This window comes from Triticum urartu, chromosome 6, assembly GCF_003073215.2.
Source record: "Triticum urartu cultivar G1812 chromosome 6, Tu2.1, whole genome shotgun sequence".
Taxonomy (NCBI): domain Eukaryota; kingdom Viridiplantae; phylum Streptophyta; class Magnoliopsida; order Poales; family Poaceae; genus Triticum; species Triticum urartu.
The window spans coordinates 14,448,947-14,518,708 of NC_053027.1; the positions used below are offsets into that span (position 1 = coordinate 14,448,947).

The 69,762-nt window shown below is 44.3% G+C and overlaps 7 protein-coding genes and 1 pseudogene across 8 annotated transcripts; 7 read left to right on the top strand and 1 right to left on the bottom strand.

The window, feature by feature from the left end:
- Positions 1-6,865: 6,865 nt before the first annotated feature.
- On the top strand, positions 6,866-10,534 carry LOC125517120. The gene has a single exon (XM_048682309.1). The coding sequence runs from the start codon at positions 6,958-6,960 to the stop codon at positions 8,155-8,157; it is 1,200 nt and encodes a 399-aa protein (XP_048538266.1). The 5' UTR covers positions 6,866-6,957; the 3' UTR covers positions 8,158-10,534.
- Positions 10,535-11,166: 632 nt separating this feature from the next.
- LOC125517202 lies at positions 11,167-16,243 on the top strand. Its single transcript, XM_048682383.1, has 2 exons — positions 11,167-12,489; positions 14,172-16,243. Exon 1 carries the CDS (start codon positions 11,252-11,254, stop codon positions 12,416-12,418), a length of 1,167 nt encoding a protein of 388 aa, XP_048538340.1. The 5' UTR covers positions 11,167-11,251; the 3' UTR covers positions 12,419-12,489; positions 14,172-16,243.
- Positions 16,244-16,495: 252 nt separating this feature from the next.
- Positions 16,496-19,900, bottom strand: LOC125517566 (disease resistance protein RGA5-like). Its single transcript, XM_048682770.1, has 2 exons — positions 19,050-19,900; positions 16,496-18,619 (listed from the first exon to the last, which is right to left on the bottom strand). Exons 1-2 carry the CDS (start codon positions 19,835-19,837, stop codon positions 16,660-16,662), a joined length of 2,748 nt encoding a protein of 915 aa, XP_048538727.1. The 5' UTR covers positions 19,838-19,900; the 3' UTR covers positions 16,496-16,659.
- Positions 19,901-22,493: 2,593 nt separating this feature from the next.
- Positions 22,494-24,023, top strand: LOC125517570. The gene has a single exon (XM_048682774.1). It carries the CDS (start codon positions 22,590-22,592, stop codon positions 23,778-23,780), a length of 1,191 nt encoding a protein of 396 aa, XP_048538731.1. The 5' UTR covers positions 22,494-22,589; the 3' UTR covers positions 23,781-24,023.
- Positions 24,024-24,155: 132 nt separating this feature from the next.
- LOC125517569 lies at positions 24,156-33,695 on the top strand. Of its 2 annotated transcripts, XM_048682773.1 has the most exons (4): positions 24,156-26,558; positions 27,665-27,748; positions 28,177-28,353; positions 28,438-33,695. In XM_048682773.1, exon 4 carries the CDS (start codon positions 29,642-29,644, stop codon positions 31,007-31,009), a length of 1,368 nt encoding a protein of 455 aa, XP_048538730.1. In that variant the 5' UTR covers positions 24,156-26,558; positions 27,665-27,748; positions 28,177-28,353; positions 28,438-29,641; the 3' UTR covers positions 31,010-33,695. The 2 variants fall into 2 exon arrangements, with proteins under 2 accessions (XP_048538730.1, XP_048538729.1); XM_048682772.1 differs by having other exon boundaries at positions 24,156-25,596; positions 25,701-28,353.
- Positions 33,696-34,903: 1,208 nt separating this feature from the next.
- Positions 34,904-38,147, top strand: LOC125517571. Its single transcript, XM_048682775.1, has 2 exons — positions 34,904-36,146; positions 37,870-38,147. The coding sequence occupies exons 1-2, from the start codon at positions 34,987-34,989 to the stop codon at positions 37,877-37,879; spliced, it is 1,170 nt and encodes a 389-aa protein (XP_048538732.1). The 5' UTR covers positions 34,904-34,986; the 3' UTR covers positions 37,880-38,147.
- A 12,639-nt stretch (positions 38,148-50,786) lies between these two features.
- Positions 50,787-52,614, top strand: LOC125517567 (high-affinity nitrate transporter 2.1-like). Its single transcript, XM_048682771.1, has one exon. The coding sequence runs from the start codon at positions 50,880-50,882 to the stop codon at positions 52,401-52,403; it is 1,524 nt and encodes a 507-aa protein (XP_048538728.1). The 5' UTR covers positions 50,787-50,879; the 3' UTR covers positions 52,404-52,614.
- Positions 52,615-57,386: 4,772 nt separating this feature from the next.
- Positions 57,387-59,181, top strand: LOC125517568 (annotated as a pseudogene).
- Positions 59,182-69,762: the final 10,581 nt, after the last annotated feature.

Consider the following 69,762-nt stretch of genomic DNA (forward strand, 5'->3'; position numbering starts at 1 on the left):
AATATGGCCATATGAATTAGAGATTGCTTTCCGCTATTGTGTGCTCTGAAGTCAAAAGAAATAATCATACAAAATCTGGAGAATTCACCATCCAAATATTGCAATACTATGTTCAGCAACAAACTGTAATGATAACACATGTTTTGGAGGTTTGACAAACAAATCGGTGCATTGCTATTTGGAATTTAGCTGCCTTTTTTTTCATAACCCACAAATGAATACATACTTTCCACAAAAATAAAATGAATGCATATTTAACTAAAACTGTAACATGTATTATTTTGCATAGAAAATGTACAGTGCTAGAAGTACCACATATGATTGTTTGAGAATGAGAAATGATAGGAAAGAAAAAACACACCAGAAAGTAGGGAATGAAGCCACTGAGAGAGAGGCATGCGCAGCCACATGATATCATTTAAACAGACAAAGGAATCATCAATATATAGTTGAGCTATTTAACTCTTGAAGCTGCAAAAGGAAGCGTGATTTGAAACCTACATAATCTGCCGACTCAAATACTTATCTGATTTATTCTATGGAAATCAATTATTAGAAATCATAACCAGTAAAACATGGTATGTATTCTAATCCAGCTAGCCCATCTATGATTATGATGACAACATGGGGCTAGCACTCCTGCTATGTACTTGGGATGTGTTTGACACTCTTGGAGAAAATGTTGCTGCACCTTGAAATTGAAATGAGATAAGAGTAGACTCGAAAAGTAAAAAAGATAAGGGATATACCAACACAACACAACCGGAAAGGAGATCTTCATGTTAACTTTATTAGGTATGAGCTGCAATGGAACCTTCACAAACGCAATGAATTAATAAAGCAATCTGCAAAAAAAGCATAATCTTGATCTCATTTTTTAACCATCACTCTGCAAAAATAAAAGTTAATACACTAAATCATGGAGATATAAACGTTTTAACTCCAAATTCTTCAAATATTTCGGTTCATAACCATTTAACCACTTCATCAAGGTTACCAACATGATGTGGAAACTGTGATATCTCCAGGCGAAGGCAAGGCCATGACAGCAAGGCAATATGTAGTGCATGTGGGGTCATTTTAGCAGCCGCATGCTCCCAGGAGAACAAACCTGCGGACTCGAGACTCGAGAGTAGGCACATACTCCCTCCGTCCTTTGAAAAGTGTACTTCCAACTTTGTTGGAAAGTCAAACATTTATATGTTTGACCGTATTTATACAATAATACATCAATATTTATGACATCAAATTAGTAATATTAGATTCATGATAAAATATATTTTCATCATATACCCATTTGATTTCACAAATATTGATATATTTTTGCACAAACTCGGTCAAACTTTGAAATAGTTTGACCCTCCAACAAAGTTGGAAGTACACTTTTTAAAGGACAGAGGGAGTATATCTGTATTGTGTAACGCAGTAGGCCCCACACACACGGTGGACGTCAGCAATAGCAGGGCACGGCGCCATGGCATGCATGGCCAGCAGCAGCAGTGCATGCCCAGCACGTCCACATGCACGTCCATGGCCAACGGTAGCAGGGCACGGCCGACAGCAATAGGGCACGACCAGCCATGGCCACGTGCACACACACGACCAGCAGTAGCAGCAGGGCACGCCCAGCTCGCCGCCGGCGTTCGCGCACGTCGCCCACCTCGCCATGGCGCTAGCAAACGTCGCCGCCGGTGATGGTTGGCCGGTCCGAAGGAAATATGCCCTAGAGGCAATAATAAATTTATTATTTATTTCCTCATATCATGATAAATGTTTATTATTCATGCTAGAATTGTATTAGCTGGGAAACATAATACATGTGTGAATACATAGACAAACATAGTGTCACTAGTATGCCTCTACTTAACTAGCTCGTTAATCAAAGATGGTTGAGTTTCCTAAACCATAGACATGAGTTGTCATTTGATTAACGGGATCACATCATTAGGAGAATGATGTGATTGACTTGACCCATTCTGTTAGCTTAGCACTTGATCGTTTAGTTTACTGTTGTTGCTTTCTTCATGACTTATACATGTTCCTATGATTATGAGATTATGCAACTCCCGATTACCGGAGGAACACTTTGTGTGCTACCAAACGTCACAACGTATCTGGGTGATTATAAAGGTGCTCTACAGGTGTCTCCGATGATATTTGTTGAGTTGGCATAGATCAAGATTAGGATTTGTCACTCTGATTGTCGAAGAGGTATCTCTGGGCCCTCTCGGTAATGCACGTCACTATAAGCCTTGCTAGCAAAGCAACTAATGAGTTAGTTGCAGGATGATGTATTACGGAACGAGTAAAGAGACTTACCGGTAACGAGGTTGAACTAGGTATTGAGATACCGACGATCGAATCTCGGGCAAGTAACATATCGATGACAAAGGGAACAACGTATGTTGTTATGCGGTTTGACCGATAAAGATCTTCGTAGAATATGTAGGATCCAATATGAGCATCCAGGTTCCGCTATTGGTTATTGACCGGAGACGTGTCTCGGTCATGTCTACATAGTTCTCGAACCCATAGGGTCCGCACGCTTAACGTTTAGTGACGATCGGTATTATGAGTTTATGTGTTTTGATGTACCGAAGATAGTTTGGAGTCCCGGATGTGATCACGGACATGACGAGGAGTCTCGAAATGGTTGAGAGATAAAGATTGATATATTGGCCGGCTATATTCGGACACCGGAAGTGTTCCGGGTGGTTTCGGAGAAAACCGGAGTGCCGGAGGGGTTACCGGAACCCCTCGGGGAAGTATTGGGCCTTAGTGGGCCTTAGGGGAGAGAGAGGGCAGCAGCCCAGGAGGTGGCGCGCCCCCTCCCATGGGGAGTCCGAATTGGACTAGGGGAGGGGGGCGCGGCCCCTCTTTCCCTCTCCCTCTCCCTCCCTTTCCTTCCCCCTTCCCCCTTCCTAGTAGGACTAGGAAAGGATGAATCCTACTCCTACTAGGAGGAGGATTCCTCCTCTCCTTGGGGCGCACCAAGGCCGGCTGGCCTCCCCCCTTGCTCCTTTATATACGGGGGCGGGGGGGCACCCTAGGACACACAAGTTGATTGTTCCAAGTCGTGTGCGGTGCCCCCCCTCCACCATATTCCATCTCGGTCATATCGTAGCAGTGCTTAGGCGAAGCCCTGCGTCAGTAGCATCATCATCACCGTCATCACGCCGGCGTGCTGACGAAACTCTCCCCAAAGCTCTACTGGATCGTGAGTTCATGGGACGTCACCGAGCTGAACGTGTGCTGAACTCGGAGGTATCGTGTGTTTGGTACTTGGATCGGTCGGATCGTGAAGACGTACGACTACATCAACCGCGTTGTCATAACGCTTCCGCTTACGGTCTACGAGGGTACGTAGACAACACTCCCCCCCCCCCCCCCCACCTCGTTGGTATGCATCTCATGATCTTGCATGTGCGTAGGAAATTTTTTAAAATCACTATGTTCCCCAACACGGTCCTCTAGGTCCAGCCCGGGCTAGAGTGCGGCCTCTAAAATCCATTCACCGACGGGCCAGTGTCCACCACTCCACCCTTAGGCGGAAGGACAGAGCCAGGCCGATGCAGTTGCAGTTCCATCCTTAGGCGAATTGTTATGTACCTTTATCTTATACTTAAGTCGCCTCAAGTTTTGTTTTGGGTAAGTCAATTTTGGGGGCGATTAGATTCAGATCCAATGACCGTCTTTCTTTCATTCTTTTTCCTTCAACTTTTTTCCTCCTCAACTAAATTGACCTAACCAATTGCAAATTCAATCAACTTACATATAACTATCATGGACAAAAAGAATGAAAGGATCCAAATCCTATATATACCTAAGAGACTTATCCCCCCTAATTTATTTATCTCAACATGCAAGCATGCCACCTCACCATACAATTATGAACGGGATAAGGCCCACCTGAACATGCAATCATGCATGGGAAAAGACCCACCACAACATTCAACCATGCATGGGAAAATGTTTTCATTCAGTTATTCTCATCCCCACTAATTTATTTATCTCAACATGCAAGCATGTCACCTCACCATACAATTATGAACGGGATAAGGTTCACCTCAACATGCAATCATGCATGGGAAAAGACCCGTCACAACATTCAACCATGCATGGGAACATGTTTTCATTCAATTATTCTACTTATATTCCATAAATATTGTTACAACTACACATAATCAATTATAGTAAGCCATATATATTTTAAATTTTGGTTCTTTTGTTAGCAACCCAAATTTTCATCAACCAATTCCCGCAGCAATGTGCGGGGTATCCTCTAGTTTGTTATAAGACTCATACAAAGCATCCCAAAAACATAACAAAAATTACATCGAGAACCTTAGACCACCGCCGATGGGCCACTGTCGCCGCTCCCCTATGAGAGCCAGCCTAAACTTGCCAATGACAGACAAGAAGTCTTCGTGCACATGCCTCTTAGGATAAGCGCCCCATAGCCATGGTCGTGCCATTGGACCATTTAAGCACCTAACACCAAAAGCTCGCCACTGCGCACATATGGCTAGAAAGCCTAACCTTGTCTCCCAAAGGAGAGAGCCGAAATCTACACCTGAGCTCTATCTGAACCGACGGATGAAAATCTAGGAGGATCGGAGCCCAGAGGACCATCTTGAAGATGAGGCGTTGCCCCTATGAGGAAAAAATCCTAAACTAAACTACTAGTCAGAGCCAAGGTATTGGTATTGCTCTCCCTGCCACCCACCACCTAAACACTAAACAGTAGACAGAGGGGATGCGGATCCACGGGTTCACGACATAGCTTGAGCGGACAAGTGCCCTAACCACCACACATGTATATGAGGGATGGAGTCACGAGACAAAATGTCCATGGTTGATAAACTACTTGACATGGGACCAAAGAGTAATACGCATGACTTCGCAGTACATCAAATTGCACTCCATGAAATTATTAAGAATGTCCCAAACATCTTCACATCCCAATAAATTCAACGACATAAGATACATATCTAGTTGAACCAGATTGACCAAAACCAAAATTATGTTTGCACTATTTAAATATCACATTGAATTCTAAAATTTTAAAAATTGCTATGCAACTAGTTTTTACTTTAACATGCATCATTGCTATGCCATATAATATGGCAATTTTTTGTGTTTTTAAGATGGCAATTTTTTAATGCCTGGACTTGAAATGGCCAAAAAAACTTCAACTTATAGACAAATATTTTACAACAAAATTTTAATACTGCTTTTTGTCTACATCATGGCAAATCTTGTTTATACTCTTTTAATTTTTTTTCTGTGTAAAAGATAATGGTGTTGGGCCGAGAAGCTGCCTGACTAGCACGGGGAAGGTTTCCTAGCGAACCAAAACATTCGTGAGAGGGTTCCTCATAGAGAACCAAATGTTCACACTGACCTTGCGGCGTCCTTAGTTTTCTTTTTTATTCTTCAACACATGTCTATACTTTTCGTACATATTCATATAATTTTTTGCGTATATCAGGAATATTTTTTGTATACATATTTAATATTTTTAAATACATGATTAACATTTAAAAAATTATGCTTGATGACTACATTTTCATACAAATTTTACATTTTTTATATATTAGCAACATTTGTATACATGATCTATAATTTACTATATTATGTTTTTATGTTCAGTTTTTTAATTCACATTCTACATTTCTTGTATACATCTGCTACATTTTGTATACACATTTAACATTCTGTAAATACATTATTGACATTTTCTTTACATGATGAACATTTTTTTAAATTTATATTTATATGTTCAATTTTTTAATACATGCTCTACATTTTTTATATGCATCTGAACGATTTTATACACATTTAATATTTTTTAATACATGCTCTCACCATTTTTTTAAAGTTGCACCAACATTTTTTTAGCACAGCACAAACTTGTCTGCAAACTTATGCATTTTTAAATATATGTTTTATAATTTTTGGAAAATAAAACAAAAAGGAAAAAAGGGAAAAGAAAAAGTAAAAATGAAAAAGAAAAGGCAAAATCAACGAAAGGGCTAACAAAGAAACTAAGGAACAAAATCCAAAACGCACGAAAACTGCAACTGGGCCAGCCCATTCCTCGCCCATCGTGACCACAGATACGTACTTTTCGTTGCAAATTTGCAAATCCCATCGGAAATATCTTCCTCGCCGCCAGCAAGTTTTGTCTTGTATTTAGGATTGCCATTTTTTTAATACCTAGATCTTGAAATGGTCAAAAAAAAACTTCAGGTTATAGTCAAATTTTAATACTGTTATTTTTTATGTACATCATGACAATTTGTTTTTTACAAAATTTTAATTTTTCTGAGTAAAAGGGAATGGTGTTAGTCCAAGATGCTAGCAAACGGCCTAACTGGCGTGGGGTTCGTGCGGGGAAGGGTGAACCAAAATGTTCGCGAGGGAATTCCTCGTATAGAACCAAACGTTCACATTGATCTCCCCCATGGCGTCTGTCAGCCAGCTATAGGGGTCTCCAAATAAAATTTGACTCCACTATAAATCTGACGTCATATTGTTGACCATGAAAAATCAAACTTTTTTCATGGCAAATTATCTTCTCCGATGATGGCAAGTTTAGGTATCGAGCATGGCAAATCAGCCTCAGTTCATTTTTTGTCAAAAAATTGCCATGCTTGCAAACTAAATTTTCCATCATCGAGCCAATATAAATTGCCATGAAAACCCTCAGATTTTTCATGCCTAAAAATCTAATAAATTTTTAGTGTTTCCGATAGAATTTATGAGGTTTCAAATCCGAAACTTGGGAAAAGAAAGAAAGAGATGGGACACATAAAAGGCCGAAACCTCAGCCCAATAGAGTCCACACACCGCTCACTAGCGACCTTCACCCTGATACGCACTCGACGTTGCAAACTTGCAAATCCCATCGGAAATATCTTCCTCGCCGCCGGCGCTGTCGCCGCCGCCGCCGCCATGCTCCATCTCCGGCAGCGCATCGTTTCCCATATCATCTCCTCCTCCGCCACCTCTGCCGTCTCCTCCTCCGCCACCTCTGCCATCTCCTCACTCCGCCGCGTCCTCTGCGCAGCCGCCGCCCCCGTTTCCCCGAACCCCAGTGGATTCGCCGTCGAGGAGTACCTCGTCGGCACCTGCGGCCTCACCCGATCCCAAGCCATCAAGGCCGCCAAGAAGCTCTCCCACCTCAAATCCCCCGCCAAACCCAACGCCGTCCTCGCCTTCCTCTCCGGCCTCGGCCTCTCCCGTGCCGACGCCGCCGCCGTCGTCACCAAAGATCCGCTTTTCCTCTGCGCCGGCGTGGAGAGAACCTTGGTCCCCGTCGTCGACGGCCTCACCGGCCTCGGCCTCTCGCGTTCCGAGATTGGCGGCCTCGTCTCCCTTGTTCACTGCCGCTTCCGCTGCAGAACCATCGTCTCTAAGCTGCGCTACTACCTGCCCCTCTTCGGCTCATTCGAGGGCTTACGCCGGCTGCTCAAGGATCAATCCCACCTTCTCTCGAGCGACCTTGACAAGGTGCTGAAGCCCAATATTGTGTGCCTTCAGGAGTGCGGGTTAGGTGGTTGTGATATTGCCAAGCTGTCTATCAGTGCGCCGAGGATACTGGCAACTAACCCGGAGCGCATCCGGGCAATGGCGGCATGTGCTGAAAGATTAGGTGTGCGCCGGGGCTCTGGTATGTTCAGGCAAGGGCTGCAGGCTGTCGCATTCCTTGGTGAGGAGAAGATTGCCGCCAAAGTGGATTATTTGAAGAAGACGTTCAAGTGGTCCGATACTGAGGTGGCTATTTCTCTGTCTAAGGCTCCAATGTTGCTGAAGAGATCTAAAGACATGCTTAGGCGCAGGTCTGAGTTCCTGATATCTGAAGTGGGGTTGGAACCGGCCTACATTGCTCATCGGCCTGTAATACTCTATTATAGCCTGGAGGGCCGGCTCAGGCCTCGACACTATGTTTTAAAGTTTCTCAAGGAAAATGGATTGGCCGATCGTGACTGCAGCTTCTATAGTGCCGTCATGGTGACCGACAAGGATTTCGTGGACAAGTACATATGCCCTCACAAGGAAGCTGCGCCACACCTCGCTCAAGACTATGCAACCGCTTGCAAAGGGGAGGTGCCAACCAATTTCAGATTTTTACTTGAACCAAAAGTGGGCTGAGGAAATTGGTTGCTATGTATTGCGCAACAAAGTTTTCACTCTGCATAGTAAGTAAGCTGGTAGTTCCTGTTTTGGTGTTCTTTGCCAAACTAGATGTTGATTGTTTTCTGTAGTATGCCTGTGACATGCTAGTTTGGTCATTGGTAACTCCTATGATTCTATTAATTTTGTTCCTGACCCCTGATATGTTGATGTTGTCATTCCTTTGAGAAGATGTTTGTGTTCTCCTGATAATTTTATTCCTGAACCCTAAAGTCTAACTATATTTTCCTAAATCATGGCTGAGCGAAATATGTATTGCTAGTTCCATTCTATCCTGTGTTCAGATTTTAAGAGTGATCTGGGAAGTAGGATTTGCCGGCACTCCACCTTCAGATACGTGGACATGGACCAATGCAGCCTGCCAAGATGGTGCTCTGTGAGATCAAACTTCTTCCACCAAGAAGGGCATTTGGCCTCAAACTCTGCTTTTTTGTTTTTGTTTTTTTAGAATTACTCCTCAATTTATCTGGTAGACATCCCTTTGTTAGTAAGAAATCGATCTATTTTTAATGTGATTTAGGTATGCTTCTTCCAGTCATTTGTTGATTTCGTTACTGAAATCTGCCTTTGCTTCTCTGTGTCATTGCTTCATTCCATCCAATAGTTTGTAAACCACTGGAACAATATCATGTGAAAAGATTAGTGTCCTGGTTATATTTTGCCTCTCTTTTATGCGGTCCTGTTTTTTGTTTGCCATCTTGTTTACGGATTATTTGTTAGTGCTCTTTTGCATCGCAATCTTGTGCTTTGGTTGTCAGATTGCCGCTGTTTGTGATCTTGTAACAGATTTCTGTGGTGTTGCCCCTGCTGTTTTCTGTTGTTTCCATACAGGTTAAATAGGGATACATACTTATACAAATGAAAATACTGTTTTAATCCGTTTCGGAAAAAGAACTGTTTTAATGGCTGGCACAGTAAAGTTGCTGTTTAGGTAATGGTCACAGCAGATTTGAAGAGCATGGTTTTTCTATTTGCACGGTCTTATTTGGATATAGTAGACTAGACCTGGAGATAGATAGCCTTGGGCATGAAACTGGAGAGACTTAAATACACACGAGCTAGTGAATTCCATGATCTTTATTTTCATCTGAAATTTTAATTAGTGGTGTCGATATTTGAAGCTAGGCTCCGGCTTACTCAAATGGTAGTGAGGTTTGGTGGTCCTTTACATACAGTGTATATTTCTTAATTTGGTGTGATTTGTACACAAAAAATACGACACATTCTAGTTATTAATGGTGATAATTTCATTGGTTCTCTGACTTGATTCCTATTTAGATTCCAGCCTATTTGCATAGTAGAGCATAACTAGCTGAACTTTTTAGGACACTGCTGTCCATAATTTCATTGGTGTGATTTCTAACGTCCAATTCTAACTAGCTGAACTTTTTAGGACACTGATGTCCATAATTTAGTGCCTAAGATGCACTGCCCTGAAATTTATGGCCTGTTGTTGATATATTTGTATTGCTTAAACGCAGAATGGTAGATACACTGTTATGAATTTTTAGGATTTCAGCTGCTGTTTATATCCCTGAGTGGCTAATTTCAACTCAAATCCAGATCATTACCTGCTCATAAGCTGCAGGTACTAATTGCCATCTTCATACTGGATCGGTTGAGTTGGGAGCTATGTACCAGTTATGTCTGATTAATCATGTGTTCTGCTGTAATCATCCAATGTTTTTGCTCCGCTACCTTGCTTTAGATTTCCTCGCCGGCAGGAAATTTCCATGTGTTTTGGGGTATTGTGGATGGTTTTGTTCTGAAACGTGTAACTGTAGTCCTGAAAGTTTCTGAAGTTGGTGCTTCTTTGACATTGCTATTCTGAACTTTATTATGATGTCAGTTCAATATTCTTTTTTGTAAATGACATGCTGTTTCTGAGCATGGCCAAAGCATCTAGTCTTCAAGGTGCTTCATTCTACAAATGTAGGCACAATCACTTTGACACGCCCGAACAGCTACGTTATCCAAACGTGTGGTTACCATTACTCTACTTCCATTAGCATTTTTTGGAAAGGCACAACTAATAATATTACATGCTAGATGATCCCATAAGTCATCAACTACAATAAAGTACCCACTGTAAATTTTGCACGAGTTAGTCATACATTATATCAGTAAGTGGTTACAAGGTGCATAGAAAATGATCATAAGTAAAATGAAGGTAACAAAGGATGATGACACACGCCAGTACTAGAAAAAAAAGTAATACTCATATAAAGGTCATGTTTATAATCCTTAAAAAAAACTTATAGAAATCAAAAAATTCATCTTACATCCACCGACCCCGTCCCTGCGCCTGAAGCAACCTGTTGAAACCCAAGAGCTTCTAGAAGCAACGGCTAGAGGAAACCAAAAAGATGCTAGCGACCGCGATTAGGAAGATGTTCAATACTTGTGCATAAATTCAAAAGATGTTTATGTTTCTGAACTTTGTTCGCAAATTCGGAAAATGTTTGGGGAATTTGATAAAAAATTCACGGTTTGGAAAAAATGTTGATAATTTTGAAAAATGTTCTCGATTAATAAAAACTGTTCCAGTTTGCATATTTGTTCAGTAATTCAAAATTTGTTCATGTTGTCAAATTTTTTTCGCAAATTCAAAAAATGTTCAAAGAATTTCATAAAATGTTCATGTTTTGAAAAAATGATCATAATTTCAAACAAAATCGCAATTTTTGAAAAATGGGCCAGGTTTTAAAATTTGTTCACAAAGTCAATAGATGTTGATGTTTACAAAAAGTTTAGAATTTCAAATTTTTGTTCGCTTTCTTTTACAAAAAATGTTCCCACTTTCAAATTTTGTTCGGGAATTTCGAAAAATGTTTCCACTTTTAAATGGATATTGGACCATTAACAGAGGGGGAGTCTAGTGTCGACGATTAAAAATTGGGCCCAGTTAGAGCCCAGTGCTGAACCGAATGACAAGAACCGAAAATGGCAGCCCATTCTCACCGGCCCCCATTTCTTTCCTTCCCCACAGACAGACCACACCAAAATACCTCCGCCACCGCCGCCGTCGCTGCCGCCACCGGCCGCCGCCGCGATGCTCCGTCTCCGAGAGCGCATTGTTTCCCGTCTCCTCTCTTTCTCCTCCACATCCACCTCCGCCCCGGCCACCCCCCCACTCCGCCGCCTCCTCTCCGCCGTCGCGGCCCCCATTCCCCCGAGCCGAGGATTCGCCGTTGAGGAGTACCTCGTCGACACCTGCGGCCTCACCCGAGCCCAGGCACTCAAGGCCTCCACCAAGCTCTCCCACCTCAAGTCCCCCGCCAATCCCAACGCCGTCCTCGCGTTCCTCTCCGGCCTCGGCCTCTCCAGCGCCGATGTCGCCGCCGTCGTCGCCAAAGACCCGCTTTTCCTCTGCGCCGGCGTGGAGAGAACCCTGGGCCCCGTCGTCGCCGGGCTCACCGGCCTCGGTCTCTCGCGTCCTGAGATCGCCCGCCTCGTCTCGCTTGCCCACTGCCACTTCCGGCGCAGATCCATCGTCTCCAAGATGCACTACTACCTGCCCCTCTTGGGCTCCTTCCACAACTTCCTCCGGGCGTTCAAGTGCTCACCCTATCTTCTCGCGCGGGACCTTGATACGACGGTCAAACCCAATGTCGCCTTCCTGCAGGAGTGCGGGCTAGCTGCTTGTGATATTGCCAACCTGACCATGGTTATTTGGGGGATGCTGACCTGCGACCTGGAGCGCCTCCAGGCGATGGTGACATGCGCCGAAGGTATAGGCGTGCCCCGTGGCTCTGGGATGTTCAGAACTGCGCTACATGCTGTCGCATTCCAAAGCGAGGAGAAGATCACCGCCAAACTCGAGTACTTGAAGAAGACCTTCAGGTGGTCTGATACCCAAGTGAGGAATGCTGTGTCTAGGGCTCCAATGCTGCTGGGCAGGTCAAAGGACGCACTGCAGCGCAGGTCCGAGTTCCTGTTAGCTGAGGTGGGGCTGGAACCCGTGTGCATTGCTTATCGACCGATAATTCTCTGTCTTAGCCTGGAGGGCCGGGTCAGGCCCCGGTGCTATGTTGTAAAGTTTCTCAAGAAAAATGGATTGCTAGATCACGACCTGAGCTTCCATACTGCAGTCATGAAGACCGAGAAGGATTTCGTGGAAAAGTATATATGCCCTCACAAGGAAGCTGCGCCACACCTTGCTCAAGACTATGCAACCGCTTGCAAAGGGAAAGTGCCAGAGAATTTTAGATTTACATGAACCAGGAGTGGGCTAAGGAAATCGGTTACTATGTATTGCGCAACAAAGTTTTCACTCTGCATAGTAATCTGGTAATTCCTGTTTAGGTGTTCTTTGCCAAACTAGATTGTTGGTTATTTTCTGTAGTATGCCTGTTACATGCCGGTTTGGTCATTGCTAAATGCTAACTGCTATGAAACTGATAATTTTTCATTCCTGAACCCTGATATGTTGATGTTGTCATTCCTTTGAGAAGATCTCTGTGTTTACCTGATAATTTTTTTTCCTGAACCCTAAAGTCTAATTATATTTTTCTAAATCATGGTTGAGTGAAATATGTGTTGCCAGTTCCATTCTCTCATGTGTTTACATTTTAAGAGTGAACTGGAAAGTGGAATTTGCTGGCACCCCACCTTCCGATACACAGCCTGCCAAGATGGTGTTCAGTGAGATAAAACTCCTTCCACCAAGAAGAACATGTGGCCTAAAACTCTGCTCACTCTTTTTTTTTGAGAAGTACACCTCAATCTGTCTGGTAGATATCCTTTTGTTAGTAAGCAATCCATCTATTTTAATCCGATTAAGATATGCTTCTTCTGGTCATTGGTTGATTTCATTACTGAAATCTGCACTTGCTTCTCGTTGTATCATTGCTTCATGTCATTAGTTGAATTCACGCCTTACAGTTAGTTGTTCATAGCTGCAGAACTGTAGGGAAAATATCATGTGGAAAAATTAGTGTCCTGGTTATATTTTACCTCGCTTTAATGTGGTCCTGTTTTTCTTGATTACGGGTTCTTTGTTAGTGCTCCTTTGCATTGCAATCTTGTGCGTTGGTTGTCAGGTTGCCTCGTATTTTCTGTTGTTTCCATACAGGTTATTCGGGATTACATACTTATGCAAAAGAAAATACTGTTTTAATTGCTGCCATGGGAAATCGTTGTGCAAGTAATTGTCACAAGAGATTTGAAGAGCATAGTTTTTCTATGTGCATGATCTTACTTAGATGTGGACCTGGAGATAGATAGCCTCAGGCACGAACTTGGAGAATGCCTTAACTTAAATACACATGATTCAGTGAGTTGGACGATCTTACTTTTCATCTGGATTTTAATCAGTGGTGTTGATATTTGATGATAGGCTCGAGCTTAATCAAATGGGGTGGTGAGGCTTGGTAATCCTTTACATACCATGCATATTTCTCAATTTGCTGCAGCTCGTGCACAAAAATATGCCACATTCTCTAAAAGTTATTAATACTGATAAATATTTTTTGGTTCTGTGACTTGATTCCTATTTAAATTCCAGCCTCCTTGCATAGTAGAGCAATAGCATGGCCGGTGATGTCCTGAAAAATTTAGGACACTGCTGTCCATATTGTTTAAATGTAATGCCTAAGATGCACTGTCCTGAAGTTTTGCAGTCAATGACTGCTGTTGATATACTTTTATTGCTTAATAACCCCAGAATGGTAGATACACTGTTCTCAACTTTTAGGATTTCAGCTGCTGTTTATACCTTTAGAGTGGCCAATTTTGAATTGACATCGAAATTGCTACCAGCTCAGAAGCTGCAGGTACTGATTGCCATCTTCATATTGGATTGGTTGAGTTTGGAGCTATGCACCAGTTATGTCTGATAACCATGCGTTCTGCTGTAATCATCCAATATTTTTGCTCCGGTCCCTTACTTTAAATTTCCGCCGCAGCGGCGACCATCAGACCTCATGGGCAGGAAATTTCCATGAGTTTTGACTTTTGAGTATTTTTGGCAGGAAATTTGGTTGCAGCTCTGGCAACACGCCTACAAGTCCTCTGGTGAAATAGCCCTGAAAACGACTGAAATTGTTGCTACTTTGACACTGTCTGCTCAAAGCATTGCTGCTCTGAACTTTATGCTTTCCCATTGTAGAAGCTTCAGTGTGCAAGTTTTCAAATGAGGTAAATACATCACAAGTGCCTAAACTTGTCCGGCGCGGTCAGTTTAGTGCCTAAAGTTGCAAAATACGTAAAAGTGGTGCCATGACTTGTCCGAATGGTGCATATACGGTGCCTTTGCTCGTACGCCGCCGCCCAATATTCAGTGATCTGTACTATTCAATACAACAAAATACCAGTTATTTATGCAGAACAATTTAGTTGTCTACTTTACATACACTGCACACATTCACTACATCTCTAACGCATTGCACTTGCACACATTCAGCACAAATATTCAGTACAGTGCAGTGCACACATTCAGTACATCACCTGTCATGAAAATTCAGTTAACTGTACAATCAGGTGTCACCAAATTCAGTTAACTATGCGTCATCCGTACCCAAAATTCAGTTACAGATCTTTCTATTTTTTCAGTTTGAAAAATCTGCAGATCTGAGCTGAAATGACCAACAAGACAATTGATCACATCTGAGCAATATTATAGTCTAATTTGGACAAGTTATATGAGCAATACGAGCGAAGGCACCATATCTGCACCATTTGTACAAGTTATGGCATCACTTTTACGTATTTTGCAACTTTAGGCACTAAACTGACCGCGCCGGACAAGGTTAGGCACTTGGGGTGTATTTACCTCATTTGAAAACTTGCAGCCAGAAACTCCATAAATTTGCATGATGTCAGTTTATTATTTGATGATAAATGCGATGGTGTTTCTGTGTTCATTTGTTAAGGGGGTGTAGTATATTCAGGGGTATTACAGAGTTCCAAACTGAGAGCATTGCCATCTACGTGCAAATGCAACAAAAGCATTAAGTGCCACTTGCCGCCATAATTAAACATGTTGAAATGCAGAGTGCTGAGGGCTGACTGAGATACGAAGTATCCATTGATAAAAAAAGTAAAAAATAAAATAAAAACCCCGGAAACTAAATACACAGGGGGAATGGTATAATGGAGCGATATCAGTCAAGTTACAGACTGCATTGTAACGGAAAGGTTGTCTTAGGCAGGCGCACAAGTTGAAGGCAGACTCAACATCAGCAAGCACAAGTTGAATTCTTTTGATGAGACACATGCGGATGTCCTGGAGGCATGGCAAACATTCCATGCCTACTGGTTGGTTAACAGAAATTTAGCATAGTAGGCACAACTTATTTGAACTGAAACCTAGCGTCACGAAATGTAATATAGCAGTGGTTGGTTGACAGTAACCTTGTCTGTCTTTCTTTCGAGCTAACCCATAGGCATTGGGACTTGCATTACCTTGCATTTAGTGCCTGTGGACTTTGTTTTGGTGGTTGGCTGAGGTGAGGAGCTTCCCAAAAAACCTCAAAAGTTGTAAGGTTGTGTTGCAATTGCCTGTGTTTTCTGGACTATTTGGAGGAGCAGAGAGTACATTGTCTTTAGAGATAAGGGGGTTGATGATCCTTTTTGCGTTGATTCATCTGATTTGCTACTGGATTAGTTCATGGTCTGTTTTACAGAGAAAGCAGGAAAATCTAAATGCATTGACGTGACGTGAGGAGCAAAGCTGATCGAGCACATAGCAAGCGAAATCTTGAGGGCATCTCAGGGTTGGTGTCCGGGCATGCAAAGGCTGAGCATTCTGCCTTCGCTGGTTGATGCCTTTCCTTGATTGACCATAAGTAGTATTCTTGAAGTTCTTTCATTTTGTCTTCTTTCGTTGTCTTCAGTTTGGTTAGTTGTCTCTTAACTAATAGTCCCTTTGTTTTTCCTAGTCCCTCCGCACCATAATATACATGTCGTTTTAGCAGTTGAATTTGGGTTGCTAAAACGGCATATATTATGGTACAGAGGAAGTATTAAATGAAATGGGAGGGGGAGGCCCCTCTTTTATCAAAAAGAAAACTTTGAAGCTGCTGAAACTTTTCAGTCCTAGTAATGTGAGTTACTGAATTTATGGAAGTCAAGGTTATCTTATATGTCGGTGTTCTCAGGTGCAACTAAATGTACGCAGATGATTTTAGCATAGAGGTAATGTAGATTGAAGGAAGAAAAAAAAAGGGGTACCAATACAGTCTGCCTGGCTGAATATAAAAAATGCAAGGTGTGTGTGCAAGATTTATTAGGACGAAACATTTCCAAACTATGCTCGTCATTTGTGAAAGGTTCTGCTGGCCGAGATGTTTATTCATAATGATCTCATTCATAAATAAAAGCAAAGTACTATATCAGGTTTACAATACACAAGGGGAATAGTAATAACCACATTCATCAAGATCCTCAAAAAAAAAACCACATTCATCAAGAGAGAAAAGTGACGCGGCGATAACTGAGGCTCATGGATGGAATGCATGGCTACACAACCGTAACAGAGGGATGCCTTGGGTGCAGCCGTGCGGCGCTCTTGAAGGCAGACACGACATCAGCGAGCACGTCTTCCTGATTTTCGCTTGACTCGGCGCTGGTGTACCGGCGAGACAAGCGGATGTCCTGCCGGCAGGGCAGACGCTCCATTCCGACTGGTGTAGCGCCTCTCCACTCTTCCCAGACGAATCCAAGGCTGAGTGTTAGTAGCTTGGGAGTAGCTCCTGCCTCGAAGCTTAGGTACTCAGTGACATCTTCGCTACACAAGAGATAGAAGTACTCCAGAGCTGGGAATAGCCCCGCGCCGACCATGACCTTATCTTGAGAAACATCCAACACGTGGAACCTGGCATCGATGAGGGAGGGAAGCTCTCCAAGAACACGAATCTCATCACTGGACATGTGCATGACACAAAGATAGAGGATCCGGAGGCAACCTAGCTCACCAATCCATTTGGGAACTCTACTGAAAGCCCATGTTTCCAGATCGAGTACCTCTAGATGGAGAGGAGGATCCGGCAATGAGTCTAGCTGGCTGCCATTGTCACCAGATTCGCTCGGGCAGTCGAGGGAGAGGTGTGTCAGGCCTCGGAGCTTTCCAATGGAAGACACCAAAGCATCCACACGGTCAGCCGTCAAGCACTGGCCATAAGGCGTGCATAACGTCAATTCCTTTAGATTGGTCAGCCCGCTAAGGCCTTTGATATCCTCCAGGGAACTCATATTCCACATGCCCAAACAATTCAGGGTGCAGACTGATTTCATGTTCTGGATCCCTTGAGGCAGCGCTATACCATATGGAAGTACAAGATGAAACAAGTTGGGCAAGCGAATTATATCCGATGGAAAGCCTTGTGTGGACCGGCAAACTAACTCCAATGTTTCCAAATAAGCAAGCCCTTGAATTTCAGTAGGTAGCATTATGTCTGCTGATCTTGCTGAAACCTTCAAATACCTCAACAGAAAAAAATGACCTATTGCAGTGAGGTCGACTGTTGTATGACATTGATATGAAAACTCAAAAAAAAGCACACGTACGTACTTAAACTGTGAAAGAGGAGGTGTGCATTTGGACTCCCAAAACCGAGCATATGATCTAACTTGTAACATGCTAGTAGCAAGTGTCTCCGATGTTTCATCACCAACACTTGATTTCAGAGATAATCGACGAACCTTGTACTCGCAACTGTGCAATCTTGCCATGTCTTCATAGTTATATGCTACACTGATAAAATTATCTTTTGCACTTTTGCTGAGGATAAAATCAAGCATCATATCGTGTACTCTACAGGAAATTACCTCCCCACCAAATGTCTCTTCGGGCTGAATCAGACTTCTATTGATAAGCTCATTGAAATAACTTTTTGCAACATCATCCAAAGCTACTCCGTGCAAATTACACACAAAGCCTTCGGCTATCCACTGTCGAACCAGGTCATCCCTCATGATCTCACGGTCTTCCATGTACATGCCAAGGTACAAAAAACATGGACGAAGATGAGCAGGAAGATGGATGTAACTAAGGTTCAGTATACCCCTCATCTCTTCGAAGGTGGATTTTGTAGAAATCTTGGCACCAAGGGAACTCACTATGCTCTCCCATTCATTTGGTGATCTTGCTTCTTGGCTAGCTAAGATGCTAGCTATGGTGATAATTGCAAGTGGCAGTCCGCCACACTTCCTGAGAATTCGAGCTGAAATTTCTTTAAAATGTTCTGGACAGTCATTTTTGGATCCAAATACTCTATTAAAAAATAACTGTCTTGAGTCTTGTTCTTTGAGTGGCTTCATTTTGTAAATGCACGCACGATCATTCTGACACGCCCAGAGAGCTATGTCATCTAATCGTGTGGTTACCATTACTTTGCTTCCATTACCATGTTCTGGAAAGGCACAACTAATAATATTCCATGTTGGTTCATCCCACAAGTCATCAACTAAAACTAAGTACCTGTTGAAATTTTGCATGATTTATCATATGTTAGATCGGTACATGATTATAAGGTAGAGAGAAAAACATGAAAACTAAAATCAAGGAACAAAAATGTAATAAAGATTGATGACACTTGACCTTCAAAATATATGGTTTTTTTAGAAATAACTAACTATAATATACTATAACAGTAAGATGCATCTAGAAGTTTAATGTTTGTTCTGCAACTTTGATCCTATGATAGCAATATTTATGAGCTAGCACAACTTCTCCACATCCAGAAGGCCTCAAGAGATTTGACGTTGCCCTGTAAGATCTCCTTATTAGGACTTATGAGTGCACCCTTTTGAAGTTACACCCAACCATGTCAAAAACTTTTAGATGACCTCTATTAAATGACTGTCAATGATACTAGTATATGAATGAGTACTAGAAGAAAAGAAAATACCTCTTATGTTTTAGGTATTCTCTTAGGCGGTCAATGATGTCTTGCAACTCTTGAGCATGAGAAGAATCCTCCATCCCAAGCTTTAATTGTAGGCCAGTCAGAAGACTTTTAACATCAGGTCTTTGAGAGACTGGAACAAATGCCTTGCAGTTAAACTGTCCTCCAATCTCATCATACACTTGCTTGGCAAGCGTAGTTTTACCCAAACCTCCGAACCCCATGATGGAAACCACTTTGAGTTTCTTCTTAGAATCCATCAACAAGCCAACAAGCTCTTCTTTCGAGCCATCAATACCAATGATGCCTTCTCTCTCCCTGTAGATCACTGAAATACGGGGATCCGTAACCACGATGCTAGGACTCGAGTTGATGAACTCATCAATCTTGTACCTCTCACGTCGAGCATTCGCCTCCACCACAAGAACCTTGAGCTCCTTGATCCTGTTTGCGATCTGATGACGCCTCCCCAACCTTCTGAGACGCTGAGCCATCTTTCTGATGAAGCCTTTCTTTTCATAGGCGTCTTCAGTATCATGCATGAAGTCATCGATGCAATTCTTCATATCATAGGACATCTCCCTAACATGGTCCCTCCAGTTCTTGGCCGAGGGATCGAGCTTATCCATAAGCTCCATCCTGTCAAGAAGAGCTTTCATGGCGCTTAGCTCATCCTTGAGGAAGGAGGCCTGCTTCCTCACACCGGTGAGCCTCCTGTACTCTTCGCCGAGCAGCTTGGTGAGCTTGCCAAGGAGAGGGTTCATCACCCCTGTCGTCGCACTCGCTGCCATCCTGATGGAGCAGATTGGCGAGATAGCTATGTTTGTGTGCAAGGAAGAATTCCTAGAGAGCAATGGCACTATCTATACAACTGCAATCCTGTAAATTTGCTTCTCAAGACAGTAGTACCATATCTTATGTTTCCCTCAAGATTCGCTAGTGCATTTAGTCAACTCAAGACAGACTGTATAGTGCATCAAGGGTTACTCCTACTGCACCCTTTGAAAAATTTGTCTAATTGATACTCTAGAGATGCACGCCGAGATTTGAATACTCCAACTATGCATTAGAAAGCATTCTTCGCTATTGGGTTCCGTGGTGGTTCAGACCAACGATGCCTTTTGTCTGCTGCCCCCGCTCCTTCATGTTTGACTTCTCGCTCTTCCAAACATAGGATACTGTTGCTCATTAGCAGCTAATTATGCTATGTTTGTGTGGGCAGTACAAGTTAGTAGACAGAGTTATATTCCCTAAGATTTCGATACCTAGTTAACTCAAAGATTACACACGCTCCACTGGGTGAATATGCACACGCCTTACCATTTAGCACATCTATTTTTTAGACTCTTGTCGAAAGCAAATACTCCTAGTGAGAAACACAAAGTACATGGGGACGCACGCGCGCACACTTACCGGCCCCTGCTGAAAATTATAGTACGTCTTGCGTGCAGCTCAAGAACATGCATCACTCTTTTGTCACAAAGAAAGAACATGCGATGAAAACATCGTTTCCACTGAAATGATAATCCGCATCAATCATGCGGTTTGAACCTTGAAGATTTTCTTTTTGAACGTGTGTGAACCTTGAATTTGATGGGCTGGGGGGTACAACACCTCATCCAATCAATTCATGGTCCTCCAGATTTTTGTATTTTATTTACATATTATAAATGATAGAATTATTATTTTACAAATTGTGTCTAATAATAAAATCACAGTTACAACAGAAAATGTCAAACTTCAATAAAATATAAGAAAACTAACAATTGTTTTACATAACAGGTTGCGCCATCTATGGAAGTTGCTCATGTACTGGATGTAAAAAACACACTTATGCTAAATAAAACATTTACTCTGCTCCCGAAATTAGTCTACTAAAAATGTTCTAGGTACTTTTAGATATATATGCTTTCCTCGCCCACAACAAAAGGTTCATGCATGTTAATGAGAATTTTCTTTCTATTTGTAGTTTTTCCAATAGATGGAAATGATCAAAGAAATGCCGACCAAAAATATTTTCGTGCGTTAATCTTTTATTTCTATTTTTAGTTTTTCCATGGACCTGGTTGTAATTCTTTTTACCTCTGTTGTTCTTCGTATTGCCATGATTGCTTATGAATATGTCAAAAGCTTCTACCAAACAAAATAAATATTTATGTATGTCAAATAAAATGTTCATTGTACCACTGAAAGTCATTTCACTAGATAAAAAGTACAATATGAAAAATCAGATTAAATGTATACCGTTGTCCACATCCATGAAACCTATTTTCTTGTCAAACTAATACCACCTCTGTTTTTATTTAATTCACATATTAACTTTGACCGAAGTAAAAATTTATAAAGTTTGACCAAGTTTATAAAAAATAATATGAACATTTACAATAAAAACATTATATGACATGAAAATATATTCAGTGATGAATCTAATGGTATTGATTTGGTATTATATATGTTAATATTTTCCACTCCGAAAAGTATAAGTTAATATTTTTCTCTATAAATTTTGTCAAAGTTTGATTTTAGACAAAGCTAACATGCGGAGTAAATAAAAATATGGAGAGTAAAATACCATTGTTGAGATAAAAAAATCAATCAGGAAATTGTTTTCACCACTTCGTTATAAGTACTTCCAAAAAAAAGAAGAAAATATTGTACTTATTAAAAATTATAAAAATAAAGTAAGTGTACGAAATAGGAAAAAAATGCAAGAAAACATGTTAAAAAAAGGTGAATCAAGAAAGTAAGAGTGAAAATAAAATACAATAAATAGGAAAACATAAACAGGAATAACCAAGAAAAGAATTAAAAGAACCGAGGTAATATAAGAGAACTAGGAAATTTGACTCATATATTTTTCATGTATTTTGGAATTTGGAGATTCCAGACATAATTTTCAGGTAATTCTGTCGTTTGTTCATCATTATAGTAAGCATTTTGACTCATACATTTTTTCTTACACATCACACGCGATCATGTTCGATGTTCTGTGCTAGAATTCATGAAACACATCTTTATTAAATACACTGTTATTTGAATAATTTACATCATGTTAAAGCATGCATTGCGGTGCACCCATTGTCGGACCAATGTCTGACATCTCAAAAACGAGTCTTTGGTGAACTAAGCCTAGTTTAGATAGTTAGGCTCTTTTGTCAGCCTAACCGGGTTCAAGTCTTTGACTTGACATGAGTGCTCACATATTTTCTGGATTTATTTTAGCCTTGTGCCTTCCAACTACGAGGCGCCTATGACGACTTCATAATATCAATATTGGCCGTTTTAGTCTACTCATAGAGGTAGGGTTGTGTGCGCGTGTTCATAAGGATGATTGTTAGTCAACTCATAGAGGTAGGGTTTTTTTAGATTCATTAAAATTCTTAGAGGTAGGCCTATAGGATGAAAAATGGGTCCAATTAGAGCCCACTGCCGAACCGAACGACGACAAGAACAGAGAATGGCAGCTCATTCTCTCACCGGCCCCCATTTCTTTCCTTCCCCACACACAACTAGACCACCGCCGCCATCGCCGCCGCCGCCGCCATGCTCCGCCTCCGAGGGCGCATCGTTGCCCATCTCCTCTCTTTCTCCTCCACCTCTGGACCGGCCATCTCCCCTCTCCACCGGCTCCTCTCCGCATCGGCAGCCGCCGGCCCCATTTCTCCGAACCCCGGTGGATTCGCCGTCGAGGACTACCTCGTCGACACCTGCGGCCTCACCCGACCTCAAGCCCTCAAGGCCTCCACCAAGCTCTCCCACCTCAAGTCCCCCGCCAACCCCGACGCCGTCCTCGCCTTCCTCGCCGGCGTCGGCCTCTCCGGCGCCGACATCGCCCCGGTTGTCGCCAAGGACCCGCGGCTCCTATGCGCCAAAGTGGAAAAAACCCTGGCTCCGGTGGTCGATGGGCTCACCGGCCTCGGCCTGCCGCGTTCCGACATCGCCAGCCTCATCTTGCTCACCCCCGGCGGCTTCCGCCGTAGAGCCATAGTCTCCAGGCTGCAGTACTACCTGCCCCTCTTCGGCTCATTCGACAACTTACTCCGGCTGCTCAAGCGGGGAGGATCCCACCTTCTGTGGGCGGACCTCGACAAGGTCGTCAAGCCCAATGTTGTGTTCCTGAGGGAGTGCGGGCTAGGTGATTGTGATATTGCCAAGCTGTGTATCCGTATGCCGAGGTTGCTCACCACTAATCCAGAGCACGTCGGGGCGATGGTCACATGTGCTGAAAAATTAGGTGTGCCCTGTGGCTCTGGGATGCTCAGGCAAGCGCTTCAGGCTGTCGCGTTTCTCAGCGAGGAGAAGATTGCCGCCAAAGTGGACTACTTGAAGAATACGTTCAGGTGGTCTGATGCCGAAGCTTGTGTTGCTGTGCGCAAGTATCCGAGTGTGTTGAGGAAGTCAAAGGAATCTCTGAAGCTCAGGTCTGAGTTCCTGGTCTCTGAGGTGGGACTGGAACCCGTGTCCATTGCTCATCAACCGGTAGTTCTCAGTCTTAGCTTGGAGGGCCGGCTCAGACCCCGGTACTATGTTATAAAGTTTCTCAAGGAAAATGGACTGCTACATCGTGACCCGAGCTTCTTTACTGCGGTCAAGATCACTGAGAAGGTATTTGTGGAGAAACTCATATCCCCTCACAAGGAAGCTGCACCACACCTCGCTGAAGACTATGCAACAGCTTGCAAAGGGGAAGCGCCAACTGATTTCATATTTAGATGGACCAGGAACAGGCTATGAAAATCCGTAACCTGTGTATGGCGCAAGAAAGTTTTCACTCTGTGTAGTAAGTTGGTAACTCCTGCCTTGGTGTTTAGGCCTAACTGGATGTTGACTATCTTTTCTAGTGTGTTTGCTACTTGCCAGTTTGCTCATTGCTAACTCTTGATGTAACTAGTAATAAATTGATTTCTGAACCCTGATAGGCTGTTGTTGTCATTCCTTAGAGAAGATCCTTCAAAATATCAGTCTGGTCTGCTTTTATGGCAATTTTTATCTATCATGTTCCCTTTTGATTTCATTGTATTTTCAGTTGCATCATATTTTAGTTAGTACTAAGTTTGCGGTTCAATGTTCAGTATTTGGATTATTCTTACAAATATTATGACAGTTAGTACTAAAGTTTGTAGTTCAATGTTAGTATTTACATTATGCTTAGATATATATTTCTAATTGATGTCGGTTCTTTTTTAATCTTTTGTTTTCTTCCTCCTTATTCATTCCTAAATACCATAGTTGACCTTTTCTTTAGTTTGGAAATTTCAAATTTCTACATATGAATCAGTCTTATCATTTGCATCCCTCATTAATCGTCAGAATAAACCAATTGAGGTGCCATGTATAACAAGCAAGTCCAATGAAGTTTGAACTAACACTTGTTCTTGTGGACATATGAAGAAGAAAAGGCTATGAGATTTTCCCACTACAACCTACTGCTTGCACCGAGGGCAAACGTTTTTTCTTCACATCTGTCTACAATTCAGTGAAATCATAGATTTAAGAATATAGTTTGCAACAAAATTCATCCCAGTTTTCTGCCTTGAAACGACACCGAGACCTTCAATCTGTTGTCCATCCTAACATAAAAAGTTGCGAATTGTTTTGTTTAGCAAGGACTAAGATTTCAGAGTTGCTCGACTAGTACTTGTCTTGCAACCAAATTAGTGTCGCTACATGTCCACGAGTCAGTGCCCTGGGCACTTGTAATCCTTCGTGTTTAGTGATGTATGTATCTGTTCTGATTGTGTTTAATAGCAGGGATAACTAACCATGGTACTGTTACCATGGCACTATATACAAATATTTTTCCTGTTGAAACACATGAAAGATCTCAACCATATCGATCTGAAAAAGAAGATAAATGAGAAATAGTATATATTCAGTAAATACAAAATATCAATTCATGAATTACTAAAGATTATACCTGGCCCTGGGTGATGAAGTGCACATCAGCCATCGGTTGTAGTGCGCCTCTGTTCTGTTGCTTCTGCAGAGCGTCAGCAGATCTGGGCTGCTGTTGCTATTTTGTTCTGCTCAGTGACTTGGAATGAGTTTAGTTAACCTGCTTTTCCTGAACTTCATGATCAAAACAGAGAAGAACTTAAGGGACGCAAGAGGGGGAAAAACGAAACACTTAGGCAAGCTGTACATGCTTGTGTTGATCATTGCTTTATATTTACGTGGAGACGAATGCGTTGGATATTTTGTTCAAATAGGAGGGATATATCTAAGCATATCGCCACTAGGGAAAGGCCACTCTACTGTTCAGGTTGATAAACTTTCCGTAAACGGGGTTTACTTGATCAAAATTGGAGGTTAAGATAGCTTGTTATTTTTCACTGGGATTAGACTTATGTTTTACTCAGAAATTCTGGCTAACTATCTCTGAAATAAAAGAAAAATGAACCTAATTAGTCTGATGTAAAGTTTCTGCTGGACATATTGACAGAACTTATTCACCTGCACCTGGTCTATTTCTGAGGAGTATCTCCAGACTATTTAACCGTTGCAACCACAAGTGCCAATTTTTCAAGACTCCTCACAGGAAGAAAAAGAGGTATAGCAAATCAGGAATGTTTATGCATGGAAGGTCACTTGATGCAGATAGAGAGCATTCCTTACTCTATTTACACATATCTTATATTCCTTCTGCTTGTTCAGCATATATGGTTTGTGGGGCCAGTTCTGTCTGGTCAAGCATGTTAATGTATCAGGGGAAGACTGCATTCTGAGATCAGTTGACATGTTAATGTGGAATAAAAGAAAATGTCACTAAGCTTCTCAACATGGGCATGCTCGACAGCCAGGTAGTTATATAAAATATTCTTATCTATATTTACTGAAGTTTATGTATCTATGTCCAATTTATCCATTAATTTACATCCTTGGTCCTCATGGTGCTGCCACTGAAGTAGATCATAATGCATTTTACTGAAGTGGGAGTAATGCCAGTTCTCCACTCAGTGTAATGTCCCTCTGATATATATGAATCTACTTCTCATTGATGCAAATGATGTACTGCCACACAAGAACAAATACTTTGGTTGTGTACTATAGGAAAAACATGATTCTTCCATCCTGCGACTGGGCGGTTGTATTCAGAGAACGCAGCTATTTTCTTATGCTTGCCTTGAATGGTATACTTCAATTCCACATGCCTAAGAATAATTAAGTTGACCAAACTGGTTCTTTTGTAGTAAGTTTGTAAACCAAGTAACTATAATTCTGATACAGAGGAAGTTAGTAACACACTATCACCTCTTGCTTATAAACACACTATCAGGTACTAAGTTTGCATTCTGAAACAGAGGAAGTTAGTAACCCAGTATGAGAGTTACCACATTGAATGGAAGATGAAAGAAAAAACAGGTAATAGCTCAGTCTTTTTTTTCCACTAATATGCTTAGCGATATTATGTAAGGTCTCGCCAGATCAATACTCTTTGCGGTCTGATTAAGATTCAGCTGGTGGAGCTGTCGAATCCATGCCTCTGCACACACCTGCTGGACAATTTTCCAGGTATAAGCACAGTCTCAGCGTGACATCATGTTTCTTATGCCCTGCACCTCCAAGTAGTGTTTTCATTACCGACTTTATGTTATCAAATAGTGCCAGGGATCAACTCTCGTCTGTAAGGCCCTGTTTCACGGAAGCGCACTTTTGGCTCTCGGGTGCCCGCGCACCCTATATGCGGAAAAAGAAATTAGTAATTCAAAAAAAGTTCAAAAAATTCCAAATCTTTTTTGGAATCAAACATGATCAGGTATTGTACTCGTATAAAAGATTTGGACAAGAAATGATTCATATTGACTTCGCGGCAAAAAAGACAAGTTTATGACGACAATATATATAGCGTGTATAGTACTTGTATATAGCGTTTTTTGCCGAATCTTCGACCCAGGATGCAATGAAAGTCATTCTCTGACGAATCTTTTTTATACGACTACAATACTTGATCATGTTTAATACCAAAAAAGATTTGGAATTTTTTGAACTTTTTTTGAATTATTAATTTTTTTTTGCATATAGGGTGCGCTGGTACCCAGGTTCTCCTTCATATTTTCGATTCTAGACTCAAAAGAACACTTTACTGGTATTCTTATATTTATGGCCTATATCACACAGAGATCTGCCTTATACATTGTATTATCTATTATTCCAGATGCGACTGCCTTCTCTTTCTGTGTAACACTCTGCAATTATTTTTTTTGTTTCTCTGCTGCGATCTGCATCTCTATGCAGTGCGTTCCCTCATCACAGTTACTCAGGGTACAGTCTATTGGGGTGATTATCGAAATCCAAAGATACGATTTAAAACTTAGCATATTGTTTTGCTATATGATACTGCTATCCGATAAATAGTAGACACTAAGTTATGTAAACAGCAAGTAGTCTTTGGAGAAAACAAGGGGTCCATGAGTTGAAATCTTTGTGCTTTCGTTGCAGACCTGTACATTCTATCTGGTTGCTGTGAGGTGAGCCCTTTCAGAAACCAGCATTGTGCTGTGTCACAGCAGTTTATGTTTACAGAGTTTCTAAGTTGCATGTACAATGATTTCAATTAGCATCCACATCCAGGTCTGACATATAAATTCATTTCTTTTTATATACTGCTCACACAACAGGAGACCTATGGTCTGGTGTCATCAGCACATGTCTATCGTCCGCCTCAGCGGTGGGAACGTCGGAGCGGTGTCTGACAAAACAAAGTGTGTGCCTGTACTCCTTGCCGGCCTGGATGGCATGGCTGAATGGTCTCATCTAATTATATTCTTTATCTAAATCATGGTTGAACGAATTATGTGTTGCCAGTTCCATTTTTTCCCATGTTCATATTTTAAGAATGGTCATTGGTTGATTTCATTAGTGAAATTCTGCACTTGCTTCTCTTTCTCTCATTGCTTCATGATTCATGTCATTAGTTAATTTCACGCCTTGCAGTTAGCTCTGCATAGCTGCAGAATTGCAGATAGTTTGATCCAATAGTTTTGCAAATTGTTGTAAATAATATCATGTGGAAAACTTGTCATGGTTACATTTTGCCTTTGTTTTATGTTCTGTTTTCTGCTTGTCATCTTGTTTACGGATTCTTTGTAAGTGCTTCCTTGTGTTGGTTATCTTGTGCTTTGGTTGTCAGATGCTGGCAGATGTTGCGACCCGAGAGAGGCATGGAAGGCAAGCGGGTGAGCGTCACCAGGGGGGGAGGAAGACATGGGCTGAGAGCATCTACAACCATGCATACCTAAAACCAGTTGCCAGGCGCTTCCGCAGAAGGTGACCTGGTACACCCCAAATTTCATCACAAACTACCATGGTAGGCATATCAGATTGCCATTTTCATACAAATCCATGCAACGACATGATCTACGTAAACTAAACCACGCGTTCTCGTCGTCAGAGATGTTGATGATGTTGGTGCCGGAGCTGTCGGCCTCATGGTTATTGGCGGCTGGGCGCACGGTCGACTCGTCCTCATCCTCTTCGTTGAACTGGGTGAAGAGTTTGTCGATCTCCGCCTTCCGCTGGTGGAGAATGCGGCGGTTCGCCTCCACCCTGTGCTCCACCAGCTCGTCCGTTTGGGCCTCCTCGAATTGCGCCATGGCGTTGGCCATGTCGTGCCCGCAAGCGTCGGATCTGCAGCCGTCGCCGCATCCTCTGGCCCTCCTCCTCCTCCTGCATGGCAACGTTGTCCTTTCCCGACTCCTTCTCTTCCTTCTCCACCTCCGCCTCCTCCCCCTCCTATTCCTCCTCCGCCTTCCCCTCCTCTTCCTCCTCCGACTCTGGCTCCTCCTCCAGTTCAGGCGAATCCAGCGGAAGGCCGTCAGCGAAACGAGCAACACGTCTCGCCCAGATCTCCTCCAACAGCTGCAATCGACACCGCAACAAATTTAATGAATACAAATTTTCGGGCGAATCACAAAAAAAATATTATTGTGCGTTTTTAGGTAAAAATTCAAATTTAATGAACATAAAGCAAAAATAATCTAGAAATGGAGGAGAACATATTTTTTTGTGAAGGATCAAAAAAGGAAAACAAAAGGAAAAACTAGGAAAATCTGGAGAAGGATAACCAAGAAAACAATTAAAGAAATTGAAAAAGCAATTCTCGGTCCATCCCGACATCAAACAGGAAATTAACACAAACCTATTATTTTTTCACACTAATAAAAGCTAATACCAAGAAGAAAGTATCTATTGGTGAAAAATATTCTCCATCTTTAAATTAATGCAAAAGAAAAAAGATGATAGTCTTTCTTAAGATATATTCGTTGTCTATGGTATTTTTTTATGTATATCCTCGCTATGGTTGTGGAAAGCATTTCATTAGAATAAGAATACTATATAAAAATGAGCAAACTATTCCATAAAACACAATTTTTTTGAAATTAATAAAAAATTAATTGTGACACAAATTTTCTATTAGATGCAAAGTTTTTCTCCATTTTTATAAGCAGCGTCAAAGGAAAAAAGAAAAGTACTGCACATTTGTTTGTAGTGAAAAATCCAAAATGGAAACCGATAAATAAACAAAATAGATGACAGAAAATAATTAAATAAAATGTGGAGGAGACATAGTAGGAAAAGTAAATAAAAATAAAACCATGAAAAGAGAAGGAAATGTATTTTGTTTTGGACAAGGGAAGAAAATGGATGACAAAAATGGAGCCCACGGAGACAGAGAAAAAGAAGTTGAGCCCATTCTGATTAACCACGACGCGCAGAGGGAGAGCTGCCATTGCAATCTATCGGAGATCTATCTCTGCATCGCCGCCGGCGCCGTTGCTCTTGTCGCCGCCGTCCCCGTCGCCGGCTGCGCCATGCTCCGCCTCCGCGAGTGCGTCGTTTCCCGTCTACTCTCTTCACCCTCCACCTCCAGCTCTGCCATCTTCCCACTCCGCCACCTCCTCTCCGCAGCCGCAGCCCCCATTTCCCCCGGATTCGCCGTGGAGGAGTACCTCGTCGCCACCTGCGGCCTCACCCGACCCCAAGCCCTCAAGGCCTCCACCAAGCTCTCCCACCTCAAATCCCCCACCAAGCCCCACGCCGTCCTCGCCTTCCTCGCCGGCCTCGGCATCTCCGGCGCCGACGCCGCCGCCGTCGTCGCCAAAGATCCGCTGTTCCTCCGCACCAAGGTGGACAAAACCTTGGCCCCTAAGGTCGTCGGGCTCACTGGCCTAGGTCTCTCGAGTCCTGACATCGCCTGCCTCGTCTCCCTCACCCCCGACTGCTTCCGCTCCAGAAACATCGTCTCCAAGCTGCACTACTACCTGCCCCTCTTCGGCTCCTTCCACAACTTCCTCCGGCTGCTCAAGCGCTCACCCCGCCTTCTGTCATGGGACGTCAACAAGGTGGTCAAGACCAATGTTGTGTTCCTGAGGGAGTGCGGGCTAGGTGATTGTGATATTGCCAAACTGTGTATCCATGCGCCGAGGATGCTCAGCACCAACCCGGAGCGCGTCCGGGCGATGGTGGCATGCGTGGAAGGTATAGGCGTGCCCCGTGGCTCTGGGATGTTCAGACAAGCGCTATGCGCTGTCACATTCCAAAGCGAGGAGAAGATTGCCGCCAAAATGGAGTACTTGAAGACCACGTTCAGGTGGTCTGATGCCGAAGTGAGCATGGCTGTGCGCAAGTATCCGGGTGTGCTGAGGAAGTCAAAGGAATCTCTGAAGCACAGGTCCGAGTTCTTCTCTGAGGTGGGGCTGGAACCAGCGTACATTGCTTATCGTCCTGCGTTGCTCTCTTATAGCATGGAGGGCCGAAACAGACCCAGGTACTATGTTATCAAGTTCCTTAAGGCAAATGGATTGTTAGATCAGTACCGGGACTACTATAGCATAGTCATGCTGAGTGAGAAGGTATTTGTGGAGAAGTTCATATGCCCTCACAAGGAAGCTGCACCGCACCTCGCTGAAGACTATGCAACAACTTGCAAAGGGGAGGTGCCAACTAATTTCAGATTTACTTGAACCAAAAGTGGGCTAAGGAAATTGGTAACGGCGTATGGCGCAAGAAATTTTTCACTCTGTGTAGTAAGCTGGTTGTTCCTGTTTTGGTGTAGTCTTGCTGAATACTAAAAGAGTTTGGTGCAGACCTGTCCATCTCTTTGGTTGCTATGAGGTTATGTTGTGCCACAACTGTCTATGTTTACATAGCTTCTAACTTCCAGCTACAAAGATTGAAGTGCCCACAGTTGCAAAAGAAAAGACTCCACATCCGGTACTCAGCTTATTTCTTACAGTTAGTTCTGCTTTAGTTACATTCTATTGCAGTTAATAACTTAATATTGTATCTTCAGTTCATTCTATTTTAAGTTATATTTTTTCAAGACTAAAACTATGAATTTCGACCATCATGTGTTATATGAAATTAAAATGGAAAATTATGAAAGAATGTTGCAAGGGAAATTTAATGAGTGATTGCATGCTCCATCAGTAGGAGCAGCGCAGCTTGTGGCATCCTAGGCATCATCATCTGGCACACTGGCACTGGTGTTTCCCTTGCCCGAAGGAGAATCGGTTGCTGTCGGTTGCCTAACCCCAAATGGATAGATGAACTGCTCTGAACTTTTAGGATACCAGCTGTTGTTTTTATCTTTTGAGCGTGTAGTTTCAAATTGAAATCGAGAATGTTACCTGCTGATAAGCTGCTGCAGGTACTCATCGCCATCTTGATCTCGGTTTGGGGGAGTATTAGTTTACTTTGGAGCTCTTTGGTTTTCTTCATTTATCCTTCTTTTTTCACCCTTTTTTTGAGTTTCTTTCCTTTCTTTTCATTTATTTGTATATGTTTTTCTTTATGGTTTCCATCGGTTTTAGAACCTTTTTAATTGTCTATTTTTGTTTCTATCATTTTCCTCGGTTTTCTATGTACATTTTCCATGTACATGTGAATTTTTTCTACATGTTATTTTTTTAAATACACAATTAACATTTTTTAAATAAATGTTTTGGTGTCTACATTTCTGTATAGATCAAAAACATTTTTTTATAAATGTTTAGCATTTTTCAATGCTCCCTCTGTAAAATAATACGAGTGTTTAGATCACTATTTTAGTATTCTAAACACTCTTACATTAGTTTACAGAGGGAGTACATGACTAGCATTTTTAGATACAATTATTAATAGTTCTTTCAAATACATGTTTGATGTCTACTTTTTTCATAAACTTTGTATATACTTCATATGCATTTGAAACATTTATTTAATATACATTTAACATTTTCCAAATGCATTTTTACATTTTTTGTATAATGTCATATAGATATTTTTGAAACGTGTGCTTTTTTTAAATGTCACAAACATTTTTTTGTATGCTATCAACATTTTGCATATACATTCGAAACATTTATTTGATATATGTTTAACATTATTAATGATGTCACATATATTTTCTGCAACAAGGAAAAAAGTTTAAAGGTCACAAAGATTTTTTTCAATATGCTAATCAAAATATTCGAAAGACATAGTTTAAAAATAGAAATACATAGTTTAAATTTGGAAGTACATTTTTCAGACATAAATATTGCTCGGAGGACATAGTTCAATTTTTTGCAAAGGAAATCATGAATCCCTTAAATTGAAAACATGTACCTCTTCCTTGTCTATCGCTTCGAGGATATTCAACATCACCATCAAATCATAATGGTCTTCATCGTCATCCGACGACTATTCAAAGAATTCATTGTAAAAAAAACTCATCCATAATGTCCATTACGTGCCATGCAAATGTGTGAAAAAGAAAGTCAAAACATGTCCGGCCAATTTGTCGGACATGTGGCATGCGAGGTGGATCCATCAACGGCCAATGTAGGACACACCGATGTGACAAGTGCGTCGGGGACGGTGACCGTGTTAGGGGCGGTGCTTCGAGGTGGTTGTCAGATGCTGTCAGGTGGGGACAATGGAAGGAACAAAGGAGGAGATTCCCAGGGTGAAAACCCAAGGTCTGGCCTTCATTGGTTGTACATGGCAATGTCCTTGTTGAAGGCATTATTTTTGGGTGAACTCGGACTTTCTTCAGGGTGAAAACTCAAGATCTTCAATCGGGCAACGACAACAATTGTTTGTTGTTTCCTTGTTGAGGCATTGCTTTCGGAGAACCTTTTTTGTATGCCGGGTGTTGTCTTCGGTGGTGGTTAGAGTGTTGTTGTTGCTAGTGACTGATCATCGTGGGCAGTTTTTTTTTCTTCTGTTCTTTATATTTTCTTTTTTTGGCCCTGTGTATGCTTGATGTCTTTGGTCTTGTTGGTACAGAGGCTGGATGTAATTGGTATTTTCGTAATATTAATATACTCCCTTTATCTAAAGAAGGAGGAGAGGAGGAAGAGGGTAGGGGAATTTTGCTCGGTTTGAGATGGGGCCATCTTCACCCTGACATATGTGTTATATTTGTGGGAGTCTAGACATATGGGCTAGGTTTGGGGGAGCCTATTGGGTCATCGCTATTTGTGCATGTACTATCCCCCAGACATTTGGAGGAGGAATGACTATGCCCCTGAAGATGTCCCTCCGATCCAAAAAAAGTGTCATGACTTTGGTCCAATTCTCAGCTAGAGGCACGACATTTTTTTTGGATCAGAGGGAGTAATAAAGTTCACATGTATGTCAAATAAAACATGTATGCAACTTTTTTTAGACATGTAAAAATGCGGAACGAAACATAGCACCACGGAATGAAACATACAATACTCCCTCTGATCCAAAATAAGTGTCGTCATTTAAAAAAAACTAAGGTTAGTTGACACTATTGTCTTGTTCCTTGCAATTGTTAGCTAAGCCATGATCTTTGTCATCACCCTGCAGCAACTGCTCAAGTCAAACTACCAACCGCTGGCTCTGACTAGACTTCAGACTTGCTGTATGGATGGTCTGACCCAGTGATGCCTGACCATCAGCGAGCGCTGCTCTGAACTGCTGAAGAAGGGGCCTCATTTTCGGGTCTGTAAGCTGATTTTGGATGTTCCGTCACACCTAGTTTGTATTTTGTCATACAATGTCCTCCATGTCTAGCATTCTAGCTAGTCGGCTCTCTGCTTGTCTTTGGATACTTTGATGATTCGACGGCTCAAGCGCATCGTTCGGAGCCGTCAAAACAATAGTCTATGGCATTATCTATTATTTTCCTTATGTATATCAAACGGTACAATCTTCACTACACTCTAATAATTATATCATCAGACAACAAAAAAATTCATACAACCCTTTTTTCTCACATTAATAAAAAATTAATACCAAGAAGAAAGTATTTGTTAGTGAAAAGTATTCTATATCTTTAGAATTAATGCAAAATAAAAAAGATAATTGTATTTATTAAGATATATTCATTGTCTATGAATTTTTTTAATGTGTATCAGTATGGTTGTAAAGATTATTTCATCAGATTATAAATATTATATATAAATGACTAAACTATTCCATGAAACATATTTTTTGAAATTAAGAAAATAACAATTTTGAAAACAGAATTTCCATTAGATGCCAAGTTTGTCTCCATTTTTATAAGCAGCGTCAAAGGAAATAGGTAGTACCACACATTTGTTTATAGTGAAAATTCAAAAATGGAAATACATAAAAATAAAACAAAATATGCAACAAAATATATGATACGAATACGAATAATTAAAAAATGTGGAGGAGACATAGTAGAGAAAGTAAATAAAACTATAACCATGAAAAGGGAAGGAAATAGATTTTTCTTAAAACAAGGGAAGAAAAATGGATGAGAAAAATGAACATCTGTTATTGGGTAGGTGTATCAAAAACCCGGTCCATTAGAGCCCACGCACACAGAGAAAAAAAGTCCATTAGAGCCCACGCACACTGAGAAAAAAAGTCCATTAGAGTCCATTAGAGCAGAGGCAGAGCTGCCATTGCAATCCATCGGAGATCTCTCTCTCTCTGCATCGCCGCCGGCGCCGTTGTTCTCGCCGCCGCCGGCTGCGCCATGCTCCGCCTCCGAGAGTGCTTCGTTTCCCGTCTCCTCTCTTCACCTTCCACCCCCACCTATGCCATCTTCCCACTCCGCCGTCTCCTCTCCGCCGCCGCGCCCCACATTTCCCCGAACCCCGGTGGATTCGCCGTCGAGGACTACCTCGTCGACACCTGCGGCCTCACCCGACCTCAAGCCCTCAAGGCCTCCACCAAGCTCTCCCACCTCAAGTCCCCCGCCAACCCCGACGCCGTCCTCGCCTTCCTCGCCGGCCTCGGCCTCTCCGGCGCCGACGTCGCCCCGGTTGTCGCCAAGGACCCGCAGATCCTATGCGCCAAAGTGGACAAAACCCTGGCTCCGGTGGTCGATGGGCTCACCGGCCTCGGCCTGTCGCGTTCCGACATCGCCCGCCTCGTCTCGCTCGCCCACGCCTCCTTCCGCTGTAGATCCATAGTCCCCAAGCTGCACTACTACCTGCCCCTCTTGGGCTCCTTCCACAACTTCCTCCGGCTGCTCAAGCGCTCATCCCACCTTCTGTCGTCGGACCTCGATAAGTTGGTCAAGCCCAATGTTGCCTTCCTGAGGGAGTGCGGCCTAGGTGATTGTGATATTGCCAAGCTGTGTATCCGGGAGCCGAGGATACTGGCAATTAACCCGGAGCGCATCCGGGCAATGGCGGCATGTGCTGAAAGACTAGGTGTGCGCCGCGGCTCTGGTATGTTCAGGCAAGGGCTGCAGGCTGTCGCGTTTCTCAGTGAGGAGAAGGTTGCCGCCAAATTGGACTACTTGAAGAATACTTTCAGGTGGTCTGATGCCCAAGTGAGCATTGCTGTGCACAAATATCCAAATCTGCTGGGGAAGTCAAAGGAATCTCTGAAGCGCAGGTCCAAGTTCCTGGTCTCTAAGGTGGGGGTGGAACCCGTGTACATTGCTCATCGACCGACATTGCTCTCTTATAGCATGGAGGGCCGACTCAGACCCCGGTACTATGTTATAAAGTTTCTCAAGGAAAATGGACTGCTAGATGGTGACCTGAGCTTCTTTACTGCGGTCAAGATGACTGAGAAGGTATTTATGGAGAAACTCATATCCCCTCACAAGGAAGCTGCACCACACCTCGCTGAAGACTATGCAACAGCTTGCAAAGGGGAAGTGCCAGCTAATTTCAGATTGAGGTAAATACATCAAGAGTCATAGAACTTACATGCGACGGTCAGTTTGGTGCACAAACTTGTAAAATACGTGTTTCTGGTCATCAAACTTGCACAAAAGTTCATATACGGTCACATTCCATGTACGCAGACGTATCCATGGCCTATGTGGCATGCCAGCATGGCCAGGGCCCACCGTAAGCCCGCGACGCATGGTAGATCTGCAGACTTTTTCTTTATTTACGTATTATGCACCTATTTTTTTTAACTTATTGAGCCCCTAAAATAAAATGATTTTTTATTTACGTATAAAACCCGTAAAATAAAATGAAAAAACAAGGGATGGTCCGGTTACGAACTAGGGACGTGCTCCTACTAGGCTCGGGTTAACAACCACCACACCGATGATCGTTCATGTCTAGGTAGCATAAATAATTTTTATATCATATAAACACGGACGAAAAATCAATTTTACAAGAAATGTAACCCCAAAAAAGGGAGCACCATGGCTCGACTATGTGACCTTGTGGTCAATGTTAACTAAGATTACCACCGGGTTTCGAAAACACAACATATCCAAATGGGATAAATATTTTTCATGTTGTTATTCCTTCTTGTTCTATGTAAGAAAAAAATATTCTTGTGTTTGTGATATTTAATAAATGTTTATGTATTACAAAAAAGGTGTGTGACATTTAAAAAAATGTTTAAAACATTGCAAACCACATTTGTGTAATTAAAAATGATACGTTGCATTTCAAAAATGTTCGTGCATTCCAAAAAAACTGGTCATGACATTTTTTTAAATGCCTATACAATGTATAAAACTGTTTGTGTAGCTTAAAAATGTTTCGTACCATCCAAAAATGTTAAAAACATAGTTGAAAAAAGTTTCAAAACTTGTATTTGAAAAAAATGTTAATCATACGTTTAAAAAGTATTAAGCATATGTTTTTTAAAATACTCCAAACATAGATGTATACTGGAGTATTTAAATATATATGTGTGTGTGTGTGTGTGTGTGTGTGTGCAAACACATGTGTATCATATGGAGTATATGTTTCAATACACATAAGTTTCAAAACTTGTATTTGAAAAAATGTTAATCTGGACATGTTGTGTTGATTAACATTTTTTCAAATACAAGTTTATGAAACTTTTTAAAATGTCGCATACCTTTTTTTGTAACACATAAATATTTTTTGAATGTCACAAACACAAGAATATAAATTGTTTTCTTACATCTGAACGTGTTGTGTTGTCGGTGGTAATCTTAGTTAAACTTGATCACAAGGTCACATGGTCGAGCCACGGTGCTCATTTTTTCCGTGTTACATTTCTTGTAAAATTTATTTTCAGTCAATGTTTATATGATACAGAAATTAGTCGTGCTATATAGACATGAATGATCAGTAGTCTGGTGGTTGTCCACGTGAGACTACTAGGGCACGTTGCAGCTTCAAAACCTCATATCGCTTGTTTTCTCATTTTATTTTTAGGGGCTTAATACGAAAATAAAAAAAGCCAAAGGCTTCTCTGCAGATCTAGATGCTACAGCGGATGACAGTGGGCCCTGGCCACACTGGAATGCCACATAGGCCATAGATACGTCCGTGTACATGAAATGTGACCGTATATGAACGCTCGTACAAGTTTAATGACCAAAAATACGTATTTTACAAGTTTGTACACCAAACTGATCATCGAGTGCAAGTTCTATGATTTTGGGTGTATTTACCTCTTTCAGATTCATATGAACAAAAAGCGGCTATGGAAATTGGTTACAGTGTATGGCGCAACAAAGTTATCACCCTGCGTGTAAGCTGTTACTTCCTGTTTCAGTGTTCTTTGCCTTACATGATGTTGGCTGTTTTCTGTAGTATGTCTGTTGCTAAATGCTAACTCCCTATGAAACTGATAATTTGTTTCCTGAACCCCCATATATGTTGATGTTGTCATTCCTTAGAGGAGATCTCTGTAAATGAGAAGTTTATGGATATATATGTGATTCCGACTTGCATTGAAGATCATGGAAACTGGATGTGTGGGTGGACTAATTTTTTGTTGAAACCAGCACCCATGAAACCAGAAAACAGAAGAATATTGTTGTGTTGTTTTCCACTGAAATGTATCAGTATGATCTGCTTTCATGCCAAAATTTATCTATCATGCATGTTCATTTACATTTCCTTGTCTTTTAGGTTCCACTGTATGTCAATTAGTACTAACATTGTTTTATATTTAGGTTAGACTTAGAGACACCGAGACCTTCTACTGGTTGCCCATTCTATAACCTAAAGAGTGGCAAATTGTTGTGATTTGTGATGTATATGTGTTCTGGCTGTGTTTAATGAACAACAGGGGTAACAATCCCCGCTGCTGTTACCATGCCATTATATACAAACATTTTTCCTGTTTGAACACATGAAAGATCATAGCCATTTCGATCTGAAAAAGAAGAGAAAATTGCAGCAACTACTTGTATTGTCTAAAAGCTGCAAACTGCAGCTGATGACCGACAAGATGAGAAATGGTATATATTCAGCGAACACAGAATATATACCTAGGTGATGTATAGTACATATTCAGATAAGATGGGTATCAGTACGAAAAAATCACCCTGCTGTTAAGATTCATAAACTTTTCTTAAAAGAGTTTTACTTGAGCAAAATTAATGGTTAAGATATTAATGGTTAAGATAGCTTGATACTCCCTCCGTCCCAAATAAGTGTCTCTAAAGTTGAGACACTTATTTTGGGACGGAGGGAGTCTTTTTCACATGGATTAGAATTATGTTTATGCAGAAGTTACAGCTAACTATCTCTCAAGTAAAAGAAAAACAAATTAGTTTGATGTAAATTTTCTGTTCCACTGAAGCATAATATGGTGATTCTGAATTACCACATTAAGCATGAGTATATTTTTCTGACTTTGAAATGATGGACGCTGCAAGTGGTTTGAGGTTCATAATGACCAGTTCAGACTATTAAACATTAATTTTTGTCTGAAGAAGTGGGTGTTTCGATTGATGCGTCAGGTCAAAATTGTATATGTGATTTAGGTTAACATTGCAATGACCACTTTTCTTGGAACACAAAAGTAAGTTATTATTACTCCCTCCGTCCGAAAATTCTTGTCTTAGATTTGTCTAGATACGGATGTATCTAACACTAAAACGTAACTAGATACATCCGTAATTAGAAAAATCTAAGACAAGAATTTTGGGACGGAGGGAGTATATACTAGCCCCCCATGATTCTGTTGTATATAAATTCAGTTTTGTGTTCTGGTTACACATTTGTTTAGGTACAGACCTGTCCCTCTGCCTGGTGCTATTAGGTGTGCCCTTTCAGAAACCAGCATTGTGTTGTGGCACAGCTGTTTATGTTTGTATAGTTTATAACTTCCAGTTACAAAGATTTAAGTATCTACATGTTGCAAAAGAAAAGAGTATCCACATCCAGTAGTATCTAACATTTAAATTCAGTTCTTTCTCCATACTGATTCACATCCAGTATTCAGCTTGTTTCTTACAGCTAGTTCTGCTTTAGTTATCAACCCCATCCCTTGGAAGAAAGAAGGTAGCACCGAAGATTGCAGTTAATAACTTAAAATTGTATCTTCAGTTCATTCAGTTCACTTATTATTTCTGTCACGACTACTACAAATTTCGACCATGGTATGTTATATGAAATTAAAAAAAATGGAAACTGTGAAAGAATGTTGCGATTTTTGATGAGCCATTGCATGCTCCCTCAGCAGAAGCAGCAAAGCTCGGGGCATTCTAAGGCATCATCACCTGGCACATTGGCACTGATGTTTTCCTTGCCAGAAGCAGTTGAGCCAAGGTGGATGATGCAGCCCAGGAACAAGTGGTGAAGACCATTCGTTGAGCAGCCCTATGCTACCTGGCCGGGCCTCCTTATGACAAAAAGATTATTGGATCTGGCACTTGATTGCTTCCCCTTGCGCAGAAGATTAATGGTTAAGGTAGCTTGACTTTTTTTCACTGGGATTAGACTCATTTTTACTCAGAAGTTCCAGCTAACTATCTCTCGAAGTAAAAGAAAAACGAACCTTATTAGTCTGATCTAATTTTGCTGCTGCACTGAAGCCTAATACGGTGACGCTGAATTACCATATTTTCCTTTGGAAGGATGGACGGCTGCAGATGGGTTGAGTTTTCTAATGTTCAGTTCTGACTATTAAACATTCATTTTTGACTGAAGAAGTGGGTGTTTCGATTGATGTATCAGGTCAAATATGTCTATATGATTAAGGTGAGTGGTGTGTTTCTCAGGTTTACATTGCAATGACCACTGTTCCTAGAAACACGAACTGAATTTATGATTATACACTAGGCCCGCATGATTCAGTTTTATATAAATTCAGTTTTGTGTTTTGGCTACACATTTCTTTCGGCGCAGAACTGTGCCAAAGTTGATGACAGACGTATCGGGTATTGCGGGACCAGTTACCACCTTCCGTCACACGACATCACCCTGGGATTGGGAGAGAATGGTTAGTAGGTGGTGGTCGCAGTGTGGGAAGAATCCAAGCGTGGCGGTTGGGTTCTAAGCATGGAGGGTAGTAGTTCGCGTTTATCTGGGTCACCTCAGCGGTGGGTGAGCCGGCGCGAAGTCTAACAAAAACAAAGTGTGTACCTGTACCTGTAAGAAGCCGAACTCCATGCCGGCCTGGATGACATTGACATGGCTGAATGGTCTCATCCAATTATATTTTTCCAAATCATGGTTGAACGAATTATTTGTTGTCAGTTCCATTTTTCCCATGTTCAGATTTTAAGAGTGATTTGGGAAGTATCAGTGTTCAGTGATGGGCCATCTTCAGATACTGGTCATTGGTTGATTTCGTTAGTGAAATTCTGCACTTGCTTTTCTTATTCTCATTGCGTCTTGTCATTAGTTAATTGCGCACATTGCAGTTAGCTCTCCATAGCTGCAGAATTGGAGAGAGTTCCATCCAAGAGTTTGCAAACTACAGGAGACAATATCACGTGGAAAATTTATATTGTCATGGTTATATTTTGCCTCTGTGACCTGATTGCTTTTATTTAGATTCGAGCCTCCTTGCTTAGTAGAGCGTAACAGCTATTTAGTCACTGCTATTGATTTTTCTTTTCTTTGAGATGTAGTAATGCCTAAGATGCATACTGCCTGAATCCTTTTAGGACAATGGCTGCTGTAGATATTTCTAATGCCTACTGCAAAATCAAATCATACACACACTGCTGCGAGTTTTTTAATGATATTATCTACTGTCGTCTATATTTTTTTAGTGGCTATTTTCAAATCGAAATCGAGGTTGTTTCCTGCTCATAAGCAGCCTGCCCCATCTCTTCCTCTGCCCGAGAAGCAAAGATGAATTATTTTGAACTTCGGATTATTTAAATTGGGAGCTATGTACGTACCAGTTACGTTTGATTAACAATGCATTCCACTTGTGTGATCATCTCCGGTGCTTTTTTTTTTAATTTCCAAATCCCTGTGTTTCACCGTTGCGGTGACCATCAGGCAGGCCTCACCAGCAAATTAAGTTTTGTGTATCATCAATGTTGTTCTGTTCTGATATATAGGCGAGCAGTAGTAGGAATCGTGGCGATGAAGCTTTTGGCTGGAAATTTGGTAGGAATCCTGAACTTGACTGGTATTTTGATACTGTTTGTTCCATGGTTTCCCATTTTGTAGAAGCTACAGTATGTAGATTTCAGAACTTGAAACCAGAAATTCCATATGTTTGAATGATGTATGTAGATCATCAGGCTTACAGTGCTCGAGAAAAGAAAATAATTAAGTTACATACAAGAGGCGGGCGGATTGATGGAATGGATGGCTACTTAGAATGCAAGTGCTACAGACTCCAACCAAAAGTGCTCCTCCACTTATATATGCATATTTGTTGAGTTCTAGGACCTTACTTTTTATCTGAATTTTAATTGGTGATCCTGTACAACCATACTAGAGCATAATGTTGTCTCTAATGTTAAACTCTGATTAAACAGGTTCTACAAACGGTCTTTTACTGCACTTGACTGAAGAAGTAGGTGCCCAGATATATGCTGCACTTGAGGTGAGTTGTGTTCCCAGGTTAACATTGCATTGCAATGGACACTCTTCTTCGAAACACAAAATCAAATTTATATACTATGCACGCATACCTGTTTTTGTTAGGCACAACAATGCAGTAGTTGATGTATTTTGGGTTGATTATAAAAATCTAAAATATGGTTTATTTTGGTAATATCAGTTGATTACTTTGTACTGTGGGATGGTAAATTAAATTAGTATCAACATTCATTGTTTTACAGGATGTAGTCTCTTTTGAATTTATTAAAGAGACAGAACATTTAGGGGTACAAAGTTCCAAACTCAGGAGGTTCTAAGATCCATAAACTGATCCGAACGCAAATAAACAGAATCGACGAGGCTGGGCGTGAAGTTGGCCGGCTTGGACGGCCAGTGGCGCGCATTCTCGTCGGAGGCCGGGTAGCAGCGGAACTTGATGTAGTCGCGCCAGTACCGGGTCTCGCCGCGGTCATAGGAGGTGCTGCTGGCGAGCTGGAAGCGCTTGCTCATGTGGTACGAGCAGTAGGGGAGCTTCTCCTCTGCCGGCATCGCGAAGAACCCCGCCGCCGCCTCCCGGAACCCCCGCACCACGCCGTGGTTCACCACCTGGAAAAAGCCATACTCCTTGCCGGCCCTGACGATCTCGGCGGCGACCTGGTGATGGCGACTGTCAGAGACGGAGTGGTCGCCGCCGTGTAGGTCCATGACGGGGAAGGCGACGTCTGGGCTGTGGTCGTCGGAGAGCGGGGCGGGGCGCTTGTCGGGCGGGAAGACGTACCTGTCCGGCACGGAGTGGTGCGCGCGCCAGGGCATTGGACAGCGCACTGGTTGCTGCCGATGCTGGTGTTTGTACGTGGTGACGCCGGTGCAGAGTTGTCGAGGTGTTTGCAACAAAGATGAAGACAACAGATGATCTACTGCGGCTAATGTTCCTCACACTTTGCACAGTCTTATACAGTGAGCTGGTGTAGTCTTTCTTCAGTTATGATGCAGTAGTACAAAACAGGGGAGCACAATCTGCATCCATCCAACAGGCTCTGCTATCAGAAGATTCTTTTCACTCTGGAAACAGTCTCAAGTTGAGATGAAATTCAGGAGCTCACCACCTGTAGCAGCAGTTTCAGTAGATCGTTCCTCACCCTCCGAGGTCCGAGCCTCCATCCACCTCCCGCCGTCGGCTGAGTGCTCTTCGGAGGGCAGCATCAGGCGGTTGGAGCTCACCAACGACAGCGTCCTCGCTGAGCAGCTCGACGAGAGCAGGAGGCTCGCCTCGCTGCCAATGCCGCTGACTGAATCATCGGTCATTTCGGCCACGGCTTGCAGCAGGCAGCCGGCGAACTCATTCAGCAGCTCCTGGGCAACGCGCGTGTATCCGGACGGCCACCGTGCGGTGACTCCTCCCTGACGCTCGGCGAAGCGGCATCAACAGCAATTTACTATGCGATCTTCTCAAAAAAGAAAGAGAAGAAATTTACTGTGCGAATGTCTAGCTGAGTCACCCCGCAAAAAAAAAACTAGCTGAGTCGGTTAAAAACCTAGCTACTGCTTCCTTCCGCATCGGTTCCTACGGGTAGCCCGCTTCATCCCACGAAACTCATCAATTAGCTCACAATTTGCCTAAAATTTACACTAGGAATATATTATGTAGATAACAGGGTATTACAATCCTGGAGGATCATGCCCATCATTGATCTCAACTTGATCGCAGCCAGGCAACTGTTCTCTCCTCACACCTTGCAAAGTTTGCAAGCACCTGACGAACCCTATTTTTCACTCTATATCAACCTTCACAAGATTTACCATACGTTTATGTGACGCTGCCACATGAGTGCTTTTATCTCAGTAAATCTGGAACCATGTTGTGCGGCGGCAAGACCATCTTTATTACACTCGCTTAACTCTCTTGTCTATATGTACATCTAGGAGTAGATTTTCCTGCCTCCTGCAGTGTAAGGGCATCTCCAGCCGTTGGCCCCCCAGAGGGCGTCTAAAAGCGCCGCCTGGGGGTGAGCCGGCGCAAAAAATGGCCCCGGGGCGAGTCGGTCCCCAGCCGTCGGCCCCCAGGGCCGCCCCCAGGCGCGTTTAAAAAAAAAGACCGTTCGGCGAAGTTATGATAAAAACTAGTTAAATTTCGGCCAAACATGGCAAATTTCGGTGAAATTCGCACAATTTCATTACATTAACCTAATCTAAAAAAAAAGGGCTGAAGTCGTCGCCGCCGTCGCCGCCATCGTCGTCGTCGGCCTTCTCCTCCTTGACGCGGGTGCCCCTGCTGGACCCCTGCCCGGCGTCACCATGGCGGACTGGCGGCGGTGCGTCGTCGTCGTCGTCGCTGTCGCATAAGACGACGACCCCGTCTTCAACGCGGCCGCGTCGGCGCTCCTCGAAGCGGCGCAGGGCGGCGCGCTGGCGCTCCTTCTCCTTCTCCCGGTGCGCCTTCTCCATCGCAATGGAGTCCTGCCGCGCCCATTCTAGGGTCGCGTCGTCGTCGTCGAACTCCGCCTCCACCGGCGCCAGCCCCAGCTCCGTCTTCACCGGCGCCAGCCCCGGCTCCATCTTCGGCTTGACGAAGCGCGGAGGAGCCGACGAGGAGGGGGCGCGCCAGCCGCCCTCGTTGATGACGATGCCGACGCTGCGACTGCGCCGGCCGGTTGGCGTCTCCTCCGCGGGCTCGGCCTTGACGCCGAGAAGCGCCGGAGAACCGGAGGAATGGGAAGATGAGCGAGAGGAGGAAGACGAGGAGGAGGCGAACCTCCTTGGCGCCCATGCGCGTCGGTGTTGCGACGGGGCGGCCCCCGTCGCAGGATAGGTCAACGGCGGGTTGTTGCCGCCGTCGAGGTGCGTCAGCACGCCCTCCAGCGTGCGGCCTGGGACGCCTCACCACAGGTGGCGCCCCACGCTGTTCTTCACGCGCCGACCGGCGCGTCGTTGGTGGAGGCCAGGCGCTGCTGCTGCTGGAAGTACGCCGCCCAAGCCGCGTGATTGCCGCCGGCGTACTGGGGAAGGGAGCGCTCGTCGTCGGTCAGGGACGCGCGCGCGACCTTGACCTCCTCGGCGAAGTACGTGGGCTTCGCCAACGGCGTCGGGTAACGGGGGAACGGGCACTCCCCCGTCGCTGAGCCGCCACCCCGTCGGCCCGGCGCGCATGTCCGGCGGCGCCGGGATGTTCGCCTGGAACAGGAGCCAGGACTCCTGTTCGCGGAGCGAACGCCGGCCGAAGCCGTTCGCCGCCGCCTCGTCTTCGGGGAAGCGCTCTGCCATGGCGACGGGCTCGGCGGTGGTAGAGAGGGAGAGAGAGGGGCTGCCGGTGACGCTCGGGGGAGGAAGACGGAGACGGGGAGAGAGGGGCTGGGCGGCGGTGAGGGGCGAGTCTGGTGTGGGCACCGGCGAGAACCGCCAGCTTTTATAGCCGCTCCGCGCCGTGTGTACGCGCGCGGGGGATGGGAGGCGTCGGCGCGCCGTCCCGAGACGCGCCGCCCGTGTGGAATCAATGGCAAGGCTGACCGGCGGCAGCCTTGCCATTGATTCCCCGCGGGAACCGAGGCCGTTGGGGGAAGACGAGGCGCTGTGTCGCTGACGCGGCTGGCCCGCGGCTGGCCCGCGGCTTTTCGCGCCAAAACAGCTCGCCCCGGCGCCCCCGGGCGCCCCCCAGCGCGCCGGGTTCGGCCTGGGTCCGCCGGCGCTGTTTTCGGCCCAGGCCGGCGAAAATCGGGCTCCTGGGGACGCGACTGTGCCGTTTTTTTGGCGCCGGCGCGAAAAAAATCGCCTGGGGAGGCCTTCCTGGGGCGCGGCTGGAGATGCCCTAACACCCAGCTTAATTTTCTTGTACCCCCTCTGTTTTATTTACTCTGTATATTGACTTCGTGTTAAGTCCAACTTTGTAAACTTTGACCAATTTGTAGAACATCTTTAATGCCAAATCAATACTATTAGATTCATGATCGACTATATTTCCACATCATATGTATTTTTAATTACAAATGTTCATACTATTATTTTATAAACTTAGCCAAACTTTATAAAGTATGAGTTACGTCAAAGCTAATATGCATAGTAAATAAAACCGGAGGCGGTATATTTGTACATCTGGGAGTAATACAACATATATTTGGATAATGCGTTGGGGAATTAATACATCCCTCTGTCCCTGGAGAAGCCAAACCACCCTTTCAACAAGCCCTAATGCCAGTCTACTCTCCTATTTATCTATGGTGACACTGCGTGCAATTATGAAAACCCACCTTACAAAGACAGCGTTAAGCTAGTGTCACCAACCTGGTTACCAAACTTGTTTAATGAAAACCGGTCAATTATTTAGCCCTCTACACTAGCTAATCTGTTTTATGTTGGGTCTTATTTTGTGTGTGTGGCTTGTACTTTTTAAGCTTTGTGTAGATTATAGATTAGTATCATACTTGGATAACGGTCACGCAACCTGCACAAGGACATTCACCGTACTCTTTGCATACATGTGTAGGTGGCTAGCCATCCAATGTCTTGTGCAGCAACATCTTCAACTGTTTGGACGGTTTCGTACTTAGCAACACCAACCACCGCCTTGTGATTGGCCAAATATAGTAGCAACCAGTTGTGTAGAGAGTCAATTTGCTTCATATAATCAATCATGTAATGCACTTAACAACGAACGATCACAATCATACATTACATACATATATAGGTTATTATCATATAGACTATAGGAATAGTATGACAACCCCGATAAGTTCAAAGGGACAGACATGCTATGAGTCTCTCGAACCATATATATCTCATTAATATGAATATCTTGGTTAGACTTAGGCCGCTGGTTTTAACTAAGCATTAAACAAAAGCTGCACTGCATAAACAAAACCAAGCACCAAACAAATAATGATATACATTAATCCTGATGAGTAGATCCATCGTGGAAAAGGAAACTTTCCTAATCGAAAGAGAGAACTGAAGTTTAAAACTTCAAATGAAGAAGCAATGTCTGAAATAGCTTGTGGAAGCTCTACTAGCTAGTGATCTGAAATGATAAGATGTTGCACGGTATGAGACAAGTCTAGGCGATAACTAGCTCCGCATCCCCGTGTTGCTCCCTATGCGACGCCAGGGGTGAACCCTAGTGCCGCCACCAACCAACCCCGCCGAGATTCGTCCTTCCACATACCTTCGACCTGCACCGTGGCGGCGTTGGACATCATGACCAAATAGTGGTGGGTGATCTCTTCCTGGTGTTGGTCGTATTGCGTGTGGCTACGGTGGCCGGAGGTGAGGAAGTCGTGGTGGCGTGCGGTGTTCTTATCCTGTCGAGGAAGATCTCAACGCATGGGGTGGCAACTTGGTTCGCGACAGCCACAGGTGGGCCCGATCGCTCGTGCGGGCCCACTACCAACGCATCCAGTGGCGCCATGGATTAACCATGATCCAATGGGTGGTGTCGGTGCCCCATCACAGAGGCATCATAGGCGCGAGTCAGCGAGTGGAGGATGCATCACTCACGTTTAGGGTTGTAACTTGTGACAGATGTTACCATCAAGTGCAGTTCTACCCTTGGTGGGGTGGATCTTGGTACTCCTCTTGTTCCGTTGGCGTAGTTTTCTACTTCAGCTGGCAACACTTGATGAGGTAGCGGCTGGCTGATGTGCAACTCTATCCACTCAATGGCCTTCGGGTCACACCATGCGGGTGGTGGTCGTTCTGGAGGTGACTCACGTTGTGTCTTGTTCAAGCATCTGAAAGGTGGATCTGGCCAACCTCATATGATGATGTCCATATCCCGGTCGTTGACCGGTGTGACCTAGCTACATGGAGGGGTTCACTAGAATTGGTCGTCCGGCTCCACCCGGCAGGCGACCCCAATGCCTCCAGCCCTTACGACAAATCGTCCCAGGTGGGTATCTATCGTGCTCCGATGATGGTAGGTGTGCGCCCCACAGTGGTGGAGATAGGAGGGTGCCAGCAGGGGCCCCGACCCCCCTAACATCCAAGATCTATTGATAATTTGCTTGTGAACAGTGTAAAATTAGTCATTACTTGCTGTTAAATGCCTCTCTTTCAATGGTTTAGCCTTCCCCAACCTGATTCACCATCACTCGGCCCCCTCGGTCGATTTTTTCTGGCTCGCCACTGGAGCTACATCGTTATGACTCGAGGTTTTGTCTATGATGGCAGATCTGACATATCAATAAATGCCCGATCTACGGATTTCATCATAATCCATGATTCTGATGGTGACTGGGACATTGCGGCAGAACTGCTTCTCTGGCAAATTGGTAGCGCTAACACACGTCTGGACTTTGTCTCTGGTGGTGCTTTGCATATTTGTTTAATTTTCTTGTACTCCCTCTGTTTCATTTACTGTGCATATGAACTTCGTATTCAGTCAAACTTTGCAAACTTGGACAAATTTATAGAACATCTATAATGCAAAATCAATACTTTTAGATTCTTCATCGAATATTTCCAAATTATATGTAGTTTTAATTACAAATGTTCATATTGTTTTTTATAAACTTGGTCAAACTTTATAAAATTTGACTTACGTCAAAGCTAATATGCATAGTAAATAAAAACAGAGGCAGCATACTTGTACATCCGGGAGTAATACAACATATTGGATAATGTGTTGGGGTATAAATACATCCCTCTGTCCCTGGAGAGGCCAAACCACCCTTTCAACAAGCCCTAATGCCAGTCTACTCTCCTATTTATCTATGGCCAGTTGGCCACACCGCGTGCAATTATGAAAACCCACTTTACAAAGACAGCGTTAAGCCAGTGCCACCAACCTGGTTACCAATCTTGTTTAATGAAAATCGGTCAATTATTTAGCCCTCTACACTAGCTCATCGGACTTTTTTGGTGTGTGTGGCTTGTACTTTTAAGCTTTGCGTAGATTAGAGATTAGTACTATCATACTTGGATCACGGTGGCGCAACCTGCACAAGGACAACCACCGTACTCTTTGCATACATGTGTAGGTGGCTAGCCATCCAATGTCTTGTGTGCAGCAACATCTTCTCAGAGTCAACTGTTTGGACGGTTTTGTACTTAGCAACACCAACCACTGCCTTGTGATGGGCCAAATATAGTAGCAAACCAGCTGTGTAGATAGTCAATGTGCGTCATATAATGAAATCATGTAGTGCACTTAACAACGAACGATCACAATCATACATCACATACATAATATAGCCATATAGGTTATCATATAGTAGAGTCACAGGAACGGTATGACAACCCTGATAAGTTCAAAGGGACAGACATGCCACGGGTCTCTCGGACCATATATATCTCATTAGTCTGAATATATCTAAGTTAGACTTAGACCCATGGTTTTAACTAAGGATTGAGCAGAAGCGGCACTGCATAAACATAACCAACCGGAAAACAAATAATGCTATACATTAATCTTGATGAGTAGATCCATCGTGGAAATGGAAACGTTCAGGACATAAAAGCTAAACCAAAGTTTAACACTTGTAATGAAGAAGCTATGCCTGAAATAGCTTATGGAAGCTCTACTAACTAGTGAGATCTGAAATGATAAGAAGTTGCACCATACGACATAAGTCTAGACGATGACTAGCCCTGAGAACCATACCCCTCGCATTGCTCCACAGCCGGGACTCTTCCTTTTGTTACCTGTATGTAGGTAAGGTCACCACCTGTCCCCGTCTAAGTATGTACGCTGTCAGTGTCAAGGTTGACATGGTTGCAGCCCAATTGTGTGTGCCGCAAAGTCAGAGCATCGACTGCGTGCAATGTACACGCCCTTTGGTTTTGAGGAAGACCGGAAACGCAATGTGTGCGTGTACGTATGCCATCGCGGCCGTTGGATCGCGGCAAAAGCTGCACGCAAAAAACTGAAACTGTGATGCATGCATGGTTTGAGCCATGCTTCCGCTGGCCGACCTGTGGTCCGAAACAACAATCAATTTGTTTGCATTAGCAGGCAAGTATCAATTCACTGCAGGCAAATTAAGCTGCAGCCTTCTCAAAATAAATAAATACTCCCTCTGTCCCATAATATAATATAAGAGCGCAAAAACGTTCTTATATTGTGGGACGGAGGGAGTAATAAGTACTAGGCTGCAGCTAAGCTATCAACAGAGCTGCACATGCGATTGCCAGATGCAGACAGAGCACATGCACGGAATCGTGCAGAGTTGCTGTTCCAGGTAACTCGAGAGGAGATCTGAAGTGAGACCGCAAGAGAACAGAAGCTTGCAAAGTCGCAGCAAGTTTGTCCAGCTGCAGGTCGGGTGATCGCCAGCAGGGAGGGAGGCAGGTCGAGACCTGGACAGTGCATATTCTGATCTGATCCTTGGTCCATCCCACGGGCCGAGGGCGCGGAGATGCGCGCGGCGGCGAGGTTAATCGCGCTAATTAATCCCTCTCTCGACTGCGTTGCGCACCCGTTGTTTAGTCCCACTTGCTGCTGCTGCCATGATTCCGTCAGATGCAATAATAGTCTAATTCTTCTGTCTATCTGTCTTACCCTTCAGCTAACCAAGAGAGACGCAGCTTGATCCCAATGTCAACTCCTGCACTCTACTATAAATACCGATGGATCCCGGATCCAAAGCACCAAACCACAGACACCACTGCAAGTAATTAAGCTTAGCTCCAAGGAGCAAAGCAAAGAAGAAGCCTAGCTAGCTCCATCAAGCTAGATCAGTAGATAATGGAGGTGGAGTCGAGCTCGCACGGCGACGCGGCGGCGAGCAAGTTCACGCTGCCCGTGGACTCGGAGCACAAGGCCAAGTCCTTCAGGCTCTTCTCCTTCGCCAACCCCCACATGCGCACCTTCCACCTCTCCTGGATCTCCTTCTTCACCTGCTTCGTCTCCACCTTCGCCGCCGCGCCGCTCGTCCCCATCATCCGCGACAACCTCAACCTCGCAAAGGCCGACATCGGCAACGCCGGGGTGGCGTCTGTGTCAGGGTCTATCTTCTCGAGGCTCGCCATGGGGGCCATATGCGACCTCCTTGGTCCGCGCTACGGCTGCGCCTTCCTCGTCATGCTATCAGCGCCAACCGTCTTTTGCATGGCTGTCATCGACGATGCGTCGGGGTACATCGCCGTCCGCTTCCTCATCGGCTTCTCCCTCGCCACCTTCGTGTCGTGCCAGTACTGGATGAGCACCATGTTCAACAGTAAAATCATCGGCACGGTGAATGGCCTCGCGGCCGGGTGGGGAAACATGGGTGGCGGCGCCACACAGCTCATCATGCCCCTCGTCTTCCATGCCATCCAAAAGTGTGGGGCCACACCCTTTGTAGCATGGCGTATTGCCTACTTCGTGCCGGGAATGATGCACATTGTGATGGGCTTATTGGTACTCACAATGGGTCAAGATCTCCCTGATGGCAACCTTGCAAGCCTCCAGAAGAAGGGAGACATGGCCAAGGACAAGTTCTCCAAGGTCCTTTGGGGAGCCGTCACCAACTACCGGACATGGATCTTTGTCCTCCTCTATGGCTACTGCATGGGTGTCGAGCTCACCACTGACAATGTCATCGCCGAGTACTACTACGACCACTTCCACCTAGACCTTCGTGCCGCCGGCACCATCGCTGCTTGCTTCGGCATGGCCAACATTGTTGCGCGTCCTATGGGCGGCTACCTCTCCGACCTTGGCGCTCGGTACTTCGGCATGCGTGCTCGCCTTTGGAACATCTGGATCCTCCAGACCACTGGCGGAGCTTTCTGCATCTGGCTCGGTCGTGCATCAGCCCTTCCTGCCTCAGTGACTGCCATGGTCCTCTTCTCCATCTGCGCGCAGGCTGCATGTGGCGCTGTATTCGGTGTTGCGCCATTTGTTTCCAGACGTTCCCTTGGGATCATCTCTGGGCTCACTGGCGCTGGTGGCAATGTGGGCGCGGGGCTCACACAACTTCTATTCTTCACTTCGTCGCAATACTCCACCGGCAGGGGTCTCGAGTACATGGGCATCATGATCATGGCATGCACTCTGCCCGTCGCTCTCGTTCACTTCCCTCAGTGGGGCTCTATGTTCTTCCCAGCCAGCGCCGACGCTACCGAAGAGGAGTACTACGCCTCCGAGTGGTCAGAGGAGGAGAAGAGCAAGGGTCTCCATATCGCAGGACAAAAGTTCGCTGAGAACTCCCGCTCGGAACGTGGCAGGCGCAACGTCATCCTTGCCACATCCGCGACGCCACCCAACAACACGCCCCAACACGTATAAGATCCAAATTTTCTTTTATGTAATAAATGTACAGCTCGCGGAGTATATATACACACCGTATATATCTACGCCTGCAATCCCATGTAGTTCTGCCAGTATATGTTAGGAAACGTTTCTTCATCTGTACGCAAGAATTGTGCATGCATGCGGATGATGGTTTGCACTATCAAAGTGGCCTGAAATTACATGAACAATTCTGAAATTTTGTGCATTTTTGGTTCTGACTTAAAGCATGAACAGCTCTATCAAAGTGGCCGAAATTACATGAACAGTCTGGAGGTTTGCGCTTACACATGCAGAGCCAAATTTGAGGGGGGGGGGCGGTAAATCACTATATTCTTCAAAACTATCTTGGCCAGGTACTCAATAACCACAAATACTGGCCAGGATCAAGAGAAACCGCAGCCTTAGCTAAATTATGCACTTCAAAAGTGGACTCCCTTTTCTCGTGCTTCACAAAAACACCACCTATTTCATCCATTGTTGCATGGACCTCCCTGATGATCATGCTACTAGGTCCCAAATAAACTGAATTCAGATGCTTCACTGTATCCGAACAGTCTGTTGCCAGATGACACACACAAATGTTGAGATCGGCCGCAAAAGAGATAGTGTTATTGCCTCAAGAGTCTCGTGATCATTCATATCAGGAGCCCCCAATTTAAACCATTTGCACCACTGCACCGCACACAGCAGCCGAAGAGCCTTTATCTCGGTGTCTTGAAACAACAAGAGCCTTTAGCGCTAACCATTGATTCCTTACATAAGATACAGCCGGTGCAATCTTTTGAGCTTTCCCCGGGATCAAATCCAAGTCAGCAAGATACCTTGTGATAAACATTAAGATTGAAACAGGCGGTTGGTCTTCCTGTTCACGGACCACCTTCCTCCCGACCCACCATATCACCCACAATGTGACTAGGTCTTACACAACCAGCTTGTCCGACAGACCCCAGGAGGTCAATCAGCCACAACAACCTTTCATCTAAAAGTGACCACACACACTTCGGCATATGGCAGTCAACCAAAGTGTGTGGTCAGCTTTTCGGAATACACTGTTTTCTCCGCGAGAATCTTATGAGAGAAAGGAGTATATCACGTGCATTACTGATCTGTACTTGATCACAGCCAGGAAACCGTTCTCTCCTCCAACCTTGAAAAGTTTGCAAGCGCGTGACCAACCATATTTTTCACTCTATCAATCTGCACAAGATTTACCATATGTTATGTGACGCAACCTCATGAGTGCTTCTATCTCAGAACATCTGGAACCATGTTGTTAAAGCACATTTTAAATCTTATTATGTGAATGGAAAACTAAATTACTCAGATGGTCATGATTGGTGGCAAGACCATCTTTTTTTTCGACAAAGGGAATATATTAATATTGTGAAGATATCAACTACACCCAGTCTCTGCACCAACAAGATGTCCAAAGGCATCCAGGATACACACATACAAAAAAGAAAAAGAACAAAAAAAAGACCCGTCAGGATGATCAATCACTAGCATCAGCAGCAATCTAACCACCACTGAAGACAACACCCGGATTACAAAAAAGGTTCTCCAAAACAACGCCTCCTAGAAGGAAACAATGCACAAGCGTTGTCGTTGCCCGATCGAAGATCTTGGGTTTTCACCCTGGAGAAAGTCCAAGTTCACCCAAAAACAATGCCTTCAACAAGGACATTGGCAAGACCATCTATACTACACTCACTTAACTTTGCTGTATGTATGTACATATAGGATTAGTTTTTCATGCTTCTTGATGTGTAATACCTCACTTAATTTCCTTGTACTCCCTCCGTTTTATTTGCTCTGCAAAGTTGACCAAAATTTATAGAAAAAAATATTGACATCTACAATGCCAAATAAATACCACTAGATTCATAATTGAATATATTTTCACATGATATATATTTTCCATTGCAAATGTTCATATTGCTTTTTATAAACTTATTATGTCAAAAGCTAATATGCAGAGTAAATAAGAACAAAGGAAGTTTATTTGTACATCTAGGAGCAATACAACAAGAGATTGGATAATGTGTCAAGAAAGAAATGCATCCCTGTCTCCCTGGAAAGGCCAAACCACCCTTTCAACAAGCCCTAATGCCAGTCTACTCTCCTATTTATCTATGGTCACACTGATTGCAATTATGCAAACCCACATTACATAGACAGCGTTAAGTTAGCGTCACCAACCTGGTTACTAAACTTGTTTAATTAATACATCTTGGCCAATTATTTAGTCCTCTACACTAGCTCATCTGTTTTATGTTGGTTTGTGTGGTGTGTGGCTTGTACTTTCTAGCTACGTGTAGAGTGGAGTTTAGTATTATACTTGGATCACGGTGATGCAACCTGCACAAGGACAACCACCGTACTCTTTGCATACATGTGTAGGTGGCTAGCTATCCAATGTCTATTGTGAATCAACCTGTGGTTGAGTTGGTTAGGTGGACAGTGGTATCCCCAACCCACCAGGGTTCAAATCCTGGTGCTAAGATGATATGTCGGCTCAGTCTCTCGGAGGTGCTCATAGGGGTAGGGTGTGCGTGTGTGCGTTCATAGGGATGAGTGTATGCGCGTGTATATGAGCGCTTGTGTCTGTACTGATGCTCAAAAAAAAAGCTATCTGATGTCTATTTTGCAGCAACATTTGCAGAGAGTCAACTGTTTGGACGGTTTTGTACTTGGCTTCACCAACCACTACCTTTTGATGGGCCAAACATAGTAGCAACCAGCTGTGTGGAGAGTCAATTTGCTTCGTATAATCAGTCATTTAGTGCACTTAACAACGAACGATCTCAATCATACATACATATAGGGTATCATCTAGAGTATATGAACGGTATGGCAACCCCGATAAGTTCAAAGGGACAGACATGCCCTCTCAGACCATATATATCTCATTAATATGAATATCTTAGTTAGACTTAGGCCGCTGGTGTTAACCAACCATTAAACAGAAGTTGCACTGCATAAATAAAACCAAGCGTCAAACAAATAATGCTAGACATTAATCCTGATGAGTAGATCAATTGTGGAAAAGGAAATGAAATAGAAATAGAAGTTTAAAACTTGAAATGAAGAAGCTATGTCTGGAAAAGCTTATGGAAGCTCTTCTAGCTACTGATATGAATTGATAAGAAGTTGCAACGTACAAGATAGGTACACAATTTTGACGGCAAAACTCACGGAGTCTTATTTGGGCACTTGTGCAGATGGATCTGGCTGGCATGATCCGATGATGGCCGGGTCCCTTGCATTGTCCCCAGTCTATGGACGGAGGAGTGCACTTTTTTTGGCATGTTTGGGTTGGTGGCTGCTCAATGGTGGTGTGCCCGCGACTTGGCCCTCTAGCTTCACGCGGCAGGCTACCCCTACGCATCCCACTCGTATGACGGATCGTCTCCGGTGAGTATCCATTGTGTCCTGGCGATGGTCGGAGTGTCTCGGTGTCGGTGCAGCTGTTAGCACACTTAACCTTTGTCTACAAGGGCAAATCTAGTGTATGAGCAAATGCCCAATCCGTGAAGTAAATCTTGATCCACGATTCTGATGCGAACTGGGGCATTGCAGCAGCACTTTCTCTGGTAAGTTGGTGATGTCAACACATGGGACTTTTTCTCTCGTGGTGCTATTTGAGTACCAGATCTCAAGTTTTAGGGCGAAAACACTAGGTCTGACGTTCACTCAGTGTAAATGACAATGATGGTTTATGCTCCCTTGTTGAACACACCGTCTAGAGTTTGCTTGAATTTTCTCTTTTGGGTGAAAACTCACGATCTGACTTAAGCTGTTCGATTCCACCACGATGACGTTCATGAACCATTTCCTTGCGGAAGGCATCACCGCTGGGGAACCTCCTCGCCGCCCAGGTGCTGGTGAACCATTTATGAATCAATAGAAAAACGTCCTTTATCGGAAAAGGGGTAGCGCACACACACATCTCTGGATGCAACTGAGTTATTTCCAACACAATAAATAATACTATTAATAACGTAAAATTTAAATTAATTACTGTGCCAAGAGGCGTGCAACAAGGGAAATTGAAAGATGTACGTGAGGTCACTCCCTGTCCCCTTCTAAGTATGTATATGCTGTCAGTGTCAAGGTTGACATAGTTGCGAGCCAAGTGTGTGCGTGTGTTGCAAAAGTCAGAGCGCGCATCGACTGCGTGCAATGTACACACCCTTTGGTTTTGAGGAAGACCGCATGCAATGTGTGTGTACGTATGCCACTGCCACCATGGTCGTAGGCTCGTCGCCGTGGCCGTTGGATCGCAGCAAAAGTTGCACGAAACAAACTGAAACCGTGTGCATGTACGTACGCGATGGGTGCTTCCTTGAGGTGCTTGTACTCCGTGCTGTGGCCGACCTGTGCCCTCGAAGTTGTACTACAACCGAAATAATCATTTCGTCTGCATTGGCGGGTAGTAGTATTAATCCACAGCAGTTAAATTGATTAAGCTGCAGCTAAGCTAGCAACACAGAGTACATGCGATTGCCAGAAACAGAGAGAGAGCACATGCAAGGAATCTTGCAGAGTTGCTGTTGCAGAGAGTGGAAGAAAACCGAAAATTTGCAACAAGTTTGCCCAGCTGCAGGTCGGGTAGTCGCCAGCAGGCAGGCAGATCGAGACCTGGACAGTGCATATTCTGATCTGATCCTTGGTCCATTCCAGGGGGCGAGGGCGCTGAGATGCACGCGGCGACGAGGTTAATCGTGCTAATTAATCCCTCTCTCGACTGCGTTGCACGCCCGTTGTTTAATCCCAATTGCTGCTGCCATGATTCCGTCAGATGCAATAATACATTCTTCTGCCTGTCTGTCTTACCCTTCAACGCTAACCAAGAGAGATGCATCTTGATCACCCCTAGAAAAAGAAGATGCATCTTGATCACAAATTCCCAATGTCAACTCCTGCTTTGTATCCTACTATAAATACCCAATCGATCCGGGATCCAAAGCACCAAACAACACAACCATTAGCAACTCCTAATAGTTGCCGGCCACTGCAAGTAGTTAAGCTTAGCTCCAAGGAGCTAGCAGAGAAGAAGCCCAGCTCGGTAAGGAGAGGAGAGGCAGAAATGGAGGTGGAGGCCAGCGCTCATGGTGACACGGCGGCGAGCAAGTTCACGCTGCCCGTGGACTCGGTCACTCGGAGCACAAGGCCAAGTCCTTCAGGCTCTTCTCCTTCGCCAACCCACACATGCGCACCTTCCACCTCTCGTGGATTTCCTTCTTCACCTGCTTCGTCTCCACCTTCGCTGCGGCTCCGTTGGTGCCAATCATCCGTGACAACCTCAACCTCGCCAAGGCCGACATCGGCAATGCCGGAGTGGCGTCCGTGTCAGGGTCTATCTTCTCCAGGCTGGCCATGGGCGCCATCTGCGACCTTCTTGGGCCGCGGTATGGCTGCGCCTTCTTGGTCATGCTCTCGGCTCCCACGGTCTTCTGCATGGCCGTCATCGATGACGCGTCGGGCTACATCGCAGTCCGCTTCTTCATCGGCTTCTCCCTCGCCACATTCGTGTCGTGCCAGTACTGGATGAGCACCATGTTTAACAGTAAAATCATCGGCACGGTGAATGGCCTCGCGGCCGGGTGGGGAAACATGGGTGGCGGCGTCACACAGCTCATCATGCCCCTCGTCTTCCATGCCATCCAAAAGTGTGGTTCAACACCCTTTGTGGCATGGCGTATCGCCTACTTTGTGCCGGGAATGATGCACATCGTGATGGGCCTGCTCGTCCTCACCATGGGGCAAGACCTCCCCGACGGCAACCTTGCGAGCCTCCAGAAGAAGGGAGACATGGCCAAGGACAAGTTCCGTCACCAACTACCGGACATGGATCTTCGTCCTGCTCTACGGCTACTGTATGGGTGTCGAGCTCATCACCGACAACGTCATCGCCGAGTACTACTACGATCATTTCCACCTAGACCTCCGCGCCGCCGGCACCATCGCTGGTTGCTTCGGCATGGACAACATAGTCGCACGTCCTATGGGCGGCTACCTCCGACCTTGGCGCTCGGTACTTCGGCATGCGTGCTCGCCTTTGGAACATCTGGCTCGGTCGTGCATCAGCCCTTCCTGCCTCAGTGACTGCCATGGTCCTCTTCTCTATCTGCGCGCAGGCTGCATGTGGCGCTGTATTCGGTGTCGCGCCATTCGTTTCCAGATGTTCCCTTGGGATCATCTCTGGGCTCACTGGTGCTGGTGGCAATGTGGGCGCGGGGCTCACACAACTTCTATTCTTCACTTCGTCGCAATACTCCACCGGGAGGGGTCTCGAGTACATGGGCATAATGATCATGGCTTGTACGCTGCCCGTCGCTCTTGTGCACTTCCCACAGTGGGGCTCCATGTTCTTCCCAGCCAGCGCGGACGCCATGGAGGAAGAGTACTACGCCTCCGAGTGGTCGGAGGAGGAGAAAAGCAAGGGTCTCCATATCGCAGGTCAAAAGTTTGCCGAGAACTCCCGCTCGGAACGTGATAGGCGGAACGTCGTCCTTGCCACATCTGCCACGCCACCCAACAACACGCCACAACATGTATAAGATCAAAATTTTCTTTTACCTACCAAACATAAAGTCACCGCATAAACATACATATCATGTATATCTACGCCTACAACACCATGTAGTTCTACTTGTATATGTTAGGAAACGTTCAAAGTTCATCTATATGAAAGAAACGTGTATGCATGCGAGGGTATGTACTATCAAAGTGGTCCTGAAATTACATGAACAACTTTGAATTTTGTGTACTCTCTGTTCTTCCTCCAAGCAACTTTAAATACGTGCAGTTATGTGTGGCCGGCCAGGAGGTCTGCACTTACATATAGAGTGCAACTTATAACAGTTTGCCACATCTTTTGCGTTTGTTTTCATAGAATCAAAACTTCTAGCCTAATTAACAACATTGAGCCCAAATGTTGCCATTGGCCTCTCTAATATATAGGAATTCTGACCTATCAAAGCCACATGTCAAGCCCTACTCAACTCCAAGGTGCACACCATTTGAACATGATATTGCCACACATTACCAAGATATAAATATCTACTCCTATACAAGATCGAGCTGGTGATGATGGTGTATCTGCCATCTGACATTTCTGACCATCCTATCTAAATCTAACGCATGTGATGTAAGCCATGGTGTTTTTCCATAAAGAACCCCGCCAGTCTACTCCTAATTTGCAAAAAAAAAAACGTTTTAGTCTCTCCAGACAAGTCCACCCCCTTCACACACAATCAAATAAGAGGAATAATTTTCTGGCCAACTCTAACATATTCAATGATACATGCGGTGCGAAAGAGAAAGGAATGGGAGGAGGGAAGTGGGTACACCAATGCTTATGGGCATCATACCAACCAGAGAAAAGGTTCTTGTCTGTCCGAACCAGCTAGGAGCTGCACTATGGCAAGTTTTTGCCATGTAGGGCCTGGCACGTGGGCCTGTTCTATCATAATTGTTCTTAGTAGGGCCCGAGAGGAAGACTAGGGCTCAACGTTGATAATTAAGCCAGAAGCTGTGGTTTTTTGGAAACAAACTCAAAATTTGTGGTGAACTATATGCGCTGAAGGTCAGTTTCCTTGTATTAAACTTTTTCTAAAATAAGAACACTAGCTCATCCTTGATGCCAATTAATGGAGCTCGGACTTTAGGTCATACTCTTCAGTGCTAATTTTCCTTTTTTTTTCGTATATAGAAGATATTGACTATCCCTTGTGAAGGGACTCTCGCTCGCCTCTCGCTCGTGACCACGGTGACTCCACGCCTCTCGCTCTCCATTACCGACACCTCCATAGATCTAGCCACCTCAACCGCGCGGCATGCCTCCGCGCCGGCGAGATCCACGAGCGGCGACCGCGGTCGCATCCCATCCGCGCCGGCGAGATCCGCGAGCGGCGACCGGGGCCGCACCCCCTTCCCCTCCTCGACTGCCCCTCCACATCCTCGAATCCTTCCCGGAGATGGTGAGGCTGATCTCACCGGTTCCGCAAGGGATACTCATGGCGACCGGGGCTCGGGGATGGGTGGAGCGGGCGACCAGGATCCGCGACGCCACCGCGGTGTGGATCCGGCACGTACAGGAGTGGAAGGCGGCAGATCAGGCGGTGTCGGCGGCGATAGATCCGAGCGTGAGACCTGTGGCGATGAGATATGCAGAGAGTTGTCAGAGAAGAGCAGATCTGGAGCAGAGGATTTTGGCGAGGGTGATCTACGACGAGGCCACATCGGAAGAAAGAGCAAGGATGCCCGCCTTCCCGCACTCCCCGCCGGCTACGTTTGTTCTGTGGGCGAGGGCGGAGGCGAAATCAGAGGAACCCCAGAGGGCGCTGCGGTGGGAATGCTTGCTGGGAGTGATGCCGTCGGGTGCACCACTGCAGCTCTCGTCCTCGCCGCCGGAGACCAACCGTGTTTGAGCCCATCTTCGCTGGCAGATGCCACCATCTCCTTCTTTGGAGTCGATCGATCCATACCTGTTGCCGGAGTTCTGAAGGGATCTGGGTTGGGGACACCTGAAGTTTCTGAACTTGGAGGTACGCTAAAGAGCAGGCAGGTTATGTTTGATCCTGGTGGTTCAACGTCAGATTGTGTGACTGTACATGGAAATGATATGGAGGAATCGAGGCCTGGAGGAAGATTTTGGGCCCTGGATCAATTGGGTGATGATGATGACATTCTAAATGAGGACACAGAGCAACACAACCCTTATCTGGCGACAATTACAGACACATTTGCTTGTGCTAAGCATGTGAAGAAGAATGGGAAGAGAAGAGATAAGAATCTGAATAAGAAAATCAGTAGCAAAGATGAAGGGGGAGGAAAATCGGCAACTAAACAAGTAAGTGATATTCCTAGTCACATGCCTTTTAGAATGCCATCTGCTAGATGTGGCCTGATACAAGATGGGAGATGGTATAAAATTGTTTATGGTAGGAAGGTAGATATGGGGATTGGTGTTGAACCCAATTGGATGCATATGGGACATGGGTGGAAATAGGGGTGGTTCTCAGCACGATCGCTGATTGAAGCTCCTCTCTCAACACGATCTCCAGCACGCCAAGTGGGGGAAACAGGAGAGGATTTTGAATTCAGGGGAGATATGTTTATCTCCATCCGCACGTTAAACCGGACCGGGCCAAAAGGAGGCAAGATAAGTCAGGAAAAAGTATTTGGGATGAGTGGGAGAAAAGTAGGCCAAAAAGTTGGAAAATATTAAGGCCCACAGAAGAGGCAGGTTATATAGCACGGGGGTTGGCCCTGGGGGTTGAAACCGATCTCTTCCTACATTCTAGGGTTTCCCACCCGTGGTGTACACCCCCCATCGCCACCGTAGGAACCTGTTGCCCCCAAACGTCGAGGATGGTTGATCGCTTTGCTCAAGGAAAGGGTGGAGGTGGAAGAGATGTAGAGAGAGGAAGTAACTGGAAGCCGACTGCTGGCTATGGGAGAGAGCCTCAATTCGACAAGCACGATCAGGGATATCAAGCTCGACCTCGACCCCCCTTCAGGAACTTCTCAGGTAACCAATTCCAGAATCACTTTGGTAGAGATGGATATGGGAACTGGAACCACGAAGGGGGTAGTAGTGACACACGTCAATTCTAGCATAGACCGCTAGCTCAGATCAACTTGCCCCCCGCTGTTAGCAAATACCAACAGAAAACCAGTGTTGCGACGAGCAGTGGGGGAGGGGTAGGTAATGAAGCCCAGACTTCCAAAGCCAATTCTGTTGGGGCAATTCTAACTGGAACTTGGGGATCAGTTGGAATTCCTGAAAGCAAGCTACTGGCAACTGAAAAAATTATCTGCCATAAATGTGGAGAGAAAGGTCACAGTTTCAAAGGTTGTGAGGCAACAGTCAACTGTTCCATCTATACAAAAGACACTCATGTTGCTGAATTCTGCGCTTGGCTACATCAGAAAAAGCCGGCGGCAGCGCTGGTAGGTTTTGGAGGAGAAGGGCTGGGCATTTTTGTGGCTGAGAATGCAAAAGACTTGGCTGGCGGTAGCAAAAATGATGCTATGGCTTTGGTTAGGCTCAGGGAAGGATATGATATAGATATTGACTCAGATGATCTTATTAGAAGTCTGGCAAAAACTTATCCTTGGAGATGGGATTGGAAAGCAAAAAAGTATCTGATGGAGTGTTTTTGGTGAATTTCCCATCTGCTGCAAGGATTAATGAAGCTGCCATATATGACTGGGTTCCTTTGAAGGGTGGTAACATTTTGATTAATGTGAAAATCTGGAATGATGATGCTATGGCTGTTGGCAAACTGTCAGTGGTGTGGGTCAGAGCTAAAGGAGTGCCTAAAACCATGAAAAATTATCATGGATTGTGTGAGGTTGGTTCCATGATTGGGTATACACAAGCTGTTGACATGGATTTCCTGAATAAGAGTGGTCTAGTCAGGCTGAAGATTGTTGTGGTTGATCACACAAAAATTCCCAGATGGACTAAATGTTGGGGAACGTAGCATAAATTCAAAATTTTCCTACGTGTCACCAAGATCTATCTATGGAGAGACCAGCAACGAGGGGAAGGAGAGTGCATCTACATACCCTTGTAGATCGCTAAGCGGAAGCGTTCAAGTGAACGGGGTTGATGGAGTCGTACTCGTCGTGATTCAAATCACCGATGACCAAGTGCCGAACGGACGACACCTCCGCGTTCAACACACGTACAGCCCGGTGACGTCTCCCAAGCCTTGATCCAGCAAGGAGAGAGGGAGAGGTTGAGGAAGACTCCATCCAGCAGCAGCACAACGGCGTGGTGGTGATGGAGGAGCGTGGCTATCCTGCAGGGCTTCGCCAAGCACCACAGAAGAGGAGGAAGAAGAGATGCAGGGCTGCACCAACGAGAGATCGAATCACGTGTGTGTTGGGCAGCCCCCTAGGCCTCATATATATAGGGGAAGGGGAGGGGCTGCGCCCCCTCTAGGGTTCCCACCCCTAGGGGGGGCGGCAGCCCTAGATGGCAAAGGGGGTGGCGGCCAAGACGGGAGAGGGGAGGGAGGCGCAGCTAGATGGGCCCTAAGGCCCATCCCCTTTAGGGTTTGCCCCTTTCCCACCTCTTAGGCGCCATGGGACCTTGTGGGAGGCGCACCAGCCCACTAAGGGGCTGGTCCCTCACCACTCTTGGCCCATGCAAGCCTCCGGGGTTGGTGGCCCCACTTGGTGGACCCCCGGGACCCTCCCGGTCGTCCCGGTACATTACCGATAAACCCCGAAACTCTTCCGGTAACCAAAACAGGACTTCCCATATATAAATCTTTACCTCCGGACCATTCCGGAACTCCTCGTGACGTCCGGGATCTCATCCGGGACTCCGAACAACATTCGGTAACCACATACAAACTTCCTTTATAACCCTAGCGTCATCGAACCTTAAGTGTGTAGACCCTACGGGTTCGGGAGACATGCAGACATGACCAAGACGATCTCCGGTCAATAACCAACAGCGGGATCTGGATACCCATGTTGGCTCCCACATGTTCCACGATGATCTCATCGGATGAACCACGATGTCAAGGACTTAATCAATCCCGTATACAATTCCCTTTGTCTAGCGGTATTGTACTTGCCCGAGATTCGATTGTCGGTATACCGATACCTTGTTCAATCTCGTTACCGGCAAGTCTCTTTACTCGTTCCGTAACACATCATGCCGTGATCAACTCCTTGATCACATTGTGCACATTATGATGATGTCCTACCGAGTGGGCCCAGAGATACCTCTCCGCTTACACGGAGTGACAAATCCCAGTCTCGATTCGTGCCAACCCAACAGACACTTTCCGGAGATACCTGTAGTGTACCTTTATAGCCACCCAGTTACGTTGTGACGTTTGGCACACCCAAAGCATTCCTACGGTATCCGGGAGTTGCACAATCTCATGGTCTAAGGAAATGATACTTGACATTAGAAAAGCTTTAGCATACGAACTACATGATCTTGTGCTAGGCTTAGGATTGGGTCTTGTCCATCACATCATTCTCCTAATGATGTGATCCCGTTATCAACGACATCCAATGTCCATGGTCAGGAAACCGTGACCATCTATTGATCAACGAGCTAGTCAACTAGAGGCTTACTAGGGACATGGTGTTGTCTATGTATCCACACATGTATCTGAGTTTCCTATCAATACAATTAGCATGGATAATAAACGATTATCATGAACAAGGAAATATAATAATAAACCAATTTATTATTGCCTCTAGGGCATATTTCCAACAGTCTCCCACTTGCACTAGAGTCAATAATCTAGTTCACATCGCCAGGTGATTAACACTCACAGGTCACATCGTCATGTGACTAACACCCAAATAGTTCTGGGTTTGATCATGTTGCTTGTGAGAGAGGTTTTAGTCAACGGGTCTGTAACATTCAGATCCGTATGTACTTCGCAAATCTCTATGTCATCTCCTAGATGCAGCTACCACGTTCTATTTGGAGCTATTCCAAATAACTGTTCTACTATACGAATCCAGTTTACTACTCAGAATAATCTAGATTAGTGTCAAAGTTTGCATCGGCGTAACCCTTTACGACGAACTCTTTTACCACCTCCACAATCGAGAAAATTCCTTAGTCCACTAGTTACTAAGGATAACTTTGACCGCTGTCTTGTGATCCATTCTTGGATCACTCTTGTACCCCTTGACTGACTCATGGCAAGGCACACTTCAGGTGCGGTACACAGCATAGCATACTGTAGAGCCTATGTCTTAAGCATAGGGGACGACCTTCGTCCTTTCTCTCTATTCTGCCGTGGTCGAGCTTTAAGTCTTAACTTCATACCTTACAACTCAGACAAGAACTCCTTCTTTGACTGATCCATCTTGAACAACTTCAAGATCATGTCAAGGTATGTGCTCATTTGAAAGTACCATTAAGCGTTTTGATCTATCCTTATAGATCTTGATGCTCAATGCTCAAGTAGCTTAATCCAGGCTTTCCATTGAAAAACACTTTCCAAATAACCCTATATGCTTTCCAGAAATTCTACATCATTTCTGATCCATAACATATACTCATCAGAAATTCTATAGTGCTCCCACTCACTTCTTTGGAAATACAAGTTTCTCATAAACTTTGTATAAACCCAAAATCTTTGATCATCTCATCAAAGTGTACATTCCAACTCCGAGATGCTCACTCCAGTCCTCAGAAGGATTGCTGGAGCTTTGCATCCTTATTAGCATCTTTTCAGGATTGACAAAACCTTTCGGTTGTATCACATACAACCTTTCCTCAAGAAAATCGTCGAGGAAACAATGTTTTAACATCCTATCTGCAAGATTTCATAAATAATGCAGTAATCGCTAATATAATTCCAACAGACTCTTAGCATCGCTACGAGTGAGAAAGTCTCATCATAGTCAACTCCTTGAACTTGTCGGAAACCATCTTAATGACAAGTCGAGCTTTCTTAATGGTGACATTTACCATCATTGTCCGTCTTCCTTTTAAAATCCATCTGCACTCAACAGCCTTACGACCATCAAGTAGTTCTTCCAAAGTCTACACTTTGTTTTCATACATGGATCCTCTCTCGGATTATATGGCCTCAACCCATTTATCGGAATCCAGGCCCACCATCGCTTCTCCATAGCTCGTAGGTTCATTGTTGTCTAGCAACATGACTTCCAAGACAGGATTACGTACCACTCTGAAGTAGTATGCATCCTTGTCATCCCACGAGGTTTGGTAGTGACTTGATCTGAAGTTTCATGATCAATATCATAAGCTTCCACTTCAATTGGTGTAGGTGCCACAGGAACAACTCTTTGTGCCCTGCTATACACTAGTTGTAGTGACGGTTCAATAACCTCATCAAGTCTCCACCATCCTCCCACTCAATTCTTTCGAGAGAAACTTTTCCTCGAGAAAGGACCCGATTCTAGAAACAATCCCTATTGCTTTCAGATCTGAGACAGGAGGTATACCCAACTGTTTTGGGTGTCCTATGAAGATGCATTTATCCGCTTTGGGTTTGAGCTTATCAGCCTGAAACTTTTTCACATAAGCGTCGCAGCCCCAAACTTTTAAGAAATGACAGCTTAGGTTTCCCTAAACCATAGTTCATACGGTGTCATCTCATCGGAATTACGTGGTGCCCTATTTAAAGTGAATGTGGTTGTCTCTAATGCCTAACCCATAAACTATTGTGGTAATTTGATAAGAGACATCATGGTATGCATCATATCCAATAGGGTGCAGTTATGATGTTCGGACACACCATCACACTATGGTGTTCCAGGCTGTATCAGCAGTGAAACAATTTCCACAATGTCTTAATTCTGTGCCAAACTCGTAATTCAGATATTCATCTCTATGATCATATCATAGACATTTTATCCTCTTGTCACGACGATCTTTCAACTTCACTGAAATTACTTGAACCTTTCAATAATTCAGACTCGTGATTCATCAAGTAAATATACTCAACATCTACTCTAATCATCTGTGAAGTAAGAACATAACGATATCCACTACACGCCTCAGCACTCATTGGACTGCACACATCAAAATGTATTACTTCCAACAATTTGCTTTCTAGTTCCATTTTACTGAAACCGAGGCTTTCAGTCATCTTGCCCATGTGGTATGATTTGCATGTCTCAAGTGATTCAAAATCAAGTGAGTCCAAACGGTCCATTTGCATGGAGTTTCATGCATACACACCAATAGACATGGTTCGCATGTCTCAAACTTTTCAAAAACGAGTGAGCCCAAAGATCCATCAACATGGAGCTTCTTCATGCGTTTTATACCGATATGACTTACGTGGCGGTGCCACAAGTAGGTGGTACTATCATTACTATCTTTTGGCATGTACATGTGTATCACTACGATCGAGATTCAATGAACCATTCATTTTAGGTGTAAGACCATTGAAGGTATTATTCAAATAAACAGAGTAACCATTATTCTCCTTAAATGAATAACCGTATTGTGATAGACATAATCCAATCATGTCTATGCTCAACACAAACACCAATCTCGATGGTAGAAGGAGCGTACGATATTTGATTATATCAACATTGGAAACACTTCCAATACATATCATCATCTCACCTTTAGCTAGTCTCCGTAGCTTTTATTTCGAGTTACTAACACTTAGCAACCGAACCGGTATCTAATACCCTGGTGCTACTAGGAGTACTAGTAAAGTACACATCAACACAATGTATATCCAATATACTTCTATCGACCTTGCCAGCCTTCTAATCTACCAAGTATCTAGGGTAATTCTGCTCCAGTGGCTGTTCCCCTTATTACAGAAGCACTTAGTCTCGGGTTTGGGTTTAACCTTGGGTTTCTTCACTAGAGCAGCAGCTGAATTGCCGTGTCATGAAGTATCCCTTCTTGCCCTTGCCCTTCTTGAAACTATTGGTTTCACTAACCATCAACAATTGATGCTTCTTCTTGATTTCTACTTTCGCGGTGTCAAACATCGCGAATATCTCAAGGATTATCATACATGTCCCCGATATATTATAGTTCATCACGAAGCTCTAGCAGCTTGGTGGTAATGACTTCGGAGAAACATCACTATCTTATCTGGAAGATCAACTCCCACTTGATTCAAATGATTGTTGTACTCAGACAATCCGAGCACAAGCTCAACAATTGAGCTTTTCTCCTTAGTTTGAAGGTTAAGAAAATCGTCGGAGGTCTTATACCTCTTGACGTGGGCACGAGCCTGAAATCCCAATTTCAGCCCTCAAAACATCTCATATGTTTCGTGATGTTTCAAAAACGTCTTTGGTGCCTCAACTCTAAACCATTTAACTGAACTATCACGTAGTTATCAAAACGTGTATGTCAGATGTTCGCAACATCCACAGACAACGTTCGAGGTTCAGCACACCGAGCGGTGCATTAAGGACATAAGCCTTCTATGAAGCAATGAGGACAATTCTTGGTTTACGGACCTAGTCCGCATAATTGCTACTATCAACTTTCAACTAAATTTTCTCTAGGAACATATCTAAACAGTAGAACTGAAACGCGAGCTACGACATAATTTGCAAAATCCTTTTGACTATGTTCAGGATAATTAAGTTCATCTTATGAACTCCCACTCAGATAGACACCCGATCATCACGTGATGCTTCGAAACACGAACTGTCGCAACGGTGCACAGTTAGGGGAGAACACTTCTTGAAATTGTTGTAAGGGATCATCTTAATTACTACCGTCGTTCTAAGCAAATAAGATGTATAAACATGATAAACATCACATGCAATCAAATAGTGACATGATATGGCCAATATCATATTGCTCCTTTTGATCTCCATCTTCGGGGCTCCATGATCATCATCGTCACCGGCATGACACCATGATCTCCATCATCATGATCTCCATCATCGTGTCTCCATGAAGTTGTCACGTCATCTATTACTTCTACTACTACAGCTAACGGTTAGCAATAAAGTAAAGTAATTACATGACGTTTATGTTGACACGCAGGTCATGAATAAATTAAGACAACTCCTATGGCTCCTGCCGGTTGTCATACTCATCGACATGCAAGTCGTGATTCCTATTACAAGAACATGATCAATCTCATACATCACATATATCATTCATCACATCCTTTTGGGCCATATCACATCACATAGCATACCCTGCAAAAACAAGTTAGACGTCCTCTAATTGTTGTTTGCATGTTTTACGTGGCTGCTATGGGTTTCTAGCAAGAACGTTTCTTACCTACGCAAAGACCACAACGTGATATGCCAATTGCTATTTACCCTTCATAAGGACCCTTTTCATCGAATCCGATCCGACTAAAGTAGGAGAGACAGACACCCGCTAGCCACCTTATGCAACTAGTGCATGTTTGTCGGTGGAACCGGTCTCACGTAAGAGTACGTGTAAGGTTGGTCCGGGCCGCTTCATCCCATGATGCCGCCGAATCAAGATAAGACTAGTAACGGCAAGCATATTGAACAAAATCAACGCCCACAACTACTTTGTGTTCTACTCGTGCATAGAAACTACGCATAGACCTAGCTCATGATGCCACTGTTGGGGAACGTAGCATAAATTCAAAATTTTCCTACGTGTCACCAAGATCTATCTATGGAGAGACCAGCAACGAGGGGAAGGAGAGTGCATCTACATACCCTTGTAGATCGCTAAGCGGAAGCGTTCAAGTGAACGGGGTTGATGGAGTCGTACTCGTCGTGATTCAAATCACCGATGACCAAGTGCCGAACGGACGGCACCTCCACGTTCAACACACGTACAGCCCGGTGACGTCTCCCAAGCCTTGATCCAGCAAGGAGAGAGGGAGAGGTTGAGGAAGACTCCATCCAG

Excerpts from the sequence above, each read along its gene's own strand:
- LOC125517120 (XM_048682309.1), top strand. The coding sequence starts at position 6,958 with ATGCTCCATCTCCGGCAGCGCATCGTTTCCCATATCATCTCCTCCTCC.
- LOC125517202 (XM_048682383.1), top strand. The coding sequence starts at position 11,252 with ATGCTCCGTCTCCGAGAGCGCATTGTTTCCCGTCTCCTCTCTTTCTCC.
- LOC125517566 (XM_048682770.1), bottom strand. The coding sequence starts at position 19,837 with ATGGCAGCGAGTGCGACGACAGGGGTGATGAACCCTCTCCTTGGCAAG. Across the intron at positions 18,620-19,049 it reads GAATACCTAAAACATAAGAG|GTACTTAGTTTTAGTTGATG; the intron begins GTATTTTCTTTT and ends AAATTTCAACAG.
- LOC125517570 (XM_048682774.1), top strand. The coding sequence starts at position 22,590 with ATGCTCCGCCTCCGAGGGCGCATCGTTGCCCATCTCCTCTCTTTCTCC.
- LOC125517569 (XM_048682773.1), top strand. The coding sequence starts at position 29,642 with ATGAAAAGAGAAGGAAATGTATTTTGTTTTGGACAAGGGAAGAAAATG.
- LOC125517571 (XM_048682775.1), top strand. The coding sequence starts at position 34,987 with ATGCTCCGCCTCCGAGAGTGCTTCGTTTCCCGTCTCCTCTCTTCACCT.
- LOC125517567 (XM_048682771.1), top strand. The coding sequence starts at position 50,880 with ATGGAGGTGGAGTCGAGCTCGCACGGCGACGCGGCGGCGAGCAAGTTC.